Source organism: Suricata suricatta, chromosome 11 (assembly GCF_006229205.1).
Source record: "Suricata suricatta isolate VVHF042 chromosome 11, meerkat_22Aug2017_6uvM2_HiC, whole genome shotgun sequence".
NCBI lineage: Eukaryota > Metazoa > Chordata > Mammalia > Carnivora > Herpestidae > Suricata > Suricata suricatta.
Genome location: NC_043710.1, coordinates 43,063,995 through 43,136,083, shown reverse-complemented (window position 1 = coordinate 43,136,083; position 72,089 = coordinate 43,063,995). Strand labels below are relative to the sequence as shown.

The 72,089-nt window shown below is 40.5% G+C and overlaps 1 protein-coding gene across 1 annotated transcript; it reads right to left on the bottom strand.

Annotated features, from left to right (window-relative positions):
* Positions 1–33,434: 33,434 nt before the first annotated feature.
* On the bottom strand, positions 33,435–68,246 carry COPB1 (coatomer protein complex subunit beta 1). Its single transcript, XM_029914478.1, has 22 exons — positions 68,140–68,246; positions 67,300–67,450; positions 63,217–63,446; positions 62,454–62,623; positions 60,467–60,581; positions 58,910–59,002; positions 55,965–56,102; positions 53,607–53,726; positions 51,635–51,742; positions 51,400–51,546; positions 50,114–50,259; positions 48,575–48,671; positions 47,313–47,473; positions 46,319–46,439; positions 44,400–44,627; positions 44,065–44,244; positions 39,950–40,094; positions 38,787–38,906; positions 36,274–36,419; positions 35,602–35,691; positions 34,517–34,672; positions 33,435–33,824 (listed from the first exon to the last, which is right to left on the bottom strand). Exons 2-22 carry the CDS (start codon positions 67,388–67,390, stop codon positions 33,765–33,767), a joined length of 2,862 nt encoding a protein of 953 aa, XP_029770338.1. The 5' UTR covers positions 67,391–67,450; positions 68,140–68,246; the 3' UTR covers positions 33,435–33,764.
* Between the last annotated feature and the right edge of the window lie 3,843 nt (positions 68,247–72,089).

The window sequence follows — 72,089 nt, the reverse complement described above, 5'->3', positions numbered from 1 at the left end:
GGAAGAAATGAGGATTCAGGGAAGAGCTTTACTTTTTTGTTTTCTAAGTTTATTTTGAAAGAGGGGGTGAGAATGAGTAGGGGGAGAAGGGAAGAGAGCGAGGGAGAGAGAGAGAATCCCAGGCAGGCTCCATCCTGTCAGCGCAGAGCCTGGCACGGTGCTCAGTCTCACAAACTGTGAGATCAGGACTTGAGCCAAAATCCAGAGTCCAGTGCTTAACTGACTGAGCCACCCAGGCGCCTACACATATCTGGACTGAGTCATTGTATTGAACTATGATGTTGAACATAGTAGCCACTAGTCCCATGTGGCTGTTTAAATTTAAATTTCCAAAAATTAAAATTGATGGGTGCACCTGGGTGGCTCAGTCAATTAAGCATCAGACTTCAGCTCAGGTCATGATCTCACAGTTCGTGAGTTTGAGCCCCACATCTGGCTCTGTGCTGACAGCTTAGAGCCTGGAACCTGTTTTGGATTCTGTGTCTCCCTTTCTCTCTGCCCCTCCCTTGCTCACACTTTGTCTCTGTTTCTGTCTCTCTCTCAAAAATAAACAAAAAAATAAATGAAGGGGCACCTGAGTGGCTCAGTCGGTTAAGCGTCCGACTTCAGCTCAGGTCATGATCTCGCAGTTTGTGAGTTCCAGCCCCACTCAGGCTCTGTGCTGACAGCTCAGAGCCTGGAGCCTGCTCCAGATTCTTTGCCTCCCTCTCACTCTGCCTCTCCACTATTCATGCTCTTCTCTCTCTCAAAAATAAAGAAACATTTTAAATAAATAATTAATTAAAACAAATAAATTTTCAAAAATTAAAATTGAATAAGGGAAGAAAGTGGTGGGGGGCAGCTGGCTGGCTCAGTGTGTAGAGCATGTGACTCTTGATCTAAGTTAGGGTCATGCATTCAAGTCATGCATTGAGTGTGGACCCTACTTGATAGATAGATAGGTAGATAGATAAAATGAATAAGGTAAAATTTAAGTTTGTCAGTGACTAGTCCCATTTCAAGTGCTCAATCCCTGGGGTGCCTAGGTGGCTCAGTTGGTTAAGCCTCTGATTTCAGCTCAGGTCATGATCTCATGTTTGTGGGTTTGAGCCCTGGATTGGGCTCTGTGCTGACAGCTCAGAGCCTGGAGCCTGCTTCGGATTCTGTGACTCTCTGCCCCTCCCCCTCTCATGCTCTGTCTGTCTCAAAAATAAATAAATCATTAAAAAAAATTTTTTTAAAGTGCTCAATCACCACACACGGTTAGTGGCTACTATATTGAACAGCACAGACCCAGAATATTTCTATCATTGCAGAAAGTTCTATTGGACATTAGTAGGAAAGGGCTCCTCCATTATCTTCCACAGGAGTAGGTAAGCCTTTTTGGTAAAGGGCCAGATACTAAACGTGTTAGGCTTTGAAAGCCATGTGGTCTCTGTTGAGCTGCTCAACTCTGCCATTATAGCAGGAAAGCAAGCAAAGCCAATATGCAAACAAACGACCATGGCAGTGTTTCAACAAAGCTTTATTTACAAAGAACAGGCAGAGGGCCACAGGTGGCGCACCTGCTGCCCGTAGTACCCTCGCTCTCTCACATCACCCTATTTTTTTCCTTCACAGCACTGAATATTTTGTAATAACTTACTTTATTTTTTGTGGTCTTTCCACATTAGGCTATAAGCTCCATGAAGGCAGAGACTAAATCCATTTTGCTCATCAGAGTGAATCCAGTACTGACAGCACATGCTTCATAAATATTTGTTGACTGACTGAATGAATAATGGTGTTGCCATTTCCTGGACTAGGGAACACCAGAAAAAGGAACCGTTTTTTAGAGAAAATGAGTTCCCTTAGGGACACACTACTTGTATTATAATTTATTATTTTTATTTCTCTCTCTGGAGTCCCTTTCACCTTTGGCCTTCCTTACGCCTCATTAGCCTGGAAGTCAGTGATGTTTTCCAAGAGTGGACAGAGTTGCTGCTTTTTGGACCCGCTCCCTGGGAGGCTCTAATTGAAGGCCCAGCCACAGGGGACGTCCCTAAGGCATCTGTCCCAAGCCAAAGGAGCAGGAAGAAGACGCGGGCCGGCAGGCCCTGCTGCACGCTCATCAGTGTTAGCTCCAAGAACTTAGTTTTTCCCCCCCATTCCGTTTAGACTAAGCAGAATTGGAAAGACCAAATGTGTGACCTAAGGAAAATCTAAAGCAGAATTTCCAAAATTCCATTCACATGCCCACTTCATAGCATTTACTGTACTTCCATGCCATCTGAAAACATGTTTACTTAATATTTATTTCCAACCCTTTCAAAATCTTAAAAATGTTTAATTAGATTGGGTCACTCCTTGCTCAAAAACTCCTGGCTTCCCATTTCCCAGTTAACTCCAATTAGCCCCTGGAGACTTCTCTGGCCTCATTTCTACCACTCTCTCAGTCCGCTCCCGCCACACTGACCTCCTCATAGTCTGAGCTACCTGCTGCCTCAGAGCCTTGGCTCAACCCACCCAGAACACTTCACTCCTCACAATTATCTCTGGGAAAGACCTTTCTTGAGCACCTTATATAAAATGGCAGCCCCTTTTGCTCTTCCAACTACATTTTAGGATCAGCTAGAAAAACTTACACACATGCACCCACCCACACACACACACACACACACAAATCCTGTCAGCATATTGATTGTGATTATATACGTTCCTAGAATAATTTGGGAGAACTGACACCTTTATAACATTGTGCCATCTTCCTGTCTATGCTCTATCTCTTCATTTGTGTAGGCTTTAAAAACATGTTTTTAATGTTTATTTATTTTTGAGAGAGAGAGTGTGAGTGGGGGAGGGGTAGAGAGAGGGAGACGTAGAATTGTTTAGGATTTATTTTATGCTTTTCATTAAGGTTTTACAATTTTCTTGGTAAAGCCCAGGCACACACCTTTCGTTAGATTTGTTTCTAGATGCATACAATTGTGTTCCTTTCATAAACGATATCTTTTTGGAAACCATTACATTATGTCAGAAAATATTTATTGCTGGTTTTTTTACTATCCGTTGTACCAATTGTCATGACCCCATTTTTATTTCTAACATTATTCGTGTTTCCTCTCCCTTCCCCCCTCCCCCTTTCCGCAGTCTTATTGATTGAGAGGTGTTCAAGACTGACTGCACCTAAAAGACATGTTTGATATAATCAAAAGTGTTGAAAAGGAGTGAAAAGGGGAATAATTAAATATTATTTAAGGTTGGTGTTTCTGTGGAAACCTTAAAATCATTTTGGGTCCCACCAGAGCTATCCGGCTCCCGTACTGGGAGGAACTGATTTGTTAAATTCCACAGCCACAACGAAATACCTTTGAGTTATCAGTTGTCTTGCGTCACCTCTGGGCCTGTCTTCAGTTCAGGAGGTGATAGATGTCCGCGAAGCCAAGGAGAAATGGGTGTGGATGGAGCCCCTGAGAAGCGGGGGTCCCAGAGTCTGAGAAGCTGAGAGGCCTTCCTCTCACCCCATCTTGGTGCTCATGTTGCTTCTGTGAGCAGCTGTGCAGAGATCCCCCAGGGTGAGGCGCTGGGGCGAAGGGTGCAGGGAGTGAGGGCCTCCCTGACTTTCCCCACCCAGGCTCTGGATGTGAGGCAGGAAATTGGGGCTTCTTAGAACTGCCGAGTTTCCTGGAAGCCTATGAGAGCTGAGGCCATCTGGCTTTCAGCAGCATACTTTCTGGTGGTGTTTGTGACCCGGTGGAGGGAGCCCCCTCTGGGGACACAAACGAACAAACTGTAAGCTCTGCGTGCCGGGGAGGGAGGTGTTCATGTTGGACTGGAGAAGGAGGCTTTCGGGTCTAGCTCTTCCGGCCTCCACGGCTGTTCACCAAACCCTCACCCCAGCCCCCTGGGCGGGCTTTTAGCCTGTGCTTGTCAAATCACACCATGTCTTCTGAGAAATAGGATCATTTTGAAGGCTCCTTCTCTAAGAAGCCCTTGAACTGAGGAAGGCAGGAAGCCACAGACTCCTGGGTGGGCAGAGCTCACCTGGGTTACCCTCCCCCCACCTCAGGGGAATGCAGCTGTTCTGAGTCATCAAAGAAGCCTCACAAATAACACCTTCTTACATGTTAGGATCATCAAAGAGGTAGTTTCTAGCTGGCATGAGGGTACTGAAAAGAACAGAGGCTTTGGGGCTGTGAGGCCCAGATTCCAGTTCTGGCTTTTCCATCTCTTAGATGACCTCTTGCAGCTGTGAAAGCCAAATCACATCATAGTTCTACCAGGTGATCCTTTTTTTTCTTCACTTGTGTAGGTGAATTTAACGTAACATAAAATAGCTTGATTTTGCACAGGTTACTTTACTTAAGGTACTTGGGCAACAAGTAAACCCCAATGCGTAAAGACTCGAACAAAACGGAAGTCACCTTCCCCCTCACCAGAGGGTCAAGGTTGTTTGGCTAGTGGCCCCGTTCCCCTCAGTGAGTCAAAGACTCTTTCGTTTTGTAGTTCTGCCATCCCCCAGGGCTTCAACGGCAGAAGGAGAACAGGGTATGGAACTTTCTGAAAGTTCCAGCCCAGAAACAAGAATATCTCATTTCTCCTCACACGTCACTGGGGAAAGCTATGCGCATGGCTGCACCTGGACACAAGAACATCTAGAAAAGGGAATCCTTGCCTGGGTAGCTTCCTGACAACAACTTGGATCAGAGGGAGAGCTGAAACGCTGGTGTACCTGCCATGCATCCAAAAGAACAAATCTAGAGAATATACGCTAACTCTGCAAGTAGTTTCATAATTCAGAAAAGAGAAATTGGCATGGTTCATTGTACATTTCTGAGCAAATACATAGTTGCCTGTGGTTACTTTTACTATTATTCTTTTGTCCAGTCCTACAATGCCTTATCATATGTCCCTCATTAGAGGCAGACAGGTTTTAAGGTGAGGAAGGTATGGGGGACAACAGAGTTTTTCTCTGAAAATGATTTTTTAATTTTTAAAAAAGTAATCTCGGGGAGTCTGGGTGGTTCAGTTAGTTAAGCACCCAACTTCAGCTCAGGACATGATCTCTCTTGTTTCTGAGTTCAAGTCCTTCGTTGGGCTTTATGCTGACAGCTCAGAGCCTGAAGCCTGCTTCAGATTCTGTCTCTCTCTCTCTGCTCCTCCTCCCCTCATGCTTTCTCTCTCTCTCTCTCTGTCCCTCTCTCTCTCAAAAATAAGCATTAAAAGGGGCGCCTGGGTGGCTCAGTCGGTTAAGCCTCTGGCTTTGGCTCAGGTCAGATCTCATGTTCGTGGGTTCGAGCCCCATGTCATGCTCTGTGCTGACATCTAGCTCAGAGCCTGGAGCCTGCTTCCGGTTCTGTGTCTCCTTCTCTCTCTGCCCCTCCCCCTCTCATGCTCTGTCTCTCTCTGTATCAAAAATAAATAAAACATTAAAAAAAATTTTTAATAAACATTAAAAACAAGTAATCTCTACACCCAACGAGGGGCTCAAACTCACAATGCCAAGATCAAGAGTCACATGCTCCACTAACTGGAGCCAGGTGCCCTTCCCTTAAATTTTTAAAAATATTTGTACCAAAGGAGATTTCAAAGAGGGTAAATTTTTATTTATCTGTTTATTTAAAGTATATTTTTATTTTGAGAGAGAGAGAAAGAGAGAGAGAGAGAGAGAGAGAGAGAGAGAGAGAGAGAGAGAGACAGCATGAGTAGGGAAGGAGCAGAGAGAGAGAGAGAGAGAGGGAGAGACAGAGAATCCCAAGCAGGATCCCCACTGTCAGTGCAGAGCAAAGAGGGTAAAAATTTAGGAAGCCATGGAGTTGGTAGATTCAGAAGAACCTATAGGTTCTCAAACATGTCTAAAAACATAAATGTAGTTCTCAAAAACATGAGATGCTATGTCTTAAACAGCAAGATGGAAGAGCCACCCAGGTTTTAAAATTTTATTTGGGAACAATATACTAATGTTGTGCATGTAGAGAATAAGTGGTAATCTTGAGCATGAAGAGGGAAAAGAAAAAGACTGATAATCAATTCTACATAGAAAGAAAGCAAAATGACAAATGCCAGCCTGCTCTGCAGATGGATGTTAGAGGGACAGGGAGACAGATGTGGGGGGAGTTGATGGAGAGAGCAGGGGGAGAAGATGAGGGGATCTGAGAAAGCTGTGGCCATTCCCAGGCCCCATAACCAGTGGCCACTTCTGAGGAAGACAAGAGGAACCTGGTCTGGTCAGAATCATTTATTCATTCAACAAACTGTTATTGTGTGCCTACTACGAGCCAGGACTCTTCTAGGTACTAGGAGTACAGCACTGAATAAACCAAACCCTCATAGAATTGGCTTTTTATTATTATTATTTTAATTTTTTTTAATGTTTTTACTATTTTTCAGAGAGAGGCACACACAGCATGAGTGGTGGAGGGGCAGAGAGAGAGGGAGACACAGAATCTGAAACAGGCTCCAGCTCCAAGCTATTAGCACAATCCCAACGCAGGGCTCGAACTGGAGAACCATGAGATCATGACCTGAGCCAAAATCAAATGCTTAACTGACTGAGCCACCCAGGCGCCCCTAGAATTGGTTTTTTGAGGGAGGAGACACAATAAACACATCAAGCCAAAAGTATATGACATATCAGGTGGTAGATGGTAAGGTAGGTAAAACTAACACAGGGTGAGAGAGGCAGGAAGTGCAGAGGAGAGGAATGGAGGAGGGGAGTGTGTGTATTATTTTAGGTAACTGGTCTCATGGTCAAGGTTGACATCCCTAGTAAGGAGCCATTTGAGGCAAAGCCTTGAAGAGATCCATGTGAACCAGCATACAGAAAATTCAGTAGCTATCATGGAGGACGCTATTGGGTGCCCAGCCAACATCCACATATGCCTCCCGGTCTCTAACAGGACCCTTTCCCTCTTGCTGTGATACAGCCACGTGACCAGGAAAAAGGTGAACTCCGCCTCTAACTCCACAAATGGATCCCAATTAGTCTAAGCATTGCTGGGAAGCCAAGCTCACTTACCAGTGACCGTTTCAGGAAGCCAGGCTTAAGCCAGAAACACAGTGAATCCCCCGGTCCCTGTCATTGGTCCAGGAGAAGGCTCATAACCTAAGCTGGCCTAAACAGATTTAAAGAAGGGATTTATGTTTCTGTCTGGATGAGGGTGTTTTGTTTTGTTTTGTTTTCTCCATCATGATGGATGTGAACAAGGAAGCATGTTGTCACAGCTGCTCAGGACACGGGGCCCAGCTATCTCTAGACAATGAAGAAAGCCATTCTGCAGACAAAGCCAATACACAGAAGAGGGCAGAGCCAGGAGAATTGTAGAGAAATGGAGTCAGATCCCTGATTATTCCATGCCTGGAGCCTACTCTACTTCAAGACTCCCATTATAGGAGATGAAGAATCTCCTCACTGTTTGTGCCAGTGTGAGTTAGGCTTCTGTTCCTTGGTGCTTAAAAGTTCCTAACCAGGACAATAAAAATAATAGCAGCTAACATCTCTTGAGCACTACCTTGTGCCAGGCCCTCTCCTTAAATGTCATTTCATTTAGTATTCTCAACAATCCTATGAGGCAAATAAAACTATTATCCTTACTTGTAAAATGTGAGTGACTTTGCCCAAGGTCAAATGGGTAGTAAGTAGCAGAACCAAAATCTTTCAGAGCTCATGGACTGTGCTCTTAATCACTGCAATTTTTCTATCAATATATAAGGTAGAGAAATAGATAGAGGGAATAGTGTGGGAAGAAGCCAGAGGAAGAGGAGATGAGGATCTTCTGATAAATTTTGCAATTATATATAATCTTTTTCTCTCTGCCTGAAATACTCTATCCCCAGAACACCCTTTTCCCACTCCCATTTCTCTATTTAGGAGCTTCTGTTTGTTCTTTAAGACCCTATCTCTGACGTCATTTCCTCTGAGAAGCCTTCCCAGATCCTATCTCCCCAAACCTCCCACCTTCCTGGATCCTACAAAAATTTCTTCAGATTTTTATTATAGCCTGAGTTATATATTATCATGTGTTTGCTTTCATAGCTCTTCTTACCCAGCTCTGAACTTCTTAAGGAGGACTATGTCTAATTAATTTTTGTGATCTCGGTGCTTAGCTCATTGTAGACACTCAAGAAGACTGAATAAACTGAACATCCATCCATCAATCATCAACATCCTTTCTTGAGGACGCTGTATCTTAGTAGAGAGTATGCTGGGCCTTAAAGAGATGCCAAGCTAAAAGATCGAGTCTTGTCCTCTTGAAGTCCATAAACAAGTCAGAGATGTATTAGTGTGAGGTTTTTTTTTTAAGTTTATTTATTTATTTTGAGAGAGACAGAGACAGCACAAGTGGAGGGCGGAGGGAGAGAAAGAGAGAGAAAGAGAGAGAGAGAGAGAGAGAGAGAGAGAGAGAACCCCAAGCAGTCCCTGTGCTGCCAGCACAGAGCCTGATATGGGGCTTGAACCCACAAACCATAAGATCATGACCTGAGCAGAAACCAAAAGTCGGATGCTTAACAGACTGAGTCATCCAGGCACCCCTGTGTTAGTGTGTTTTAAATATATATTATAGAAACCCAACTCAGACTAGCTTAAGAGAAAAATGTCCATGGGGCAGAATTTATTTGTCCTAAGCTGATTACTTCTTGCTTTAAGAATAACTAAATCTACCCAACTCTTTCCCCCCCTTTCCCCTTCCCATAGTCCCCTATTAGGAGGGGGGGTGGAAGGGAAAGGGGGTGATTGTTGTGGAGAGGGGCACTTGTGGGAAAGAGCACTGGGTGTTATATGAAAACCAACTTGGTAATAAACTATTTAAATTAAAAAAAAAACTAAAATGAAACAAAACAAACAAAGAATAAATCTAGATCCAAGGGCTTGCAAACAATATCATCATGAAGATTAGCTCTTTCTACATAATCTGCTCTTGGGTGGCTTCATCCTCAGAAATTCTTTTTTGATGTGAAAGCCCCTCACAATTCCAAATTTTCATCTGATCATAGGGAAAATAGAACTTCTTATTCCAGTGATTCCAGGAAAAACGCCAGAGGTAAGTTTCAGTGGTTTCATTGAATCACCTGTCCCCATCTGAATCAATTCAGTGACTCAGATTGAAAAGACCTAAAGCACATGCTTACTTCTGGATTTGGGAAGTGCGGTCAACCTCATCCAAGTGATGCGGACTACAACGGAGGGAAGGTGGTTCACCAGAGGAAAATCAAGTTGCTTTTACCAAAAAAGGGATAAGATTTTGAGCAGTCAAAAATCAACACAAGTCCACCATAGAAGAAATGTCCTATACATTAATAGTTGTATGGCGAGGCTATGAATGATTCATGACTTAAAGGTTACAGTCAAAGATTAGGCAGAGAAATGGGTCACTTTAAGGACCACTGTCCAGAAATACCTTCTAGAAAGAAGCCTGTGAACTGGGCGTTGATACAAAGTAGGACTATGATAGGTCAAGATGAGAAGGCTTTCCAGATACGAGGAAAGGTACAAGGAGGTGATTTTTCTAGTTTGGTGGAAACTCTGGGGTACTAAGGCTGGAAATTTGGTTGGGGGCTGTCTGTGGGAGACAGTCTACTAGTGCACTAACTATGCAGATTTCTTCTATTTATAATCTCAAAGAAGAGTATACTAATTTGGGCAGGTACCAAGAGTAGGATTATTCTCTCCATGTTACCAGTGGGGTAACAGACCCAGTACAAGAAGTGCCTGCTGAGAGGTCATCCCACCCAGAAACAGATGGCACAAAGAGTCCTCTATCTAGTCCAGCACAGTGACCCCACCCCACCCACTCACCACCCATCCACTGCAAGACCAATTCTAGGGTTGGAAATCACCAGGACAGGAGCTGTGGCTCAGCCTCAGAGCCAGCCTGAGGAGACATTTGGAGGAGACTCTGGGAACAACCGTCTAGGCTGAGAGAAGATACCTGACTTGTGTGATGGTGAAAAGCAAGGTCTCTGGAGTCAGATCGGCCTGGTTTTGAATCTCAGCTTCATGAGTCATGATGGCACCTTGAACAAATTACCTAACTTCTCTTAAGAAGAACTTTATACTTATGATATGCATGATTATGTATCATGGAGATGGAATGTTCAGCTTAAGGAATATGGTAAATAATATTATAGTGATATTGTATGGTGACAGACAGTGACTACACTTATCATGGTGAACATTGAGTAATATATAGAATTGTCAGTTCACTGAGTTGTACTCTGAGGTTAATATAACATTGTATATCAACTATGCTTCAATAATAAGTCTTAAATTCTTTTTCATGTTTATTTATTTTTGAGAGAGAGAGAAACAGTGTGAGTGGGGGAGGGGCAGAGAGAGACAGAGACACAGACTCTGAAGCAGGTGCCAGGCCCTGAGCTGTCAGCACAGAGCCTGACTCAGGGCTCGAACTCACAAGTTTTGGGACCATGACCTGAGCCGAAGTCAGATGCCTAACCGACTGAGCCATCCAGGTGCCCCTATACTTCAATAATAAGTATTAAGAAAGAATTTAGGGGCGCCTTGGTGGCTCAGTCGGTTAAGCATCTGGTTTCCGGCTTTGGCTCAGGTCATGATCTTACGGTTCGTCGGTTTGAGCCTTGCGTCGGGCTCTGTGCTGATAACTAGCTCAGAGCCTGGAGCTTGTCTTCGGATTCTGTGTCTCCCTCTCTCCCTGACCCTCCTTTGCTTGTGCTGTCTCTCAAAAATAAATAAAAATAAGTAAAATAAATAAATAAATAAATAAAAGCTAGATATTTTAAAAAAATAATTTAGCACAATGTCTGTTCCATGGAGTGCTCAATAAATGTGAAATTGAGGAAGGTACTTCAGGTCCCAGAGGCAGACTTTCAGTCACAACACGGCTAAGGTACGACTACTGTGTTTCACTGATTCTGTAATGGACCTTCCCTATACCTCACCCCTTTATCTTCAGTGTCTCTGCGTCAATGTATCTTAGCATTGTAATATGATTTAATTGCCAGTGTTTCCTAGCAATCCATGAGATAACAGCATGACTTACAATCAATGTCTAAAGGGGGCAGGTTACCTAATCTTTTGGTACTATAGTTTCTTCAGCTATAAAAATGGGAATAATAATAGTATTCACTTGGTAAGGTTGTCGTGAAGGCCAAATTGGATTTGCTTTGCAAATTTGTAGCACAGTGAGGGCTTAATAAATTCTGTGTACTGCTATTATTTGTTATTACTCTTATCCAAATCAGATAATGGGGGTGGCGGGAGGTGCATGGGCTGAGTAGCCAGAGCTGTGCAGGGGTGAAGGCTGGCATCAGAAGGCCAACGTTGATTCTCAGATCCAAGCCAGGGGTATGAGGAGCTGCAGAAAGACACACAAGAGGCCTCTGGAGTACAAGGTGGATCGAGGCATTTGGTTGGCAGATGAGGACTGGAGACCGTGCCAGAGTAGCTACTCTGGCTGCCCAGTGGGGAAGGGCTGCTCTACATGTTCTCTTCAAACCCTCATGGTCTTTGACTATGACCACCGCCCCCCCCTTTAAGTCCTCTATGTGCCAGGGCACTGTGCTAATTGTGTCTTCTCTTAACAAATTCTATTATCAACTCTGTGCCTTCAATAATTTTATTAGGTCAATTTTATAGAAGAAACCAAGGCTCAAGGAGGTAAACGAACATATTTAAGGTCACATGGCTATTAAGTGCCAGAGCTGGAGTTTGAATCCAGTTATTTTGACTTTGCGTCCACCCCCCAAGTCCCCGTGCCATCCTGCCTCTTGAAAGCTCTCCATTGTCGCTCAGTGTATCAGAAGGCAATCTTCTGTCCTCACCGCTGTCCACACCTCCTTCCTCCTCCTACAGGTCTCCACCTCCCAGGCCCACAAATGCCAAGCTCACAAGTCATCTGTTTTGCCAAAATTCTGTTCCGATTTGATAAACCCTGGCCGGGCCAGCTCACTCAGCATGATTCAGCCAGAGAGAATAGCGAGGCTGCATGCCCGGCGTGCCGACCGGCTGAGCTCAGGCAGGATGGGCGGCGCAGGGACCTCAGCCTGACAGATGGCTGCACTCGTCTGTCTCCCTGGGCCTGGTGCCAGGGACAGCGCTTGCTCTCTGCAGGAGGGCGGGCGGGAGCCGGCTCGGGTGATTCTCACATGCATGGCTGTCTCTGCGTGTGTGGTTACGAATGGAGCCCGCATGGACAAGGCTGTGTGTGACCCAGAACACACATTTGTATGTGACTGGTGTGTGCATGTATCTGTATCTCTGTGCGTGTGGATGAATGCGTTTGTGTGTGCCTGGCTGTGTGTTTGCCTGTGTGTGCGGGGCTATTTCTGTGCATGCAGAGGGGTGTGTGTGTGTGTGTGTGTGTGTGTGTGTGTGTGTGTGTGTTTGAATTTTAAGTGTGCATGCATCCTGGTATGCAAAATCTTGAGCATAAAAGAGAAAGACTGCAAGGCAGGGAGAATAGGGTCCTAAACTTTGAGAATCCAGTTCTTTTAAGTGTTTTTTATTTATTTTTAATTTTTTTTTATTTTTGAGAGACACAGAGAGACAGCATGAGCAGGAGAGGGTCAGAGAGAGGGAGAGGGAGATATAAAATCTGAAGCAGGCTCCAGGCTCTGAGCTAGCTGTCAGCCTAGAGCCTGATGTGGGGTTCGAACCCATGAACCGTGAGATCAAGCCCTGAGCTGAAGCCGGATGCTCAACTGTCTGAGCCATCCAGGCGCTCCGAGAAGCCAGTTCTGACTGTTACCACCTGCAGTCCAGAGCTGCTGCCCACCCCTCCCTCCATGTCTGTCCTCATCACAGGACCAAGGGACAGCAGGGGCAACAGCAAGCACCCCATTGCCAGGGCGAAGTATAGGCTCTGAGTTTCAGGTTTCTAAAAACAACTTCTTGGGGTGCCTGGGTGGCTTAGTTGGTTGAGCCTCCGACTTCAGCTCAGGTCAGATCTCACATTTGTGGGTTCGAGCCCCATGTCGGGCTCTGTGCTGACAGCTAGCTCAGAGCCTGGAGCCTGTTTCTGGTTCTGTGTCTCTTTCTCTGCACCTCCCCCTCTCATGCTCTGTCTCTCTCTGTATCAAAAATAAATAAAACATTAAAAAAAATTTTTTTTTAAAAACAACTTCTTGACTACCCCTTCTCCCTAAGTAGAAGTACTTAACTTTTGTGAATCCAGGCCCTCTCTGACGAGATCGGGCGCGTTCAGGGTGGTATGGGCGTAGACTGGGCCCTCTCTGAAAATCCGGTGACTAGAATGAATCTTCTTTCCAGGAAAATACCCTCAAAACACATCATTTCCCATAACAATGTCTCAGCCCTCAGGGGGCCTTCCGAAGTTTATTAGGCTCTGTTAGGAAATCAAGAATTATACCAACACTTACTGAGTATTAACTGAGTTCAGTACTGAGTTTTTGTTAGATAAGTACCTAGAGGAATAAGGTGGCTGCTGTCTGTGAAGAGTGTACAGTCTAGTAAGAGAAACAGAGGGACACGCGTAACCACAGGCCACTGTGGCTAGTGCGGTAATGGTTGGGGGAAGGACCCGCTAGGGCACGGGAGGAAGGACGGAAGGCGGTTCTGGAGGGGCTGCAGAGAGAGAGTCCATGAAGAAGTGGACACTGAAGCTGTAACCCGAAACATGAGAAGGTGTTTGTCAAGCAGAGAAAATGAGGAAGGACATTCTGGGCAGAAAGAAGAGCCCATAAAAAGGCAGAGGGAGGCTGCCCTGACGGTGAACACACCTGGGAGAAGCAGAACGTAGAGCTGAAGAGGGGGGTCTGGGGGCAGGTTGTGAAGAGCCGTGTTCCTTCTAAGCTAAAGGTTTTGGATTTTATCCTGCAAGTAATGGAGAACAATGAGAAGTTTTTAAACAAGAAAGTGACATGATCTCAGTGTTTTTAAAGACCACAGTGCACCCAGCACTTACCCAGAGACCAGACAAAGAGGCTGTTGCAATAGTTTGGGTGAGAGATAATGAAGGTGTGAACAGGAATGTGGGGAAACCAGGAAAAAAGAGATATTTAGGAGATGAACTAGATGAGAATTAGGGGCCTCCATTAAATGTACAGGGATTAAGAAGAAAAAAGAAGGAATAGTTGAGCATGGCTTCTGTATTTCCAGCTTGGGAAGAAATATGGATATCACTGCCATTTGCTGTGATGGAACCAAGACTCAGATTAGGTGGTGGGGGAAGATAATGCGTTCTGTTTGGGACCTCCAACTAGAGATGTTCATTCGGCCATTGGCTATTTGGGTCCGGAGTCTTGGGAGAGAGATTTGGAAATATAAATTTGTGAGTTGTAAGCAGGTGAATTATAAGTCAAGGAATAGATGAGATCATGCAGGGAGAATGTAGATATGAGAGAGAGGGAAGAAAGGAATTAACATTTAAGTGTGCACCAAGGAAGAGGAATTAAGGAAGGAGATTGAGGGAGGGTTTATAGGGTTTATAGGGTTTTGTAGGGTTGAAATATATATATAATGGAATACCAGTCAGCCATTAAAAAGAATGAAGTTTTGGCCATTGCCAAAAAAGGATAGAGCTAGAGAGTATAATGCCAAAAGAAGTAAGTCAGAGAAATGCAAATACCATATGATCTCATTCATTTGTGGTATTTAAGAAACAAATGAGCAAAGGGGAAGAAAGAGAGAAGAAAGAAACCAAGAAATAGATTCTTAACTGAGAATACACTGATGGTTACAGACGGGAGGTGGGTGGGGGATGGGTGAGATCGGTGATGGGGATGAAGGGGTGCACTTGTGATGCGCACCGGGTGATGGATGGAAGTGTTGAATCACTAAACTGTACACCTGAAACTAACAGAACACTGTATATTAAGTATACTGGAATTAAAATTAAAAGTTTATTTTAAAAAGAAATGACACCAGGAAAAGGGATTTCCTGAAAGCTAAGAGCTAACAGTTTTTTAAATGAGGGAGTGGTCATTAGTGTCCACTAAAGCTAGAAAAAGGTGAAGCAAGTTGAAGACAAATGTAAAAACCATGCAAGACCAAAAGATAGAAGACTGGAAGGAAAGATGAAATACACAAAACACTAACTAGAGTTATTGCCCTAGGGGGAATTATGGGAGATTTTTATACTCTTTTTTTAAATTTTGAACATTTATTTATTATTGAGAAACAGAGAGAGACAGAGCGTGAGCAGAGAAGGGGCAGAGAGAAGGAGAGACACAGAACCGGAAGCAGGCTCCAGGCTCTGAGCTAGCTGTCAGCACAGAGCCTGACGCGGGGCTCGAACCCAGGAACGTGAGATCTGACCTGAGCCGAAGTCGGATGCTTAACCGACTGAGCCACCCAGGCGCTCCTGTTTGTTAATCTTTGTGTGCTCTTGTTTAAGAAGGGACACTAAACACTGATTGTCCACGTTGAACACATAGGCAAAGTTTGTTGATTTGGAATTTCACTGTGGGACGATCTTGGGCCATTTGTCAGAGAACGTGCACCGCCCCCCCCCCCCAAGTTAGTATGCTCTATTTGTTTCCTGTTTGGCTGATTAGTTCCTCCAGAAAGTGTTTTAATCATGCCCGGAGGATAAATGCCTGGCTGCTTACATTCTGGGATCCAGGAAGGGGAGGGGAGCTGGGAGGTCTTGGTGTTCAGCCTTTCTTTAGTAGACATGTATTTATTCGCCCACAGATGGACCATGCATCCCTTAATAAAGGAACTCTCTCTTTTTTTAAATTCTACAGACTAATCCTTCAGTCTTATGCTGGAGTAGAGAAGGGATAGTCACTCAGGGGAATAAAATATGGAGGAGATGTAAGAATCTGTTTCTTAAACAGCATTCACTATATTTTCTTAAATTTAGTTTCCATCTCCCTTGCCCTCAGTTCTTGAGCTTTTTTGATGATTCCATAGTGTAAATCACATTGGCTCTCTGCTTGTCCTTCTTCATGTGTAAGATACCGTTTCTTAGATCTGCCAAGTCAGTTACCACTTGTCCATCCACTTTCCAGATTCCAAAATTTTATTTTTCCTGGCTCCGTTCCTTTCTCTGGTATCCTTGTGAATCCCTGTTTCTCTAAATCCCTTTATTGTAGTTTTAATGGGTTTTCAGGAAGGAGCAAAATTATATATGTGCATTCAATCTACCATCTTTAACTGAAAGCTCTTGAACACTTTATGCTAACTCATGGATGCAATTCTGCAGGATTGGACTATTGTCCCTATTTTACATGTTAGAGAGGAAATAACTTATCTGAGATCACACAGCCAATACAAACTCAGATCTGTCTAAACATTATTTATACACAAATATGCACATCAGAAGTTGCAAACCGGAAGCCTGCAGACAGATACAGCCTATAGAGATTTTTGTTTGGTCCCTAGAGGGTTTCTAAACTCAGGAATTTGACATAAAAATCAAGTGTTTGGCTTTGGTTGAGAAATCCAAAGATGTAGCAACAGAGGACTTGCATTCTTAAAGGACAAAATCAGCTGCAGCGGAGTTGCATCTGATTGCTTTCAATCAATACAGTAGGACCCACTCCCTAGTTTGCCACAGTTCCCAGCATGCTCTATGGTCTTCTCTACCAGCTTGTAACACTCATGGGTCACCTGCCTGACCCCTGTTTTCATTTGTACAAGAGAAAAATTTTTAAGAAGAAAGTGAGTCGTCTTATACACACTGTTCTGGACATTGACTTTTTTTTTTTTTTACCTTAATTGTAGTTATTTCTTGTGTCTTTTTCTGCCCCACATATAGCCATTGTCCTTTTACTGGACAAGTGAATCTGATACACAAGCAAAGGCCTCCTGCAATCAGGTCCTTGCTGTTTGATACAGTTCCCCTCACCCAGAGCTGATTGTTGCAAGGGTAGACACCTGACCAAAGTGGAGACAATGAATACTCTCTCTTGGGAACTTGAAACTTGGAATGGAGACTTCTGAGGCTAGCAGTCCGTGGAGCCCGGGCATATTGACAGCACTAAAGAGCAGCCCATAAGCACCTACTACCAAACTCCCTGGGTCTGCCCTCATCCCTTCCCTACCACATTTTGGTTATTCAAGAATTTGAGTTTATGAACTACCTGAGTATCCTTCCAACAAATTCCTCCACACACTCTTTAAAAAAAATTTTTGCTTAAGCCAAAGTTGCCAATTAATTTCTTATAAATTAATCTCTCTTTTCCCTATTGACACCACTACCCCTTTCCAAGCCTTATAAAAACAATACCATTAACCATTTTAAATGGAAACAAGCTTGAGATATAATTCATATACCACAGGATTCACCCACGTAAAGTATAAAATTTGAATGGTGTTTAGTATAGTCAGAGTTGTGCAACCATCATCACAATCAATTTTAGAACATTTTCATCACAACAAAAGAAATCTTGTTCCCATTAGCCGTCAGTTCCTATTTCCTCTCAATCCCCTACCCCCTCAGCTCTAGGCAACCACAAATCTACTTTCTGTTTCTACAGATCTATCTATTCCAGCCCTTGCATATAAATGGAAACATGTAATATGACTGGCTTCTTTCAGTTAGCATAATGCTGTCAAGGTTCATCCAAATCATACCATGTATCAGGACTTTATTTCTTTTCATTGCAGAGTAATATTCCATTTCTTGGATATGCCATATTTTGTTTATCCATGTTGACAGATATTGAGGTTGTTTCCACTTGTTAGCTATTATGATAATGTGAACATTCACGTACAAGTTTTTGTGGGAATGTGTTTTCATTTCTCTTGGGTTTCTGTTTAGGAGGAGAATCCCGGGGTCATGTGATGGATTGATATTTAACCTTTTGAAGAAGTACCAGACTATTTTCTAAAGTGGCAACACTATGTTACATTCCCACCAACAGTGTTTGAGGGTTCCAGTTTCTCCATATCCTTAACACTTCTTATCTGTCTTTTTGATTATAGATACCCTAGTAGGTGTGAAGTGGCATCTCACTGTGGTTTTGTTTTACATTTCCTTGATGTCTTATGAACATCTTTTCATGTGTTGATTGGCCACTTGTATGTCCTTTTGGGGGAGATGTCTATTTAGACCCTTTGTCCATTTTTTAAATGGGCAACTTGCTGTATTATTATTGAGATACAAGCAGTCTTTATATATTCTGGATAGAAGTACCTTATCAGAGATATGATTTGCAGGGGCACCTGGGTGGATCAGTTGGTTGAGTGACTCTTGATTTCATCTCAGGCCATGATCTCATTCATGGTTCATGAGTTTGAGCCCCACATTGGGCTTTGTGCTCATAACACAGAGCCTGCTTCAGATCCTCTGTCTCCCTCTCTCTACCCCTCCTCCACTCGTGTGCTAGCTCTCGCTCTTGCTCTCTCTCTCCCTCAAAAATAAATAAATGTTAAAAAGAATTTTTAGGAAGACATATGATTTGCAAATTTTCTAACATTCTCTGGGCTATCTCTTCACTTTTGTGATGGTGACCTTTGAAGCACATCAGTTTTCAGTTTTGATGGAATCCACTTTATTTTTTTTTTCATTTGTGACCATGAATGTTTTGAGGTATACTCCTCCAGATCTTTTCTATGCAACTGAATAAATATGAGACAATGTATACCTCACTGCTTTATATACTTAACAAACTGTGAACAATTTCAATGACTGTACATCATCATTATTGTCTTCATGAACTTTCCATAATCTGTTTAAGTCATCACCTAGAGATGGACATTTAGGTCATTTCCAATATTTTGCTACTATAAGCAATCCTTACACAAGCATCTTTGCTCACATGTCTAAATTCCTTGACAGGAGAAACCAGGACCGAAGCATGTGGCAGGTGCAGGGAACAGCATGATGAAGGTCAGAGAGGAGGGGGAGCTCATCAAGGCTGTATTGAGTAATGTGTAAGCCATGTAATGGAGAGGAGGAGAAACCAAATCGTGGCTAAATCGTTGAGGATCTCAGATGTCAGTATAATAAGCTTTGATTTTGGAAGTCATAGAAGTCTTTTAAATGGGGGTTTGACTTGATAAAACTCATTTGATTCCACTTTGATGGAGTGAGAAAAAAGTATCATATGGGTCATAAGATACAGCAAAATCAAATTAGGTGATTTAGTTATAAAAGAATTTTAGTGACATTTGCCTGAATAAAATGTCAATAGAGAGGAGTCTGAGGACTAAAAAGCATGTCAGACATAATGTAATTCTTTTTTAAAAAGTGCACAGAGGTGAAGAAGTAGAGACAGTACATGTGTTCATTAGGCTAGGCTAAGCTGTAGTAATGACCGCCCCCCCAAACTTCAGTGACTTAACACAGCAAAAATTTGTTTCTTTCTTACACTCTGTGTGTTAGGGGAACTTCTGGACACAGTCATCAAGGAGCTCAGAGTGATGGGTCTCCATCATCGTGAAGTTATAACTTCTGGTGGACAGAATGCCATCACAATGACCTCATCCATTGAAGAGAGCTTGTGGGAAGGTCACATGTCAGCTACTCTACACTTATTCCAAAATGAGATGCTAGTCACCTATGCCTGCCTAACTCCAAGGAGCTGGGAAATGTGGGGAGTTCATGGACTATCTGGTAAGCACCACTGTCCCTGACATTGGGAGGGTAGGCTACATACAAATTGTTATAAAGGGGAAAGAGAGAGCTGAGGTACCAGCTAGGGTGAAAGCAGGTGAGTGGACTTTGATTTTGGAAGTCATAGAAGTCTAATTGGAGGAGAAATGAATTTGTTTACAAAACAGGGAAAGAATAAGCAGTGGAGCATGGTATTGGTCCTAGAGAAGGTGGATGAGGGAGTGATGGGTCTCAGAGAAGAGACCTGACCCTCTTTCTCTGAGATCAGCAGGAAGGAACTGAAGGAAGTGCAGTCAGGTAAATATGTGGGTGTAGAGGCAGGAAACAGAGGACGTTCACACTTGATATTTTTAGTTTTCTAAGAAGTAGGAAGCAAGTCAATTGACAAACATGGTGGTAGTCGTGGTGATGGTGAGAGGGATCAAAAGTAGATTATGGGCCTTTTGAAGTTTGGAGAAGGTTCTCAAGTCTATCTCCACTAAGCCGTTAGTCACTGAGTGGACAATGACAATAACTTCCTACCTGGTTCAACCTCTCCAGTGAACTACAAAGGGTTGTAGTAGGCAGGGCCAATCAGATGATGCCCTCCTCTTCGTAAAACCCTAGAGTGGTTCAAAATCCTTGCCATGCCCCAAGTATCTGGCTCATGTTGATTTCTCCAGCCTTGTTCTTAGTGCCCTCCCTGCAATGTCACGGGCCCCTTTTTCATTTGCTTCCTTCTTCCTGCCCCAGGACCTCCACAGATACTCTTCCCTCCACCTGGAAAGCCCTTCCATTCCCACTCCTGTCACTTAGCCCAATCCAAACCACTCCTTTGGTTCTGAAACTAAGAGTCAGTCTCTCAGGGAGGCCTTCTCTGGCCCATCAGACGTGGGCGGGTCTCCCTGTTGGGTGCTGTTACAGTACTTGGAATTTTTCCCTTTGCAGTGCTCTTCTTGGCTATGAGTACATGTTTGTACACCATGGACAAAGCCTCCTTCCTCTGCCAGACTACAATTCTGTGAAGGCAGGCACCGTGTTTGTAGACTGTTTTTGTCTACTTTAATGTGTTTCACATGTAGCACATTGCTTGGCATGTAACAGTTGATAAATAAATATGTGTCAAATGAATGCGGAGATTAATCAGTTCTGTTAGTTAATGAATTTGTACCTATTGGGAAGAGATGACCAAGATTGCAGTACTGATGAGAGCCCAGAGAGGATGACCACAGAACTACTTTAGAGCCAGGCAGCATGGTTGTGTTTAGCCACCCAAGAGTAGCGTGGGCGACTGAGAAGGCAGAGATTGGGCTGATACAAAGTTTAAGCTTTTCAGAATGGTGTGGTAGAAGGAGGATAATGTTGGTGTTCACACCGCACTGTAAGGTCTAGGCTAATAGGGAGAGAAGAGAAATACTAAGGTGGGTGATGGATTTGGAAGAATACAGTAAAGCCAAAGGCCTTGTGCTAACGGGGGTGTCCAGGAGCAGGCATGGCAGAGCAAGAGAGGCTCACTCTCTTAGAACCGGGGATGACACTAGAGGTGTGGTGCATCAGACCTCAAGACCTCTCCAGTGGAGTGGCTCCAGGTCCTGAGAAGGTCCAGGGTGCAACCATGGATGTGAGGCACTGGTTATTATTGTGAACATTAAGGAATACAGAGACCAGGATCGTAAATGGCTTCACATGGTGAGGTGACCTGGTAATGGCAGGACTTGAAGAGAAAACTTTAGGGACTGAGGCTGCTAGATGACAACTACTGCAGAGATAGTTTGGAAGGTGGCATGTGCCTCAAGGACAGGCCCTCCTGTCATGCCCTCTACTCTTGGGTCACTAATTCAAGAGTCAAGGCCCTGGGACAGAGGGTCTGATGGGTTGAACTAGATGGCATAAGCCTCAAAGGGGAAGTAAATTTGCATGGGACAGAAGTGTAGTGGTAAGTTGGCGGTCAATGGGGAATGGCGGGACCACCAGTGGAGGCACTATTGGAACATGTGAGGATAGGCAGCTTCTAACCAAGAGGTTAAAAGAGAATTTGGGGAGGTGTGGCTTTGCGGGACAGCCAAGTTTCCATTAAGCAGGAGGTGAAGGAGTAATCTGCCATGAACTTCAATGGGGAGGGTTTTTTCTTTTTGCTTGTTTCATAATGGATCAAGGGTGTTCCAGCAGTCAAAGTAACAACATGTAATAAAGAGAACACTTGCTCTGGGTCAGAGGTCAGAGTTCTATTTCTGGCCCATTGGTGAGCAACCTTAACCAATTATTTCACCTCTCTGAGCTCAGTTTTCCCCACCTGTGAAGTGATAAAGTCGTAACTGACTCAGCGTTAGGATCAAAGAGATAATAGATGCAAAACTGCATTGTAACCTCGAAATGGCTGTCCACATGAGAATTGTTATTATCATTATTGCACAGTGAATTATTAGTAGCATTTGGACTCTTGACTCCCAGTTTTGGAACAGCCCTGGGATGAAGGCAGGCAAAGGGTATCTCCATTTTATGCATTCATTTATTCAAAAAACCTTGCTGAGTGCTAAGCCTATGTCAGTCACTGAGCTGGGGAAGGGCGATAGTGAGATGAATCAGACAGAGTCCCTAACTTTGGAGTTCATAGTCTAACAGAGGAGACAGACCTGGTAACATGCTAACCTGTGCTATGTGGTATAATGGTGGAATACAGGATGCTATGCAAGCACACATAAAGAACAGTTAGGGAGAGACTGAGCAGGCTTTGCAAGCAAAGGGAGTGGCAGGAGAGCTGGGTCTTGAAGATTAAGCCCAACAAGAGGAGAGATGTTCCATTCCCAGTGAGTCAGTGGTAGAGACCCAACTAGAGAGAACCGAGGGCCACCAACATGCCATTATGTGCCACCTCCCCAGTGTTCATTGGACAAAGGAGAAAGAAGCTTCTTTGGTCTCACACAGAAACGTATTTTCTTTGCTTCTATTAAGGGTCTGGCTGCTATGGGAACAAAACTTGCTTAGTCTCTTTGCGATTTGCTGTCAACAACTTGGTGTCAGGGTGCAAATGCACAGCTCAGATACCCTAGATATGAGACATTGGGCTTCAGCTTCTGCCTCCTACCCTCTTCCCAACCATCTGATGATGGCCATTATTGGCTGGCTGACCTGTCTTCTGTGGGCACCAAAGAAAGCCCAGTGGGTCAACCTAGAAATAGCTTTCCCGGGAAACCAACAGGGCTTTAAAAGAATCACTACTTATCACACACCCTACAATTGTGTCACATCTGGACGAGGCTGCTGGAGGACTTCCCCTCTCCTGCCTCCCCCTGCCCATCTCCCTTCCCTCTCACTGTTTCGTTCAACTACCATAAGGAAAAACCTGATTCTATTGGTTCCCTTCTTCCTCATGCCCTAGGTTCCCAAACTCTCACTTTTTCAAAGGGCATTGGTGGGGACCCACCTCATTACTGGAAACTTGGCCGTGCAAAGCTGGGCCTTATTCCTATTGCATAGCCAACAATAATGAAAACCATGGTATATTCCATTTTATAGATGAACCTCAGAGAAGGGAAGAGATGAGGGGCTCCATCTTGGAGGGGCAGCAGAACTTAAGACCGGACTGCAGCCTAAGACAAGAGAATAAAAGTTGTCAACGTAGGCTGTTCGGCATCCACATCCCTGTGCAGACAGCTCAGAGCCTGGAGCCTGCTTCGGATTCTGTGTCTCCCTCTCACTCTGCCCTTTCTCTGCTTGCACTCTGTCTCTGTCTCTTTCTCAAAAATAAACATTTAAAAAAATACAAAAAGAAGGTCCAAGGCTGTGGCTATCTACAGAATCCAACCCTCCAGGGAAACTGGGGTTAAAGATCAGAGAATAATTTTTTTAGTGTTTATTTTATTTTTGAGAGTGTGAGCAGGGGAGCAGAGAGAGAGGGAGAGACAGAATCCAAAGCAAGCTCTGTGCTGACAGCAGAGAGTTTGATGCAGGGCTTGAACTCATGAACCGTGAGATCATGACCCGAGCCCAAGTCGATGCTTAACTGACTGAACCACCAAGGTGCCCTCTCAGAGAATAATTTTTATCTGCTCCTTGTCTTCCTCTCCTACTGCATCTTCTACCACTTTATCCCTCTGTAGCAAAAAAAAAAAAAAAACCAAAAAAAAGCATTCTGTTCCTCAAATGTACCAAACTCATTTCCACTTCAGGGCCTTATTCCTGTCTTACTTCCCTGTCAATCCTTTCTATCATTACCTTCCACCAGCCAGTAACTGTCCCATTAGTCTGTTTAGTTCCTGCAGAGCACTCATCCACTCTGAAAATATTTGATTGCTGTTGCAAAAACGTAAGCTCGAGAGTGCAAAGATTTTGTCTGTCTTGTTCACCACATACGTGCTAGGACAGGAACGATGCTTGCACAAAGGAGGAGCTCAATAAAAAAAAAACTACTGAGTTAATGCAAAATCGGACCTTCTCGTAAGGGAAAATGTCAAACAGGGAGACTGAAGCAGAAATCCAGTTGTGCTATTCAGATCCGGGAGCATGGAGGGTCAGCAATTGTGACTTCACCTTTTGGGTTGGATTCAGAGGCACCAATATAAGTATGTAAATACTACTACAACTGTTTTTCTTTTTCTTCTGCAGAAGGCAGTTATCACATTAAGAGGGGGGAAAAATGTGATTAGACTGCCAGGGGAACGTGACACAGTCGTTATGTAGGAGTTTATTGGAAGTGTTAAATGAGTAACTTCCTGAACAATGTGGAAAGTGACGAGGCTTGTGGTATTCCGGAAAAATTTGACACAAATTGCGCACTAAAGCAATTCCACGGAATTACGTTTGATAGTTTAAATAAATGGTCACTAGTTTAAAAGGTTTTGGCTTGAGCTTATTATGACAGCTGAACAGTTCTTATGCACCCAAATCCCTGATATGCAGCTATTCACTCGGCTTTTTGGGGACACAAGAAAGCAGATAACGAGGGTTCTGTGCCCAGCCCTCTGTGAACAAGTAGGAAAAATGAGTGGGGGCTAGGGGAAGAGGAGTTGAGACTTTTATTCAACACCTTTACCTGCCACACACCAACAAGGCATGACTTTCTCACTTAACAACACTGCAAGGCAGGCATTATTTCTATTTTCCAGATTGAGGGAAGGGGAAGGCTAAAATAGATCGACTAGTCTAAGATCACTATTAATCAATTACAGAGAAAAATCTGATTCCAAAACCTTGAATGCTTTACACTCTTGCCTTCCCAGAATTCCTGGAAATCCCATTGATGGAATGCATTGCTCATCTTAAAAAAAGGGTGGGGGGCAATGATATGGCCAAAAAGGAGTCAGGAAGTAACAGGAGAAAAGCCACAAACTATGAAATTGAATCATATGAAATTTCTGATAGTTGATTTTTTTTTTTTGGCCATAAGAGGCAACTTCATATCACTCAACCTTATGGTATTTGTTCTGTGGATAAAAATCATTATAACAATACTATTAATAACTACTCTGCACATTTGTACATGCCTTTACAGATTATGTAAAGGGCCATTTCAGTAACCTTTTAAGACAGGAAGGGTAAGGATTTTATATATTGAGGAAAAGATTTGGCAACCCCTCCCACTTATCAGAGCAGTGTTTGCCCTTAGAGAAGCCTGTCCTCCCCTCTCCCTGCACCCCTTCCCCCCGCCACCCGCCTTGTCCCACCCTCCACACCACCTTCTGTCAAAATAACGCTGACTTCTACAACACATTCCTAACTGGTCTTCCATGCCCCAAATCTATTCTCCCAACACTAGCCAGAGATTTCTTTAAATGCAAATATTTCATTCATCTACTTAAAATCCTTAATAGTTCTTCATTCCCTCCAAGATAAAGTTCAAATGCCTTGGCCTGTCCTTCATGATCTGACCCTTGTCTACCATCTCCAGCCTCACCCTCTGCCATTGCCCCCGACATACCCTGTGCTGAGCAAACCCATCTCCCTTGTGCATGCCCCTCTGTGACTGTCCCCAAACTATTCTGTGGCTGGAATGGCTTTGGCATCCCTTCTCTCCAACCCTCATCTGACATTCAGCAGGCAAATTTTTGCTTGTCAAGGCTGAGTCCCAACGTCACCTCTTTTGTGAAATCATACCTGCCTTTCTTCTGTTACCAGTTTTCTGTGCTCTCTCAGCAGCTGGCACACTTTTCTCATGCCTTAAGTCTAAAGAGTTATTAAATGGTGCTTTGATTAGGTGTTTATGTGTGGTCATTAAAATACTCACCAAAGTGTATCTTATTAGCCTTAATAACTTCAGGACATAACATGGTACTAGAGATAGAGTGGGTCTTATTAGTCAGAACCCAAGGACCCTAGAAAGTGTCCATCTTATGCCTTAGGTTAGGAAATAAGGGAAAAATCTTACAGGTTGAGTGTCAAAAACCTGACACTGTTCCAGGACTTTTCCAGAGGTTGTTACATTGAAGGTATAAGCCAGGGACTACCTGAATTTGGATTTGTACTTCCATGACCAAAGCTTATTTTCGTGAAGGTAAATGGTGCCTGTGAGTATATGATCCATATGAATTACATAAGAACATTTGGATTTTATAAGTTATATTTCACACAGACACATAGGCAAGGGTGGAGCATCTAGAAATCAAGTTACCCTTTGCTGACCCCATGATCGTAACACATTTAATTCAGTTTGATGAATGAGGAACAGTTTACTAGCAGAAAACATGGGTATGCAGTATAAAACCACAAGGGGTACATGTGGCCACAAAGACCAGCTATTTAGACCAAGAATACTCAGCTAGCCAAATATTCCCATACTTCTTTATCACTTCTTAAATTTGGTAGCAGGTATTAATGTGGTAAGAACATTTATGGAGAAAAAACATAAAATTGACAAAATTCTTTCTACTAGCTTTTCTTGGACCTAAGAAAAAGACCACCATTATTTGATTTCAGCCATGGGAACATACTGGTCTAGCCAGTGGAACCCGAGTGTACTAGCAGAGATAGTTTGAAAACCATGTTCTTAGCAGTTATGAGTCATACCTTTACTCAAAGCACAGGGCCATTAAAAACAAAAGTGTGACTTTAACTTCATAGAAAGAGAAAATTTTGATTATGATTAATTACATTTACTTTTTAATGTTGTTGGGCTTTTAAGAAATGGTTTACATAGCTTAGTAGAGTTCAGTAATTTTCCCAGACTCCTGGAGCCAGATAGGCGTTTTCCTGGTCCGTGGCTGTGAAGTCCTGTCCGGTGATTCAGTCCCCACCCTCTTCTAAGAGAATGCAGCGCTCACTAAAAGGGGATGCCAGCGCTCTGGGTGGGCCCAGAAGAAGCTGAGCTTTCAGCCACTTAAACCCCAGAGATCCAGATCACAGATCTAAAAATCACAAGAGCTGGACTCAGGGACTCTGGCCAATGAAATATCTTAACCACACCTAGTATCCTCAGGGGGTAGACAGCACTTATTCTCAAGATGTATTAGCAATATGACAGATGTGAGATTTTGATTTTCTATTCGCTTGAGAGATAGGCAGTCAATCTGTGACATGTCCGGATTCATCTTAATGCAGGAAACATTCTTAGAATGGTATTTTTTTCCCACCTAACATTATTTCATAGGCACATGTCAATGGTGTGATTTAATCCACACCCTGTTATCTTTATAGCTCCATGCCTCCTCCATTTGGTCACTCAGGAAGAACTTATCGGGCATCTACTGCCTAGTGGGTACTCTGACATACACAGTATATAATTTATACTATTTCCTTATTAATATTCAGTGTGGGGCATCCCAGTTGTTTTCAATTTTATTAAAAGTACTGTTATTAAAACCTTTGGACTTCTTTTTTTCAGGTAGGTCTCTCAAAGTGGTATTACCAGGCAAGAGTCTGAGTAGGTGAAGGAATTGTGTAGCTACTGTTGCATGTGGTCAATATTAAAGTGCAGGTTTTAATTGTAGGATTATATGTAAAATGTATGGTTTGGCCACTGCAGACTAGGCTAAAGATGACAAGAGTCTAAACTCGGGCAATGGTAGTAGGAGTGGGAAGAAAAGATGACAAAAATGCTGAGGAAGGGAGAACACGGGACTTGGTGTCTGAGACATGGAGGGGAAGAGTTAAGGTGACGCTGGGCTTCCAGCACCAGTAACCAGACAGAGAACAAGCAAGGGACAGTTGAGGGGTAAGGCAGCTCACGTCACAATGTGAATTTTAAGTGGCCTGTGGGTAATATCCAGCCGATGATACAACTTGTGAAAGAGGTGGCCATAAAAACACAAGGCTGTTTATTTTTTCATGTGAATTTTTTCAGCTAGGAACGCTGGAGGTCAGCTAACTGAATTATTTCATTTTAGAGATCCGGAGATAGGACCACACAGAGGTATCTGCTTCCAGAAAGTTACTTGGAGAACAGAGATTAGAGTTAAGGAGACTCATTCAGCCCACCACACTGCATTCCGCTGGTCAGTCTTGTTGGTTGTGTAATTATTCCGAAAGACATTCAGAGCTGTTTTCTCAGAATCCCAGTGATACACAGAACCCCAGATCAAAGGGACAAATCCCACTTGCATTCTTTTTCACTGTATAACTTACTTCTTAATCAGAGATCCTAGCCATCACTAGGTGGAGAAAACAAAGAGAAAAAGGTCAGACTGCTACAAGTGACTTGGTGAGGGAGTGACTCTAAATATCACGGTGTTACTATTACCTAGCTGCACAGATCTCTGCGCTCAATTTTTAAAGAAATGCTCGTTTGGTTGTCATTCTGAAAGCAAAGAAAACCAGTGTGTTCATCAATGACCATTTCTCTTATGAGGTATGTGGGTGTGATAGTCACACTAGCTGTGATAACAGTTGATAAGCAGAAGTACCAAGAGCTAATTAAAAATTGACACGATATGAGGGCGCCTGGGTGGCTCAGTCCGTTAAGGGTCTGACTCCAGATTTTAACTCAGGTCATGATCTCGTGGTTCATGCGTTTGAGCCGTGCATCAGGCTCCACGCTGACAACACAGAGCCTGGTTGGGATTCCTTCTCCCTGCCTCTCCCATACATGCTCCCTCTCTCTCAAAATAAATACATAAACTTTAAAGCACTTTAAAAAAAATTGATGTATGTTAATAAATTGCAATTTATTTTTATTTTTATTTATTTTTGAGAGAGAGAGAGACAGAAAGTGTGAGCGAGGGAGGGTCAGAGAGAGAGGGAGACACAGAATCTGAAGCAGGCTCCAGGCTCTGAGCTGTCAGCACAGAGACTGATGCGGGGCTCGAACCCACGAACTGTGAGACCATGACCTGAAGTCGGCTGCTCAACTGACTGAGCCACCCCAGCGCCCCAATAAACTAGAATTTAAATAAACATTTGAAAAGAAAAAAATTGACATAAAAAACGTTATAAAGTTGAGGGCCAATGACACCTCAATCAAGGAATTCTTGAGAAATGAAGAATCTTTTGAAGTAACTGGTGCTAAATGACAAAAGCATTCAAGTATAGAATTAGGACTTAAATTCACAGGGAGGTTATGAAGAGAGTGAGAGCAGGTTTCCATCTTCTCTGCAGTTTAAGGAAGGAAGGAAATGGGGAAAGAAATAGAATGAACATTTACTGAGGAGTATGTGCTATAGGCCAAATAGTCACAATTAAATACAGGATATAACTTCATCCGCACATCAACTGTTAAGTAGACATTCTAAGCACCTTACAGGTGAGGAAACTGAGGCACAGAGTAGACAGCGGTGGCAGTGTGTGACTTGCTGCACACCAGTTGTGTGTGACTGTCTGACACCTTGGCTTTATGTCTGGGCTCAACTCTTACTATCAAGCCTTAACTAATTACCCTAAGATTATAATGATCGTCATCTGTAAATGATGATACAGTAGCATTTCCTCAGAGTCACTGGGGGGATTATATAGGCCACGGAAAAAGCACTCAATGTCATGCCCGGCACATATAAGGACTTGATAAACCAGCCATCTGTCACTGTCTAAGAACACAGCAAGTAGGTGGAATACAGGAGTCCACATTTTTCTGATTCTATACTGAACTTCCGCGCCGCCCCTGGTTATGCCTTCAGGCTCCTGAGGTCCCGGGGGTGGAGCGCGCAGCGTGGGGGCGAGGGCGGACGGCACAGGTGGAGGGCTGGGAGGCTGGGCGAGGCGGTTCAGGCAGGCCGCAGACAGGCCTGACCCTGCTTTGAGGACAGTATTTAGAATTGTTAAACCAAGAACAAAGTATTACTTAAAACTAAATCTTGACTTAAGGGAAAGGCTATAAATTATTAGCTAAGAACACTTACCAATGTGGAAGAAGAAAAACCACCAGTAAAACTACTTACTTTACCCAATAGGTAGCAGTTATTTCACCTCCGATACTATTTAGTTTCTAAAAATTTATGGTTCTATTGTCTTGTTAGACACCTTGTTAGACACCTTTTTGTCACCTATATTACTTACAAACCATGCAGAAATGTCTCTCACACCTAGCAGAATAGCACTAGTATCCATCTCCTCGCTAACAGAAAAATTGCCTTGTTTTTCCTTCTTATAAAAACAAGTTAAGGGGTGGCTGGGTGGCTCGGTTGGTTAAGCGTCTGACTCTTGGTTTCTGCTCAGGTCATGATCTCATGGTCCGTGAGTTTGAGCCCTGCATCAGGCTCTACACTTGGGTTCTCTCTCCCTCTCTCTCTGTCCCTCCCACACTTGCACACATGCTCTCTCTCAAAATAAATAAATAAACTTAAAAAAAAAACCCAACACCTTTCAACTCCAATCACTTCTAATCCCAAAATGAAAGGAACTTCCTAAAGAGCTCTAAGAGAGCACTGAGAGCTCCCTCTAGTGTCACTACAGTGAAATATAAGGGCCATTTAATTCTCTTGTGAGATTTACAGGTTTATTCATTCAACGCCTTTTATGTTATTAGGCCCTCACCTGGTGTCAGATACTAAGTTTATTCTCTTAGCACACATCATGGTCCTAATCATATTATCTTCATATAGGCCACCACAACCTTTACATGTATGTTGTATCTTAAGCACAGTGTGTTCAGTTCACCTTTATTAATTGCATAAAGCTAATAAAATGCTAATAAAATAAATAGCTTAATGTAGTATAGATATCTGACAAGTGCATTAACTTCTTTCTCTTTGATCACCTTAATTATGAATTTAAGAAAACAGCAACGTGAGCCAATCTGATCCCAATAATCAGCTTTAGTATGTTAGGCAGGCAATTTTCTGAGATTATCAAGAGAGATTAGACGTAGAGGCATAATACCGAGATTTTAAATGCAATATGGTTGACCGTGAATATAAAACCCAAACCTTTAACATGCTAAGTAATTTTTCCTGTCCTATAATATCAGCTATACGTATTCTATAAAAATGGATTCCCTGACCAAGTAAGATTAAGATATACTGGGTTAGGGGTGCCTGGGTGGCTCAGTTAGGCATCCAACTTCAGCTCAGGTCATATCGTGTTCGTGGATTTGAGCCCCACATTGGGCTCTGTGCTGGGTGCTCAGAGCCTGGAGACTGCTTTGGATTATATTTCTCTCTCTTTGCCCCTCCTCTGCTCATGCTCTCTCTCTCAAAAAAGAAAATGTAAAAAAAAAAAAAGAAAGGATATACTAGCTTAACCCAAATTAACATGCTTCTTTATTGAAGGACTCCCTCCGAATTTCTAGTACGCTAATGTCTGTGGTGAATTTCCCATTTGGGACGGTATGAAGCTTCTGACTTAATTTTTCTCCCAGAATATCTAATAATATCAAAGAAGCCAATGTTCAATGGAACTGAGTTTGGGAAATGGCTAATGTCTGTGGTGAATTTCCCATTTGGGACGGTATGAAGCTTCTGACTTAATTTTTCTCCCAGAATATCTAATAATATCAAAGAAGCCAATGTTCAATGGAACTGAGTTTGGGAAATGATCTAATCCCAAATCCCATCAGTTCCTCTGCTCTCATCATAAATTTCCAGCACTTGACTCAATGCATCAAACTGACCCCTCTCCTGCATTCCTAGGTTCTTCCCCACTGGCAGCCACTCACTTTGCTTTCAGATCTCAGTGCTCTGGAATCTCAACTGCCTTGTAATCCTCTGGTTCTTTCTTTTCTTAATTTATTTTTGAGAGACAGAGACAGCACGAGCAGGGGAGGGTCAGAGAGAGACGGGGACACAGAATCTGAATCAGGCTTCAGGCTCCGAGCTAGCTGTCAACACAGAGCTCGACGTGGGGCTCGACCCCACAAACCGCGAGACCATGGCCTGAGCCGAAGCCGGACGCTTAACTGACTGAGCCACCCAGGCGCCCCCTCTGGTTCTGATTAAAAAAGCAAGTGGCTTCACAGTTTATGTCATCACACAAGGTATCAATCTCCTTTACATTCCAAACAAATCATTCCATTGTCACTCAAGTGCTGAAAGAGACGCTGCTCTCATTCTTTCACACCCTATCTATGGACGAACCCTGGAGGTAGCCTGTAGCCTAGCTGGAAGACAAAGAATGATAGTTCAGTGTTCAGACTTGGCTAAAAGATCAGACTACCTCAGTCATCCCCAAGGAAGGGAAGGGCCAACAGTGCAGCACGGTCCCACTGTACAGAACTCAGCAGAGAGAGCCATTTGGAATCGCACTGAGAGGCGAAGGTGCCCAAGCCCTGGTGTAAAGTAAGGAAAGGGGAGGAGTGAGGAAGGCTCGGAGGAGACATGGGAACAGCAGTTTTTTGAATCCCCTGGAGTTGACTCCTCCCAGTGCAGCCTCAGGAACTGGCTGCAGCCAACAGAATTCCTAAGAAACATAAAATAAGACTCCAGGCTAAATGTGAACGATTAAAAGACCTATTTTGGATTATTATTTTTCATTATGATTCAGGATAATTAAGAATAGTATGTTTATTGGGGCACCCAGGTGGCTCAGTCTGGTAAGCATCCAACTCTTGATTTTGGCTCAGCTCATGAATGAGGGTCATGGGATCAAGCCCCACATCAGGCTCCGCATTGAGTGTGGAGCCTGCTTAAGATTCACTCTCTGCCCCTCCCCCTGCTTGTGTGCTCTCTCTCTAAAAAGAATAGTATGTTTATTTAAGTCGGGGTTCATAATACTCTTTATTAAACTAAAGATGAATCTATTTTTTCAAATTATTTGATACTTTCCCCCTAGAGCTAAATTCCAGAGAAAAGCCTTTAGAACACAGGATATTTCTGGAGACGTTGGTTGTCGAAATAGTAAATAAGTAAAACTTTATCAAGTAAATCAAGGCCTGTCTCATTTCATGTCACTGAATTTTTCTTTTTAAAGTTTATTTATTTATTTTGACAGAGACAGAGACAGCACGAATGGGGGAGGGGCAGAGAGAGAGGGAGAGAATCCCAAGCAGGCCAGGACAGAGCCCAATGCAGGGGCTGAGCCCAAGAACTGTGAGATCATGATGTGAGCTGAAATCAGGAGTTGGATGCTCAACTGACTGAACAAATTCTCTTTTTTGAGAGAGACAGAGTGCATGCACACACGGCGGAGGGGCAGAGGGAGAGAATCTCAATCAGGCTGCATGCCCAGCGCAGAGCCTAACACAGGCTTGATTTCACAATTGCCTCTGAGATCATGACCTGAGTCAAAATCAAGAGTGGGATGCCCAACTGACTGAGCCACCCAGGTGCCCCTGTAAATTCTCTTAACAAAGTTTGTATATGCACAACTTGAAAGGTGATTTAAGTTTACAATAGAAACCCATTTAAAAAATATAAATAAAATAAATAGAAAAAAGGGGCACCTGGGTGGCTCAGTCAGTTAAACGTTCGACTCTGGCTCAGGTCATGATCTCCTGGTTTGGGAGTTTAAGCGCCGCGTCAGGCTCTGTGCTGTCAGTGCAGGACCTGTTTTGGGTCCTCTGCCTCCCTCCCTCCCTCCCTCCCTGTGCATGTGCTCTCCCCACGTGCACGCACTCTCCCTCTCTCAAAAATAAATAAAAACATATAAAAAGTATAAAACAAACTTTAACCATCTAAAAGAAATCCATTGCTACATAACTAAAATTAAGTAACTATAGATTTATTTATAAAATAACAAAAGATTTAGGAATAGATCGGTTTATTGTACTGTGAAAATGGTCTTGGTACCTGTGAGAAATATTACAGACTTTGAGGACAGTATTCAGAACTGTTAAGACAAGAGACAAACTATAATTTTAAACTCAATCTTGATTTAAGGGAAGGCTATAAATTATTGGCTGGAATGCAGTCAGCATGAACTCAGATTCTATATAACAGAAAGCAGGAAAGAGTACAAAAGATGTGGGAGTCCAGTAAGCCCATACCTAATGTTAACTGTAAAACTGCAAGGACTTTTTAAAAAAAATTCTTATATACTAGTTTTCTTCTGAGACAAGTTGATTTTATCTCCAAGACTTAAGGCCATTCCCTGCAAAGAAGAATGAAAATGTTTATAATTATTAAAACTACATAAAACCAGGAGGTTATTCTATCTTAACCAAGTCCCCATTCAACGATACCATATCAATAATGAGGGGCGCCTGGGTCGCTCTGTCGGTTAAGCATCCAATTTCAGCCCAGGTCATGATCTTGCAGTTCATGAGTTCGAGCCCCATGTCAGGCTCTGTGCTGACAGCTCAGAGCCTGGGGTCTGCTTTGGATTCTGTGTCTCCCTCTGTCTCTCTCTATTTGTCCCTCCCCAGCTTGTACTCTCTCTCAAAAACAAAGAAAACATTAAAAAAATAATAATAATGAAACCAAGGATATACAAAACAAACTCACCAAAACTTTACTTTGTTAAGAACTTTTAGTACTAGATTTCTAAACAGTCAATAGATTTGTTGCTTAAATTTCATAAACTCTAGAAAACCCATTTCACAAACACCCTTCAGAAACCAATCTTGTTTTACGCAAATAATCCAGAATGACAGGCCCCAAAAGTAGGCCATTTTAATGAAGCAAAAGTTTTATTTCTCTTCAGAGAATACTATTATTACATACATATATCTAACATAAAACACTAGTATGATAGAGAATACTACATATAGAAATAATGAAGAATTGAATTCTTCTGTTTTATTCAGTTCAGAGATGATCTCAAAAATAAACGTCCATTGTTACCTGACTCTTTGCACGAATTCTTATGTGGCCTGTAACAGGGGCCTCTGGTCCCTGTTGAATTGGCTTCTCAATGCTGACATTTGCAAGTGCATCTTCTCCAAATATGGAACGAGCATAGAGGTTGGCTGCCATGAAGCCACAGTAACCAGAAAGAGCCTGGAAGAAATTTGTGATAAATTCAGTGCTTCACTAGAAACCTACACATAAGCAGGACCCACCAGCATAGGTAAATTATCATTTTTCAAGAGAGAACTTACCATGTGGTGGTAGTTACATGACTACATAAATGTGTCAAAACCCATAAAACTGTATATGTAAAAAGTGTGAAGGTTACTGTGTCTATTACACCTCAGGAAAAATGACTTCAAAGACAGAGCACTTACTCCAGCTTTTATTTATATATTCCCTGTTTACCTACAGTGTTTTCTGATTGCACCAGACCTTAAGCTCCAAGAAGGAAGAGACCATTTTTGTTTTGTTCATTACTGTATATCCAGCACCTCACAAAGTACTGGGCATATAATATTTGTTTATGTATCTGCTAGACTACTTGTTAAATAAACTAATATATGAATTAAAAGCTATTTGGCAGAAGTTTACTGATAAAATTAGTATTATAACATTAGCATAAATACTACAAAGAAAAAAATTTCCATAGAGCCTCAGTTTAATTTTTCTTCCTAGTCTTTTTTTCATATATATACAATTTAGTAGAAAATTCTGTATTCGAACAGATATATTCTGGCCCACAATGAGAACCAAGATCAAAGAGGGCACGGACATTTTAAAATCCAGTATCACAACCTATTATGGAAGGAGGCTTTAGCTGAAAGGGAGAAGACTGATAAGGAAACTAACATGACTCTCAACTGGGACCCTGCACTGGTGAACAAGCAGGTTGGTGCGTCCCGCAGAAAGTGGTAAGTGGACTGACACATTCCATGGGATAACTTGTTTTAACTAGTCCAGAATGACACTGCTTTTCCCATGCTCATCAGAAGCAAAAACACACTAAAGGAAATACAACAAAGCCAGGAATCTGCCATACTACTATCAGATTCAAGAAGTTCTCAGTTAAATCTTACCTTCTCTGGAGTGAGGCATTTCATGTTGGTTGACTTTAATATGTGCTGTAAATAGTCATTTAAATCAACTATATTTGTGTTGACTGTCACCTGCACAGAGGGAAGGAAAAAGTCAAGGAGGTCAGAATCCTTACAATGAGAAAGTTGTGGATTTCTTATCTTCAGGTTGAGAAAACACTCAGAGGCCATATGGACCCTCCTTCCCAGTATTTATAGTGGGGAGGGTGGATGACAAAAAAAGTAAATGACAGCTCTACAAAATCCAAAAAACTGTTAAGTTGGCATCAGAACTTTCTTACATATATAACTTCATACAAGATCAACATGCTGCATATAAAATATTTCTAATAAAAATCAAGGCCAATGACTTTGTAAATCTTTGGACACTGGATTCAATGGTAAATTATTATTTATACATGCAAGGGGTAGAATACTGTCTTTAATGTCTTCATCAATCACATTAATCATAGAACTGCTACTCTCATCAATTTACAACAGCAACTTACCGACCTACTTGCATAATTTCTGGTGAAGACTAATTTGCAAGAATAGATATCAAGAGACAGCTTCCCACATCTGACACTTTTTAATGGGACTAATCTTATCAGAGAATCCCTCAACACTAGCCAAAAAGGAAGAGAAGGAGTTCAAGGAAATCTCCCAAGGACTAACTTTGTTTTCCCATTCGAATTCAGCCCACATCTGACGGAACTCAGCGTCAGTGCAAGTTGCCGGCTGGATATAGTCCATGATGTCGATGTGAATATCACTGAGGACTACACAATTTCTGTCACTTGCTGCTCCAGAGACATCATAAACTGCAATACACACACACAAAAAGGTCCTGAATCAACAGGGGCAATATTTGCTTTACAAATATTAACTGTCTAATACTCCCATCAATCCTACGTTGTAATGTGATGTTATGGATGAGGAAACAAAAACAAAGAGAAGTCAAGTACGTTGCTCAAGGTCACAGAGCTGATTAAGTGGAAGGGCCAGGATTCAAACTCAGTTGGTAAATACATAGCAGTGGCACTGTGTTAGTCACCCAAGGGGGGATATGTAAGTAGTAGGGTTCCCCAAGGCACCTACCCTAAGTAGGTGCTTAAACTAGTATTTCTGAATGAATATTGAGGAGCCATAGGGCTTAATGATACAAGATTATTTGCTTCTACAACAGCCCTTTCCACAGCAGAAAATCATTATCTGGAGCTTCTTCTCTTGACATTCCCCCACCCTATCACACTTTCAGAGAAAAATGAGGTTACCAAGAATAAGTTCCTTCAATTTTGAGCCCCATTATCTAAAAACAAGTTTCTCTCTCTCTGAATCCATTCTCACCTCCTTACCCTTCATATCAGGGAAGTGCTGTTTCTTCTCTTCAAGGTTAGTCTTTCCTGCCATCTGTGATCCCTGCTTCGGTTCAGGACTTCATTCCACCAATCATTACCTCCCTCGCTCATGTCTTTACCTCCGTATTCTCTATGGACGGTCTTCCCTTAGTCTGTAAACTAAGGAAATCTCCCTCCTCCTCTGACTTCTCTTCAGTCTACTACCCTCTCTCATTCTTAACAAAACCATGGTTCTACACTCAGAAGAGTCCACAGTCACGGTCTTTACATCTCCATCTCCTGATCTTTACTCACCACCACTGGCAAGACATACCAAAAGCGTTCTTTCATCTCACTGATCGCCAAATCCAAAGGACCTCACTTTTTGAAGATTTTTCCTTAACTTCTTCTTGACCACATTTCAGATACCTTTGTAGGATTCTCCTTGGCTGACCAAGCTTTCAATATTCCTGTTCTCTAAGAGTTGGTTTTCAAATCCCTCTTCATGCCCTCTCTGGGGAGGGGGGGGGATTCTTCCATTTCTGTGGCTTTCAAACAAATATTTATCTCTGGTTGAGACCTCCTGTTCAAATTCCTACCAAACTGCCCTTTGACATCTTTAGATACTTTATTACTCAATTTGCTCAAGGTTTAATTTTTCTCTCAAATTTGTCCTTCCCTCCTGTATTCCTTGTTTTGGTGACTGCCATAAATAAACAGCAACACAAGAAAGGCAATCAAAAACCCTGAGGGCTGTTCTGGCCCCTTCCTCCTCAATCAGCCCATGTCCTGGGCATTCTATCTCTTTAGTATCGACAACAGTCAGCCCTTCTCTCCCCGCCAACCGCTACTGCGCTGGTTCAGGCTCTGTCATCTCTCACCTGCGCTGCTAAAACAGTCTGCTAGTTAACCTTCCTGCCTCCTCCAGTCAGCATTCTATCGTGCTGTTTAATAACGTAATTCACTTATAGACCCTCAATGGCTTCCCTTTACATCAGAACAAGCTGAAATCCTTAGCGTGACAATTAAAATATAGCTCCTACTAACCTTCCTAACCTCTGTACCCCCCACCCCGCTTTAAACTCCAAGTGTAGCAAACTACTTGCCTGTGTTCCAGCTGAATCCTTGCCTATCTGTGGAACCCTTACTAATATTTCAAAAAGCCACTTGAGCATTTAGTTGTTCCACAAAGCCTTTCCTGATCTCCCCTCCCCCCCCCACCACTTTGAGAAAACTGACCAGACGTCTGCAGAGACTCCCACTTTACCCAGCACCAGCTTCCTCCCTAGCCCTTACCGTTCTGCCTCACACGTTATCTATTCTACTTCTCTGTTCTCCTTACCACAAACCACCTGAGGAGAGTGCTGTCCTCACCCTGGTGGCCCCATCCCTACCACAGGGATGCTAACGACTTAAATACCTCTGTGTCAGTTAGTCCCTAGATGGCCGGGAACCAATGTTTATACAACGTTTTAGACTCAGTTCAGAAGTTATCCTTTGATAACATATCCTCTTCCTCTGTAAAGCCTTCTGTGCAGTTGGCATTTTTCCTGTACGATCTCAAAGCATAAACTATATAAACTAGCCCCTATCACATTGTGCTGTACTTATGTATTTACTTATCTCTCTCCTCCTTTTGCTCGCCAGTTTGAGGACAGTGACCCTCTATGGTTCATTTCCTACGTCATGAGCTTAGTACAGTGCTTAGTACAACAGCAGGTGCCCCATAAACGGTGAATGAATGAATAGAATGGATTCAGGTGCTGTCCTCAAGAAATGGAACCAGCTACTCCTTACAGAAGTTCTTTAATAAAACACTCAAACATTACACACTATAAAGTACTTCCTTACCTATGTTACCAAAAATTATTCCATTTTCTGTTGATGCTACTTTGACATTAGCTTTAATATTTGCAAAATCATGAGGAGCAAGAGTCAAAGGAGATGGCTTTTCCACAAGTTTCAGGTCCCCTGAGAAAACATTTAGATATGGTTAAAAATATATTAAGTCACATACATATTTCTCAAATCATAAATCACATAAGTCCCAAAAATAAAATCTTAAAATGTATGCAACCTAATTGCTTCTAGAAAATAAGGAACAAGAGAATGGTTAGGATTCAAATATTTTGAGGGAAAAAAAAATCATTTAACATCTTATTCACATCAATATGCACATTTTTTAATACAGTCTTCTCAGAATAATTACATATTTAATTTGTGTGTGTGTATGTACTTTGGGCATACCATTTTATTTCAATGAATGAACACAAACTTCTCAAAAAGCTTAAGTTCTAAACTGTAATATACTCCATTATAAATAGATAAAATAATCCACAGAAAGACTTGTACATTCTTAGAAACAGTTTTTTTTTTAATACAGGGATCCTGCTACACTGAGGACAAGGCAGAGGTATCTTCTCCCTTGATACTGTAAAGTCCTTTAACTCTTGCTTAAGCCACATGAGATTTCCGAGAGGCACCGTACTCACTCTTCCTGTACACAATTCGTATTTTCCAACTTTAAAGCCAGATGTAGAACTGGTCAGAGAGTAGGATTCATGTGTCTTTATTAAGAAGAAAAAGACATCTGAAGTTGCTAACTGTAACAATAATATATTACTTTGGCCATACTGGTAGGTAACTGTTACGAACTCAGAAAATCCCAATTAAGTTTTTAATTGCCTTACAACAGGCAATTAAATTTTGTGGTACATCTGTAACTTAAGTAGTTCGTTTTTATATCTAAAAAAACTGAGATTACTGAACAAACCCATCTGGATGTACTGAGAGCATAAACCCAAGAAAGGGAGGGTCACAGAGGTTCTAAATATTGGAGCTGAAGGAGACTAAATATTGAATGTAAACCTAATAAGCCTTGATACAAAATGTCACAAAGACTCAAGAGAATTCTTATACTAAAACTTGTACGTCCCTTAATAATAATCATCATCCCTAAAATCATAAAGACTTGCTATGTAACAGTGTCCTTCCTTTATGGTAAACGTCCTTACCCAGAGTAGCTAACTCTAATGTGCAGTTCTGCAAAGTGTCACTGGTTTGGTTCACAACAAGTACATCCAGGACTATGTCATACTGGTTGACATGAACATAAGCTTCTGCATATACAGGATCTGAGAAACCTGTCAACTGGGTGACCTGTCAAACAAAAATAAAGAGATAATGAAGTGACTGAGACCATTTAACCAAATATATCCTAGCTAAAGGACTAACTCTGTTAGGTAATTAAGAGATGTGCTTAGATCATTTTGAAATAGATATAATAAAATTGTTTTTTAATGTAGGAGTGGGTAATTGAAATGGAGACATTAGAAATAACAGGTCTTAGACTTTACAGCTCGGTAGGAGAAAGATGAGCAAATACATTAACATTATCTCAATTTAGGAACTGAATAGATTTGGACACATTTTCAGTGAAATTCCTCTACATTTAAACTTACAAGTTGCTCTCTAAAACTTGGGAACTAAGTAAAATCCAGACCACGTGGTAGTCCCTGCTATCTAAACTTAGGAACAAAATAGATTATACAGCAAGAAATGCTTATACTTCCACAAGGATAAGTGTTATATGGTTTCCCCAACCATATTTGAGACTCAATGGAGTGTGCGTTAGAGAAATACAACATAGAGAAGGACACTGCGGTCCATATTAAAGAGTTTGTGGCCCATATATATTTTTTAAATTTATTTTTGAGAGACAGAGACAGTGCGAGCAGGGGAGGGTCAGAAAGAGAGGGAGACACAGAATCTGAAGACAGGCTCTAGGCTCTGAGCTAGCCGTCAGCAGAGCCTGATGCAGGGCCCGAACTCATAAACTACAAGATCATGACCTGAGCCAAAGTCAGATGCTTAACTCACTGAGCCACGCAGGCGCCCCACGGCCTTTAAGAAGGAGTGTGCATTAGAGAAACACAACATAGAGGACATTGCAGCCCATATTAAGAAGGAGTTTGACAAGGAGTACAACCCCACCTGGCACTGCATCGTGGGGAGGAACTTCAGTAGTAATAATGTGACACATGAAACCAAACACTTCATCTACTTCTACCTGGTCCAAGTGGCCATTCTGTTCAAATGTGGTTAATCGCATGAACTGTGTCACATACCCAGGGATCAACCAAAAACAAATGCAGCCAAAATTCTAAATACTAGAGATGGAAATCTTCAGCCTTGCCTAGAGGAACACCTCAGTCTTTGAACCCTTATTGTGTTGTTCTGTTCAGGGCACTCTCAGTATGAATTTGTTATGGTTATAAAACAATTAGCAAAAGAGCTTACATTTGTATTTATTTTCTATTCCATACCTCTACCCCATGTTTTTCCTCCTCAAAATCCATTCCTTTCAAAAAATAAATCTGTTGGAGAAGTGAAAAAAACAAAACACCCCAAGCATTTAAAACATAAATGTTGTCACCAAAAACATGCAGCAAAAGAAAAAATCAGATAGAACTGGATTATGTCAAAATGAAAAACTTTTGTGCAGCAGAGGACATTATTAACAGAGTAAAAAGGCAACCTACAGAATGGGAGAAAATATTTGCCAATCACACATCTGTTACAGGACTTATGATCCAGTAATTTCACCTGAGTATAATCCAAAAGAAATTAAAGCAGAGACTCAAAAAGATATTGTACACCCATGTTCAAAACAGCATTATTCACGATAGCCAAAAGGTAGAAGCAATCCAAGTGTCTATCAATCGGTAAACAGATACATAATTATTCACAATGGAATATTACTCAGCCTTAAAAAAGAAATCCCGACACATGCTACAACATGAATGAATCTTGAAGAGGTTAAGTGAAATAAGCCCATCACAAAAGGGCAAATTCTGTATGATTTTGCTGATATAAGGTTCCTGGAGCAATCAAATTCATCGAGCTAGGAAGCAGACTGGTGGCTGTCAGGGACTGAGGGGAGGCAGGTGTGGGAAATTATCGTTCAACGGGCACAGAGTCTCAGCTTTGCAAGATGAAAAAAGTCCTGGGGATGGATGGATACTGGTGACAGTTGCACAATAATGTGAATATACTCAATGCCACTAAACTGTATCTTAAGAATGTGAAAAGGAGGGGCGCCTGGGTGGCTCAGTCGGTTGAGCGTCTGACTTTGGCTCAGGTCATGATCTTACGGTCCGTGGATTTGAGCCCCACACGTTGGACTCTGTGTTGACAGCTTAGGGCCCGGAGCCTGCTTCAGATTCTGTGTCTCTTTCTCTCTCTGCCCCTCCCCTGTTCACACTCTGTCTCTCTCTGTCTCTCAAAAATAAATAAAATGTAAAAATTAAAAAAAAAAAAAAGCAATGTGAAAAGGATTGGGGTGTCTAGGTGGCTCAATCAGTTAAGTGTCTAACTCTTGATTTCAGCTCAGGTCATGATCTCAAGGTGGGTTTCAGCTCCATGTTGGGCTCTGTGCTGACAGCAAGGAGTCTGCTTGGGATTCTCTCTACCTTGCTCTCTGCCTCTCTCCTATTTGTGCACATATGCTCTGTCTCTCAAAAAAAAAAAAAAAGAATACTTAAGAGATAAATTTGCTGTTAAATAGATTGTATCACAATTTAAAAATAGATTAAAAACAATTTATAACTGTAATACTGTTGATGTTAATTCCCAATTTTAAGAGAGAGAAAGTATTTCAACTTCTGCTACTATTCTGCTACTAACCTTATTGTGGACCAATCAATCTGGACCATCTATTACTCACCTAATAGATAAGGGACTGAACTAGATCACTGATTTGTAAATTTAATTTTAAGAGTACAGTAGTTTTCCTAGTAAAACCTATATGGCACTCAAAATACTAAGAATATAAAAGTGGAGTCGCCCTGTTTAAAGTAACAGGGAACAAGGGGCGCCTGGGTGGCTCAGTTGGTTGAGTGTCTGACTTCGGCTCAGGTCATGATCTCATGGTTCATGAGTTTGAGCCCCGTGTTGGGCTGTCTGCACTATCAGCACGGAGCCAGCTTCACATCCTCTGCTCCCTTCTCTCTCTCTGCCCCTCCCTTGCTTGTGTTCACACTCTCTCTCTTAAAAATAAACAGGCATTAAAAAAAAAAATCTGTAAAATAGCAGGGGATAGCAGAAACTGAGGGCAGGGTGTCAGAGTAGACCTTTAAAAGTTTTAGTTACCCTTGGGGCACCTGGATGGCTCAGTCGGTTAAATGCCCAACTTTGGCCCAGGTCATGATCTCACAGTTACTGAGTTCAAGCCCCGCATCCAGCTCTGTGCTGACAGCTCACAGCCTGGAGCCTGGTTCGCATTCTACCTCCCTCTCTCTGTCTCTCCCCCACTCACACGGTGTGTCTTTCTCTCTCTCAAAAATAAATAAATATTTTTAAAAAAAGTTTTAGTTATTCTTTAAGGATCTCCCAACTTATGTGTTAGTCTATGATTACACAAACAATAGGAACAAGTTATAAAACCATCTATTGGACTTATAGTGCTACAGTATAGTAAAATACTTTATCAATATCTGAGTTTTAAGTGTTTTATTTTTATTATCTTTTTTAAATTATTTTTTAATGTTTATTTTTGAGAAAGAGAGTGAGCACGTGCACAAGCAGGAGAGGGGAGAGAGAGAGGAAACAGAAGATCTGAAGTGGGTTCTGTGCTGATAGCAGAGAACCTGATGTGGGGCTAGAACTCACAAACTGTGAGATCATGACCTGAGCTGAAGTTGGATGCTTAATTGACAGAGACACTCAGGCATCCCAGTATCTGAGTTTTAATTCATATCTCATGAACCTACCAATCATATGACTTGACAAAAATTGATGCTGTGTAACAAGTTATTTTTCTTTTAAAATCCAGTGAGACCAGGGGTACCTGGGTAGCTCAGTCGTTTAAGCGTCTGACTCTTGATTCTGGCTCAGGGTATGATCTCATGGTGGCGAGATCAGGCCCTGTAACGGGCTCTGCGCTGACAGTGCAGAGTCTGCTTAAGATTTTCTCTACCTCTTCCCTCTGCATCTCCTCCCACACCCCACACCACCCCCCAAAACAAACAAATTCCTGTTTAAAAAACAACAGGACCAGCCACTTCCTGATTACTAACTTTCTTAAGTGGCCAACGTAAATACCTCACCAGCGTACTTGACATTCTATTACCTTGTTAAGTTTGGATGCCAGGGGGTCCGCCGCCTCCTTCCTCTGTGTGTTGCCCATCGCTGCCAGCAAGCTCAGCTGAAACTGGTCTTCCTTGCAGTTCATTTCATTCTTAGCGGTCAGTTGCATAAAGGAAATGGGGTCATCGGGCTGTACTGTCACATTTCTCTTTTCAGATTCCTTCTGTGTTGAGAAAACAAGACACACGTCTCTCTCTAATACAGAAAGGAAGACAGCTTTCTGTAGGTCTACAGGGACAGCCCTCACATATGAGAACGGAAACATCAACAAAATAAAAAACAACAAAGTGTTTTATGACTTAATCATATACACCTTACCTTCTGGGACAATTTCTCTTCTTCGAGTTTAGCAGATAACATGTGAGAGAGGGACTGTCTGCATTCCTTATTGAAAATGTCATTCATTAAAGGTGAACATTCAGACAAGACCTTGAGGCACAGGGAAATTCGATCTACATCATCATCAGTAATTGGCTTCTTCGGAAGAGAGGATTTTCCCAAATGAAGGATCGTGGCCATGAGCAACATAGCCTCAGCAACAAAAGACTAGAAAAGTAGAGAAATGGATTATTATTGTCACGGTTCTCTAATTCAGTAATGTCACTTTACTATAAATCACAATCCAGGAATAAACCTAATTTTTGCTTCACTCGAATAAGATTCAAATGTTTTAGATTTTATCTCCATATATTTGATACACCCTTTTCCTTCCTACCTTTTTAACTGCCACCCTCTAATACCTTCATTAACCTTCAACTGAAAGACAGCAACGGCCTTTTAACTGTTTTCCCTTACCCTAACCCTTTCACATGCCAGCGCTACCTTTTTTAAAAATTCCAACTACAAAAAAGAAGAATGATACATTTTACCAGATGCTGAGATTATGCCACATTTACTTTCTTATTTTACCTGTACGTGTACACTTCCTTTTTTGGCTAACCATATGAAAGTAAGTTGCTGCGCCCCATAAGTGCATCAGCATACACCTCTTAAGAATCAGGGCAGTTGCCTATACAACCCCAATATCGTTATCTTATCTGAGAAATAGAGCAACCCCCAAATATATATGCTACACACTTATATTCAACTAAAGTTTCCTCATGTCACAAAATGTTTTTATTGTTGTTTTGATCCAGGTTCAGCTTCATGAATCTTACTTGGCTGTTATTCTCTTTAGTCCCTTCTAATCTAGACCAGTTGGTTCCCCCTGGCTTTCTGTATTGTTTTCCACCACAATGACTTTTCCACAAAGGGTGGTGGGATGAAGCCCCGTGTCAGGCTCTGCACTGAGCATGGAGCCTACTTAAATTCTCTCGCTCTCTGTCTCTCTCCTCCACTTGCATGCTCTCTCTAAAATAAAAGAAAAAAAAATGCAGGACAACAGCATGAAAGGATGGCAGTAGGGCTGAGGGAATGGAAGTGTATTACTGTAAATGTATGTTCAGTCTGAATGGTTAGAAGCTATGATAAAGACATAGACTATAGAAATGAGGGCACCTCCATGGCTCCGCTGGTTAAGTGTCCGACTCTTGGTTTCAGCTCAGATGATGATCTCACAGTTTGTGAGACAGCCCCGCATTGGGCTCTGTGCTGACAGAAGGACGCCTATTTGGGATTCTCTCTCTCCCCCCCTCCCTCTCTTTCTCACAAAATTAATAAACTTAAAAAAAATACTATAGAAATGAAACCCACTTAAGAGACACTTCTGGTATAAAATAGACAGTGACTGACTAGACGAAGATACTGGAGAGAGAGCTCTTTGCTCTGCTGGGCCTTGACTAATCCTAGCAAACAAACAACTGGCTTCATAAACCCTTCCATGTCCTCCACAAAGTACCACTATCATATTACTTTGTCAATTTTACAATAATGTTACATTACTACATCCATTTCCCCCATTACCATAGCTCTTTATTTTTAGTATATATTTTTTAGTATTTATTTTGAGAGTGTGCATGCAGGCACACACGAGTGGGACAGAGGCAGGGAGAGGGAGAGAATCCCAAGCAGGCTCCCCTCTGTCAGCATGCGGCCCGATCTGGGGCCCGATCTGACCACATGAGATCATGACCTGAGCTGAAATCAGGAGCTGAATGCTTAGCCGACGGAGCCACCCCGGCGCTCCAGAAGCCCTTTAATGACAAGAACTTCAGCATTTCCTTTTAGGTCCCTCACTGTTCAATGTACACAGTAGGCACTCAGTATTTGCTAGGTAAATACAAGACAAATAAACTTACATTTTGCTTTTTCTTCTCCTGAACCAAAGCTACATAGCGCAAGGCAATCTTGGTCAGAGTTGTGGCAAGTGAGGCGGCAACAAAGAAATCTCCATCCAGAAGGAATCCTCTCAGGGGAGGTCTGCAAAGCAATCACAGAGAGTGGAACCCACCCACCATTTATTAAACAGCATACAGCTTTTGCAGCAGTGATTCCAAAAACCCTATATAACAATCTCACTGCCACCCTCAGTGACGATTCTCAATCAGCTTCCTCCTTAGCTCTTAGAATGGAAAAAGGAAAATATGCATGGTTTTACAGTTTATCCTCCAAAGATGCTAGAGCCGCTGAATATGGAAAATGATTACCAATGTATGTACTGGAGCCAATGAGCTACATTCAAATTCCAGCTTATCTGTTTATTGTGTCCTTATGGATAAGTTGCAAACCTTTAGAAGCCTCAAGTTCCTCTTCTGTGAAATAGGGATAATAATATACTGCATTTCAACAAGTTGTTGTTAAGAGACAAACTACTTAACACAGTGCTTGGCATATAGTAAGCAATTGTGAAAATTTTAGGCGTTGTTTTTATCTTCATTATAAAGTTGGGAATACAAAATAAGGCAGAAAACATCAAAATTTGATTCTATCAATGAGAAGTGGAAAATCTTCAAAATAGGTTTCCTAAGTGCTAATACAGACATTGAAACTCACAAAGTTACCTCTACTTTGCATTTTCTATGTGAATAAAATAATTTAAACAACTAAGCCATCCAGGCGCCCCTGAGTAAAACAATTTTAAACAGAACAGTTATTTAAATGAAAAGAGTTTTAAGCAGCAAAGGATTCTAATACAATTCCTAGGAAAAAGAAATTAAATATCTTCCTTGCAAGTTCCTTAAATGGCAAAGATTTCCATTTTGGTCAAAAATAGCAAACTAGTAAGAGAAAAACCATTTTCTAGCACAGGAGTGATAACAGGCCAGACCGTAGGGCACAGGTGCTGCGAATTACCTTTCGTCCTCCTTCTTGCTGGGTCGGGAACTACTAAGGGCGCTCTGGGTTGCATAGGTGCCCATCTCGGTCACCAACTTCTGAACTGGCCCCACAGTCATTTCCTCTTCAGGTTTTAATTCACCAGCTTCTTTCTTTATTTCTGACTCTACAATTGGGATCTAAAAACCAATTGGAATATCAATTTAGTAATAATATCACCACAAGCAAATTCATATTTAAATATTCAATCATTTCTATGGAGAAGGCAATTTCCCCGAGGGGATTTTTTTGCAACTCTGCATTCAATTTTCTTTCCTTCCCTGGACAACACAGGGAGAAGAACAGGGCTTTGGAGCTGGATGCCACTTACTTGTTGAATGCCTCTGGGCAAGTTAATTAAACTACTTTGAGTCTTGGTTTCGTTACCTCCTAAATGGAAATCTTAATTCTATTCACATAAATCACTTTATAGGAAAACGCTTAGGACAGTGACTAAGACAAAGTAGATGCTCACTACGCCTACTCCTCTTCTCTATCCCTTCTGAAATCCTAACCCAAATAGCACTCATGCCAAAAATGAAATAAACCTGACTTATTTGTACATAATAACTTCATCAACTACATTTGAAAAAAAAAAAAAACCCAACAAAAAACAAATGGCTACTACATATTTTTCCCTCAATACCAATCCAATTATCTAACTTAAGAGCTCTTCAATTATTAACTGTCAATTCCCTTATGTCATAAACGAAAAACCCAAAGTCCACTCAGGTTAAGAAATTTAGATCCAAGGCCCCAAAGTTAATTAACAGCAGAAGCAAGACTGGAGCCAAGGTGTCCTGACAAGCACTGTTCCTCCTATTCCACCGTAGGGTTGGATGAGGAAACCCTGCCAGTTTTTTAGTACAGAAATACTCTAATGTCAGCCCCGTTCTTATAGGATTTACATTCTCCTTTCAAAACATATAGGCTAGCACAGAGTTTTACAAGCCGTTTTTTATAAAAAATGTAGATCCTTTTGTTCAAATAAAACTTTATCCTAAACAGTAAATAACACAGACAAAAGAACAGGTGTTGTAGCTCATTACAAGGAAAGGCGATACCCCGAATTTCCCACAGCCTCTAAGCCTTCATTATAGGGATAATTAAGACATAGTTTTCAGTATTCCTTAACCTTGATGCTACTAACTAAAAACACAAAAGCAAACCACCACACAAAAGTCAGATTTACTGAAGTAAACACCACCACATCAAGTAGTATTATCTAAAGTAAAACATACCTCCCCCAGGGACCGGCGGACTTCAGTCATCACACTCTGAATGTCTTCCTTGGTACTACAGTATTCTCCCAGGATCCATAACGCTCCTCGGTAAATCCTAAGGGAAGAACACAAGTTCTGAAACACTGACACTGCCAACAAATCCTGAAGCAGAGACTGTTCTCTGTGAATTTAAGCTCAAGGAAAACAAGATTCTGCAGTTCCAAGGGATTATGAATCAAATTTTAAGAAAAAATGTAATAGGGGCGCCTGGGTGGCTCAGTTGGTTAAGCGTCCAGCTTCGGCTCAGGTCATGATCTCATGGTTCGTGGGTTCAAGCCCCAGGTTGGGGTCTGTGCTGACAGCTCAGAGCCTAGAGCCTGCTTTGGATTCTGTGTCTCCCTCTCTCTCTGCCCCTACCCTGCTCGCTTACTCTCGCTCACTCTCTCTCTAAATAAAGACATTAAAAAAAAAAAAAAGAAAGAATGTAATAAAGACACTAAGTTTCTTTGACTCCAGAAATCACAAGGATTATAAAGAAAATAAGAGTTCTCACCCATTATTGTTACAAATATTCTAAAATTGGCAAACTCTTCAGTAAAAATAAAACACCAAAATGTTTCCCAGAAAGGTGTTCTCCTCCATTTAGGACAGACTTAAGGTAAATTTCATTTTAATCACTTACTACTATAAAAAATGTATTAATTTTGATATGAAAAGTAATTCACTTTTTATTGCAGCCACTGAAAATAGGCAAGATGCTGAACAGAACCATCTACAAGGAAGGAATGCAAAGGACTGGTAATTAAAAAAAACTCAAAAAACATGAGGAAAGCAACTATTCCCTAGTTAAAAATGGTAAACTGAAAAGTATGACTCTCCAGTTACCTTTTCCCTAAGATTTTCATTAAATTTATTCAGAAAAAAATTTTAGAAACTAAAGCTGTAAGAGATGATGGCCACTGAAGGCAAAACTTAGGTATACTTTTTTTTTCTCACAAAGGAAACAAATCTTTCTCACCTCCATAAATATCAATACATTGTCAAATCATAAAAACAGTTTGGCATGGTCCTTTCTTTTCTATCCAGGCAGATATAACTCAACTGTATTACAGTCAGATGCTTTCAATGGAGCAAAGTTTGGCTGCAATAGTCCTTTCTCATTAGCCAAGGCTATTTTAAGGGAAATACATGATGTCAGATGTGGGCTGCATTTTCAATCCTTCACTTTAATAAATGCTACTAGAGGAGATAAATACTGATATCCAAGAAGTGATGCCCTTAAAAATATGTTCCTTAGTCACTTTAGGATTCACCACCTTTTAGAGGAAATAAGGATACAGAAACCTAGGCAAATCATACCCACAAAAACAAATTTTGCCCATAGACTGCAGATTTACAGAGGGTGGGGCTGAGGTGACGTTTACTGTGATATCTATGTTGGTTTTAGTGTTTTGATTCATTTCTTCTCCCTCATATTTTTTTATCAATTGACTCTTTAAAGAAAGAAACTGGTAAAATGCTTGCTTGACCTTACATTTAAACAGACTTTAAACCTACTTGACAGACTTAATAGCATGGAAGACTTCAAGCATCTTCTCAACGATAAGCATCCTCAGGTTATCGAAGCGCTGAATGGCCTCACGAACAAACTCCAAGACATCAGCAGCTGCTGCTTCATTATTGTCACTGAGAAACTCCATTAACTGAAAGGAAAAAAGAAATACAGGGTAAGTTACATAACTTTCAAAAAGAAAATTATCTAAGTTTTAAGAAGTAAACAAATTCACAAGAGATACAATTAATAATTTTCAAACATGTAACAAAATGTAAATTGAAAGACAAGTAGTGTTAGGAAAAGAAAGTCACAATGTCTTTTCTGGTTTTTGTACAGTCAAGTTTACTACAAAAAAAAAAAACCCTCACTGTAAAACAAAAGGTGGAAATACACAACTCAAAATAAATTAATTGGCTACACCTCTGTTTTAACTAAAAGCAAAATCATTTCAGAGGAAGTCTGGAGTTCAAAGACAAAATTTCAAATTATAATAACATACCTCATTTATCTGATAGGGATAGAAACCAAAGATTCTAGGTATATATATTTTTACTATAACTAAATCCTTCAACTTTTTTTTTTTTTGAGAGTGAGTGAACAGGAGAGAGGCAGAGGAGGGGGGGAGAGAGAGAGAGGAGAGAGAGATTCCCAAGCAGGCTTCACACTGTCAGTGCAGAGCCTAATGCAGGGCTCAAACCCATGAACCATGAGATCATGACCTGAGCTGGAATGAAGAGCTGGACACTTAACCGACTGAGCTACCTTCAAATCCTTCAAATAAAAAAAAAAAATTTTTTTTAACATTGTATTTATTTTTGAGAGACAGAGGAGGCAGAGTGTGAGCAGGGGAGGGGCTGAGAGAGAGGGAGACACAGAATCCAAAGCAGGCTCCAGGCTCTGAGCTAGCTGTTTTTGCTTTAAAAAAAAAGTTTATTTATTTATTTATTTTTGAGAAAAAGCCAAGCAAGCTCTACACTGTCAGTGCAGAACTCAATGCAGGGCTTGAACTCATGAACCGTAAGATCACGGCCTGAACCGAAATCAGGAGTTGACCACTTAACCGACTGAGACTGAGCCACCCAGACTCCCTATTGTTTACTTTTTTGACATAGATATAAGAGGAAGAAGTCAGAGTCCTTAACCTTCTGAACTTAACAGTGAACATAAAGAACCTGTCTGATCACAAGATTTAGTGAACCTACTAGACAGTTCCAGAGTTTAACTGTTACATAGCTTTCTTTTTATTCTTTTAGAGAATTTCAAAATTAAAGTCACTGGAATTACATACCACAGGAATAACATTTGCAGCCATATCTGGAAATCGGACAGAACAGGAATGCAATGTTCTCACGAGGAGTTGTCTGTATTTGTCAGTATCTTCATGCTCAGACACATTATTTGTTTTAATCACTTCCTTCTTCAGAACAATAACCAGCTAGAGAACAAAATAAAAGTACGTGGGAATTACACCATGTTTAGCCTGACAGCTTACAACAGTGCTTTCTTTCAGAGTTTTGTTTTACCTCTTCAACATTCCTAGAGGAGACAAGATCCAGTGCTAACTGCAGAGTTTTCTTGCGTACTTCTAAGTCTGGTGTGCTCAATACTCTCAGGATGTCCATAACCAGATCCTGAGAAAGAACAAAAAATCCAGAATTAACACAAATATTAAGAGAAGAAAATCTAAACCACAGAATGGGTACCTATCACCACCTTAATTCCTTAGTCAATAATAAAATCACTAGTGGTGGAAGAATCACATATTTGGGGTGTCCTGATGTAATGCAGTATGAAGTATATAATATCACTTAAGATACAAAATACATTTATTCTGACTCTATCAAGCTTTAGATCAAACATATAGTTTATAGGAAATACAGGAGTCAGAGAAACAAACTGAATGACACAACTGGAAAGTCATCAGATAAACCCACAAGAAGAGCATCTTAGAGGACAATTGGCCTGGTCCCTTCAACAGCCCACATCATGAAACAAAAAAACTACTGCTCCAACTGACACATAAAGGACATAGCCAGGTAAGCCATATGGTCAGGAATTGGACAAGCCAAACAAAAGTGCAATGCAGGAACATCTGGGAAATTCTGACTTTGGAGATAGTATTGGATAATAAATATTAAGAAACAATAATAATTCCATTAAGTGTGATGTTATTTTGCTCTGCAAAAAACTGTACTGTTTTAAAGGCACATACTTTAAAAAAGACTATGGCAGAAAAATATCTTAAAATACAGCAAAACTAGGGGTGCCTGGGAGGCGCAGTTAGTTAAGCATCAGACTCTTGATTTCTGCTCAGATCTTGATGTCCTGGTTCATGACACTGAGCCCGGCATTGGACTCCATGCTGACAGTGTGGAGTGTGCTTGGGATTCTCTTCCTCCTTCTCTCTCTGCCCCTCCTTCCTGTGCATTTACGGGCACGTGCTCTCTCTCAAAATAAATAAATAAACTTAAAAAAAATGTTTAAAGTATAGCAAAACTAATTTAGACATGATTTTACTCCTTTAAAACTTTATTTAAAAAAATTTCACTGGGAGAAAAGTTCTAAAAATCAATTCCTGTATGACTTTCACCAGTTGTTAACATTCTCCTGCATATGCTTTATTACACTCTCTCTACTCCTAAACATTTCAGTGTACACTTCTAAAGAGAGACAAGCTCTTACATAACCACAATACAGTGGTCAAATTCAGAGCACTTAACACTGGGAACAATGATATTAACTAATACACAGTCTATAATGCACATTTTCCCAAGTGTCCCAAAAATGTCCTGTATTAGCAAATTTTTGTTGTTGGTTTGACCCAGAACAGCACTGGAGTTAGCTGTCATGGGCTTTATTTTTATAACAATCATTATTCTAACAGATTAAACAGGTATGCTGATAATTCTGTAGAATTCAATTATCATTTTTTTAAAGGTTATTTATTTTGAGAGAGAAAGAGAGAGAGCACATGCACGCACGCACGCACGCACGCACGCACAAGGGAAGGGCAGAGACAGAATCCCAAGCAGGCTTCACAGTGTCCGCGCAGAGCCCAATGTGGGGCTCAAACCCACCAGCTGTGAGATTAGGACCTGAGCCAAAATCAAGAGTCAGATGCTCAACCAACTGAGTTACCCACGTGCCCAATCCAATTATCTTTTTTTCTCTCTCAATTGGCATGATTATTTTTCAAAAATTATAAATTATATTCAAATAAAAATAAATGTATTTCTATTACTAAAAACACCCAATGCAGTACAAATACAATACATATAAGATAATATACTAATTCATTAAAAAAAAATTTTTTATAACACACACAATACCCCAAAAGGCTATGGTGATTCAAAAATTATATCTTAGTTGACCAACTGACCAAACTTTAAACTGACCAGTTGCCAAGAATTTTAAGTTAACCAAGATAGCAAGGCTTAAGTACTATCTCAATTTGCAGGTTTTATTTAGGATTTCTTTCTCTTAGATAACGTTTACCTGTAGTACTCGTTCATGAGCAGGATGCTCTTTTAATTCTATCAATCGATCCAGAACTATGAGCTTCACGTTGTTGTCACTCTCCTTGATAATTAGATCAATGTAGCACTGAGCAGCAGCCTATATATAAAAAAAGAAACACATTTTAAAAATACATCCATTTTAAACATAGAATCTGTAAATAAGAAAAAAAAAAGCCCCCAAGAAGCCAAAATATATTCACTACTCCTGCACTAAAACTTCATGCATTTTCCCAAAAGGGATGTGTCCCTCTATTCAAATTCTAACAATCTCATTATTTTCAAGTTTAAAAAAGTTAAGATGCATCACAAATTAAAAGGATGAAAAGGGGCTGCTATAGACAGAAATATTAAGTCAAAAATTAAGAGTTGAAACTAAGGAACAAGGCAGAAAAAAGGCAGAGTCTCCCCTAAAATACAGCTCTCGAGTATCTTTTAGTTTAGGTGTAAAGTCTAACACACCTGCACTACAGTACACAAAAATTAAGACTAGGAAGATGACCGTGACTCATTAAAAGCAGGACAAAGGAGCAAACCGGAAAGACCTCCCAATGACCAAAGCTGGAATAATGATTGATAAAATAAATAACAATAATGACAAAATACAGAATGAAATAGCCATGCTGATATGAAGAGAGAAAGAAGGGGGAAGGAAGAACAAGCACAGCTCCTCCTTGCAGAGCTCTATTTATTAAATGCAGAATGAGGAAAACGGAAAGCCAGGATTAGTATATCACATTAATAACTGCTGCACAGAGGGTCGCCTGGGTGGCTCAGTCAGTTAAAGGTCCAACTATTTACTGTGGCTCAGGTCCAGATCTCATGATTTGTGGGTTAAAGCCCCACATTAGGCTCTGTGCTGGCAGTGCAGAGCCTGCTTGGGATTCTCTCCCTCTCTCTCTGCCCCTCCCCCATGTGCTTTCTCTCTCAAAATAAACATTTAAAAAACTGCTGTACAGAAAGGCTAAAATTAGTTGGTTTAAGTTTGAGCAGAAATAGGATATTTCAAAGTATTTTTCCATGTTATTTACTGACCAGTTTTTTTAACGTTGTATTATTTATTTTTGAGAAAAAGAGAGAGAGAGACACAGAATGTGAGTGTGAGTGAGGGAGGGGCAGAGAGCGAGGGAGACATAGAATCTGAAGCAGGCTTCAGGCCCTGACCAGTCAGCAGAGCCCAGCGCGGGACTCCAACTCATGAGCCGTGAGATCATGACCTGAGCTGAAGCAGGACACACAACTGACTAAGCCACCTAGGTGCCCCTCATGTTACTGATTACAAAAGGGGAAATCACAATTCAACAGTGGAGAAATCTGGCAGACACCATCTTCACCGATCAAGGTTAAAACCACTATTAATATTTTAAAATCACGTACTCCTTGATCTAATATACTGAGGAAGGCACATCACTTCCAAAGTACTCTTCTCCAAAACGCCTAACCTCAATCTAACTGAGAAAACATCAAAGTCAAATTGAGAGACATTTTACAAAGTGAGCCACTACTCTTCAAGTGTCAAGGTCATGAAAAACAAGAAAAGGCTTGAGAAAGTGTCTCTGATTAGAGGAGACTAACACAGGACAGCTAAATGTAACATGGGATCCAGGATTGAATCCTGGCACCAAAAAAAGGACATCTGTGGGGAAACCAATGGAATTCAAATAAAGTCTATAGTTTAGTTAACAATACTGGTTCTAATGGGAATTTCTTAATTTTGACAATTATACAATTGCTATGTAAGACATGAACATTATGGGAAGCTGGTGAAGGGTGAACTTTGTCCTACTTTTACAACTCTTGTTTCGTTCTGTAAGTCTAAAATTATTTCAAATAAAGAGTTAGAAAAACTTTTCTAAGCATTGGTGGGTAAAGCCATCAAGTTTCCTACTTATGCAAGCTGGTTTTATAGAACAATTCATTCTCTGAACATATTAGAGGTCCATCATGCAGTCTTGATACAGTAAATTAAAGGGAAAGCTAATATTCCATTATTGAAAATACGCACTGTAATCTTTTTAGGATTCATCATGTAGGATCCAAAATTCATTTTCCCAGATCTAGGTTTTAATGTAATTAAAGTATGGAGAGTGATCATTCTCCAGACGTATTATTCTCCAGAATCCAGAAATATTAGTATTCACTTTCTCCCCACAAATATATATGAAAGCAGGAAGGAAGAAAAAACATTGGAGTATGTAAGGAATCCACTAAGTTCACAAAATGTATAAATTGTCATCTCTGTGCCATGTAATCACACAGAAAATGGCAAGGCCACTAAATCATTAGTACTGAGACAGCATATGTATCACTAACTGGCACCAAAGGAAACGAGCAGTACCTTGATTGCGGTGGGCGCACTAGAAAGTGTCACCAAGGTTCCAGCGGCTTCATATTTTACAGCAGGGCTAGATGACTGTAGTAAGTTATAGATGCAGCGAATGAAACGAGCCCTTTCTGATGGATTAGCGTGACAGACCTGGAGAAGAGAACATTTAGGTTTCAGCGGACTTCAGGGATGCTTGCTTTCAAACAGATTCTTTATAGGTGTCAGCTTATGGGATGCTAGTTCTTATAACGTGAAAGCTAAGAACAGTTTTCTAAGGGCATCTGAGGATGTCAGCCAACATGAGATGAGACACCGTGAGTGGTAATTTCAGAAGGAAATAGGCTTTAATTCAGATAATTGTTATTGCTACTCATTCAATTATTCATTCATTCATAAACACTCACAAAAGGTTTTCAAATGGTTTATAATAAAAGATATGCACACTATAAACAAATGAAATAGAAAAAGAAAATGTAAAGTAACAAAACCAAGGACAACTTATTAACCAACTGCACTAATATGGGTACTGTGATGTTAAATTTGATCCTAAATTTTTATTCTGGATGTAATATCAGGAAGGAAAACATGGCAGGTATCAATCTCAATAGCTAATAAAAGGAAAGTATCTACTCTTAAAGCAAGAATGACAACCCCCTTGTTAAGTACTACTACTTATTATTTGGATCTATAGTCCATACTGTGGAGACAACTAATTTTCTATGCTGTCCTAAGTATATTTTAATACCTTTACCCATGAAGCAAATATTCCTTAATTTTTTTTTTATGTTGGTTTTTATTTATGTCAGATTTTCCTAAAATATGTACAGTCAAATCTCTCTTATTCAGGCAGGACTCAGACATTATTCCCTTTGACTATAACCTGGACCCTGTTAGACAAAGAAGTTTCTAAACAGCAGATAATGCCTATTTTTGAGAACCTCAGTGGCATCTCTAAACCATAAAATGAATTACTTGGAACTATAGTAAAACCTTGGACTGCAGTAACTTCTTCTGCAAATGTTCTGCAAGATGAGCAAACATTTCTAAGAAACTTTAGGTTGATAAAAGCGATATCTTGCAATATGAGTAAGTATGTGACGCCAAAGGTCACATGGGATTGTGGGTGACTGTCTTCCGTGCTCGGATGCATCCCAGGCTGCAGTGTTTGGCAGAAATCAGTGATTTTCCAGAATGTTGGAAGGTGCCCACAACTGGCACTAGTATACTTTTCATCACTTCAAAGCCACTATGGACAGTCCTTTGCTTTTCCACACAAGAGTAAGCCTAGGAATGCTTTGCTTCATTCTAGGTCAGGCTGCCTGCAGATACAGACCTTTTCCTCTGCTGCATTATTACCAGTCACGTTAAATACAGCACATGACAAGTGTTTACTAATACTATACTGTAATCAGCATCCATGCGAGCATATACAATGGCCCCATGCAGAAAAAGGTTGAAGAGAAAGAAAGGCAGTCTGAAGAAGATGCTTATGGTAGAAGCTAAGAAGGAAATCGTTGAGAAGCATGAATGAGGTATATAAGTAGCCAAACCTGCAAGATTTTATAAAAAGGCTTTATCTGCATCTCCTCTAAGAGGAGGAGAAAAAGGCAGAGGAATTCCTCACTTCAAAAGAGATTAGGGAGATGTGTAAAATGTGGGAAATAGTGCAAAACTTTGTAGAAAAGCACCACCCAAATAAGGCTGTAGCAGTGTGAGCAATGAATCTGTTTAATGATAATGCAACATCACATTTCCGTAAAATCCTCAAAAAGAGGCAAAAGCAAGTGTCATTGGATAGGTTCCTCATTAAAGTTGCATGAAAAGAAAAAGACTCCACTGAGCCAACAGGCAGCAGTGATTCTGTTAGTGAAAGTCATCCTACACAGTAACTCTCCTCTCTTATCTCCCTGACACCAGCCCTGAAGATGTTCAAAGGTACGTGCAGGTTAATTTTTCTTTATATTTTGTATTTTCTTTATTACTCTGTATTATATTACAGTACTGTAATCATTATTACATAAATATTTTTGGGTTGTGGAATGAACCATCTGAGTTTCCATTACTTTTTATGGGGAAATTCACTTTGATATACAACTGCTTTGGATTATAAGTATGTTTCTGGAATGAATTATGTTCCCAAACCAAGGTTTTACTGTATATATTTACAATTCTGGTTTCATCTTAAATGCCTATTCCAAACAACTGGCACCCTGTACTGAAAGGGGCCCTTTTCTTTCAGAATCAAAGACAGCTGTAACCCAGCAGGGTCTGCTGTGGGTATTCTGTCAACGTCATCCTATTTAGTAAAGTCATTCCTGATGTATACTTTTCTTTTCCTCCAGTGGTATCAATAGCAAAATTGGATGTTATTACATCTTTTATCAGAACATTAAGATGCAATCAATTTTCTCAAAGGCTACATCAAATTTAAATGTTGCCATTAAAGCACTTCATTTTAAAACCCAAATCTCTTATTACTTAGTTTTAGACTCCCTATTTGTCAGTGGCCTACAATGTCATATTGACATATTTAAAGTCTCTCTATTTTCTTTTACAAACAAGGAGCACAAAGTATTTTAAGCTTTTTTGGTTGGCTCTTAGATTTCCAAAGTAGTCTGGTGTATACTCAAGAAAAGATCTTGAATTTTATTCCAAAGCCTGAGTCACAATTTATTCGGTTACGGAACAGTGCACAATGATTTCTCTGCAGCTGTATTGGGTCAAGCCATGAGTTTGTAACAGAATTCTTTATGGAAGTTTAGAAAAACAGGAAGTGTTTGGAAAACAAAATAAACTAACAGAAAAAGAAAAAAAAAAAGACATTCATGGGCTATGCTATAAAATATTTCTACTATTAAAACATTCCAGAAAGAAATTAAACAGCATTCCAGAAAGAAATGATTTAACCTTGTCTTAAACTCCTGAAGTTTATTTTACTCATTATAGATCAGTCTTACCTTATAAATTAGTTCAACAATAACCAACTGAAGAATGTCTCCGAATGTCTGAACTTGATCGATGCAAGTACTTAGGTAATCCAAAGCTCGATCCTAACAACATAAAAATATATTTATCAAATTTCACTTGATTCAATAAAAGGAATTAATTGGTACAATCTTAAACATATACAACTGAATATAAAACAAATGAGGCAATCAGGGCAAAGAAAAATTAAATGAAGGGGAAAAAAGGTTAACACATAAATATAAGAAAAATACATTTTTCTAGAAATGGGCCACAAATCTGCCACCTGAATTTTCTAGCAGCAAAATGGAGGAGAAAAACACTATGTGTTACATGACTCAGAGTACCTGTACAATCAAAACAAATCACCTATTTAGGTGCATGGTTACTCCTATTTCTAAGACCTATAAGAAAAATCTCATTAATTCTCATGTACTGAATGTTGTGATATATAAAATTATGACCTCAACAAGATCTCTACAGCAAAAGTATCAGGAAATTTTACTGAACTTTTTCTGATTATGTCCTCCCATGTAGGTAAAGAACATAACACCAAATATACAGGTTGATAAAACCAACTCTACAAGACATAACATTCTGAGGGTGGTTGGGTGGCTCAGTCGGTTCACTTCCTAAGCGGCCGATTTCAGCTTAAGTCATGATCTCAGTTTGTGGGTTCGAGTCCCCCGTCAGGCTCTGTGCTGACAGCTCAGAGCCTAGAGTCAGCTTCTGATTCTGTGTCTCCCTCTCTCTCTGACCATCCCCTGCTCACACTCTGTGTCTCTCTCTCTCTCTCTCAAAAATAAACAAACATTAAAAAAAAAAAAAAAAGCAGCAGCCAAAACATTCTGGCCCAAATAAGCAGCTTTCTTATAATCTTGTTCATGAAGATAAAATGACAACATCTTGATTTCAGGGAAATGGATAGATTCCCTATCTTTCAGTCTTCATGCATATTATTTTCCGTTTTGGTAATACTGGATAGCAAGTACTCCAAGATCAGACGCTACCAAAGTGTGGAGAGTCACTGCTAAGCCACCCGCAGACCCATTCACTTTCAGCACCAGCAGAGCTGGATGCAGAGTTGACACCAATTTATGAAACTGGAAGAGCCTAATAAAGATATACATCTTTGCTGAAGGCCACACTCTTTCAGGCTCAGGAAAAACCTTATACAAAGCTACTACTTTTCTGCTCTTAAACCATTTTAAAGCTATACCAACAGAAGGAAAAACAGGTTCAGAACCCCAAAATAGAGTGCCATAAAATAAGGCCATAATAATTTCAATCTGGAAAAACTGGTAAGTGGATATTATTAAATTTCTCTCAAATGTTTACTTAAAAAAAAGTATATATATAAGCAATCATCTGGAGAAGGGTTAAGAAAAAACTATTTTATACAAATCAAGTTCAAAAATCTAAAAAAACCCAAAATATACAAACACGTACTATAAACAAAATTACTGACTAAAAATTTGATTAGGCCTATGTAGTACTTTTAATTCACAGTGACTTATAGACACAAAAGTATTTTTTAAAAAGTACTTCACCTGATCTGCATGAATTAGCATCATAAACGCATTCCTTTTGCAACTTGCATCCTTCTCATTTACCAGAAAATCATGGATCAGTTCAGGAGCATCAGGTATAAGATGTTCGAAATTCCTTGATATAAAACAGGTAATATTCATATTTAAGAAAAACTACTGTTATTTTAATAACTCAGACTTAATCTTTATCAAGCTTTGTAACACGATCAATTGTTTTGCCTTTTGAAACTACTTTTTTTTTTAAAGTTTATTTTTAGAGAGAGAGGCTTGAATGGGGAAGGAGCAGAGAGAGAGGGAGAGAATCCCAGGTAGGCTCCATGCTGTCAGCATGGAGCTTGATCTCATGAAGTGAGATCATGACCTGAGCCAAAATCAAGAGTCAGACACTTAACCGAGCTACCCTGGTGCCCTGCCTTTTGAAACTTTAAATGAATTAAATTGGTGCGTATGAATCACAAACCTATGTCTTCATCTACTAAGTTATCAAATTATGTTTTCTAATTCAATAAAGAAAAAGCTGACTTATTCCACATGCTATCTATCACCTGAATACCTCTAATAATTGTCTTTCATAAACTTTTGGAATATAATATCAATGCTCAAAATGACCATCTCAAGGTACTAAAAGATCCTTCATTAAGAATTATCAGAGAGGTGTCTGGGTAGCTCAGATGGTTAAGCGTCCTACTCTTGACTTCAGCTCAAAGCACAATCTCATGGTTCATGAGTTTGAGTCCTGTGTCGGATTCTGTGTTGACAGGGTGGAGCCTGTGTGGAATTTTCTCTCTCTGTCTCTCTGCCCCTGCCCCACTCGCTCACTCGCGCTGTCTCTCAAAATAAATAAATAAACTTAAAAAAATTATCAGAAAACTAGAGTCCCTTAACTTTTATTAATTATGCACTATATTTATTTACTAACTTCCTATTCTGGAAATTTTTAAGTACTTGCAGTATACAGAATAATGAATACTAGCTTAAAAACCTAACTTTAACAATTGTTAATTTATAGTCATTTTTGTTTGACTTATACCTCTGCTCACTTCTCCTCCCATAGTTTTTTGAAGCAAATCCCAGACCACTTACTTTTTCTGTAAACATATCAGCACATTATAATTAAGGATTCTTCTTTAAAAATGAATCATAATACCATTATCATCCCTTAAACTAAAATTCCTTAATATCATCATATACAGTGTTCAAATTTCCAACTGTCTTATAAATGTCCTAATTTCTGTGTGTGCAGTCTAAATTGTGATATTTGTGTAACCTGTAAGGTAATGTACAAAGAACTCTACATTATTACCCAGAATACCACTTCCTTAACAGATAACAAAATCTCATATAATAATAAAAGAACTATGAAATTATATAACAATCAACGCCTAAAGTACCAAGCTATTTACAATAATTGCATCCTACTTCTAAATGGATTGACACCAGTGATTGTAAAAACCAGGCATTCTAGCCTTATCTAACTGGTTCTTTGAATCATTTTTAAAGTCCAAAATCTTCAGCTTTGCAAGAACAGGAGTCAGTTGAGAACTGCAACCTTTCTCATTAAAAAGTTCCCTTCTCATGCCTCTAAGGGTAAAAAGACAAGACCCACACTTCACATAAAGAAAATTCAAAAACAGGGTCAAAAAACCCAAAACCTCCAGGGTCTACACCAGTTAATAAACTAATAAAGCACACTGAAGTGACTGCAGTTGAGAATGATCGGCATGTGAACTGGAGCGTGTACGACTTAGTTAAAGGGCGCTACTGTCACTCCATTTCAGCATATTGTTGTCACACACAAACCGGAATTCAGTGTTGTCAGACCTTTTCAATGTTGACACATAATGATATTAAGAGAAAAATACTGTTCAAGCCAAACAAAACATTTTCTGTAAAAGATATATGACTTGCAAGTGACTTCTTTGGAACCTCTAGTCTGAAAGACAGAACAGTCCTCACAAAACTAAGCCACAGCAATACCTTTACTTACCTATAGATGGTATAGATGGCCAAAACAGCGTTTCTCCTAACATAGCTGTGTCGGTGCTCCAAACAAGCACGGATGGCTGGCATTAAAGGTTCTAGCAATTCTGCTTCTTTCAATTTGCAAAGAAAACGAAGAGTAGATCCCCGAATAAATTCATTAGGATGCTGAAGATCCTGATGAAATTTAAATATGAAATGTTGAGTTCCAGCATTTTATAAAACAACACACAATTTTTAGGTGCAAAATTTTCCTATGGAAAAAAATTAGAACGTGGGTTTGAGGAAAAAGATCTAGATTGCCAGACAGTTTCCTTTAGCTTCCTGTCAAATCAATTTTTCTCTTTTAAAGTTTATTTACTTATTTTTGAGAGAGTGAGAGTTCATGCACGTGTGCAAGGGAGGCGCTGAGAGAGAGGCTCTGCGCTGACAGAAGTGAACTGTGAGATCATGACTTCAGCCGAAATCAAGAGTCAGATACTTAACCCACTGAGCCACCCAGGCGCCCCTGTCAAATCAAGTTTTACTTATCACAGCAATGTCTCATATCCTGTGTGTCACTGTTTTTTATTAAAAACACATTAAAAATGTATGGAAAATGTCCAAAGAAAGTAACAAAACTTTTTACAGTAACTTACAACTTTAGTTCCAAATGTCAATACCTTTTATCTTATGTGAGATCTAATTTTAAAAATTAAAACAAAGTCCATTCCACCAGTTTTATAACTAACATCCAAGCAATATCCAGAAACAACCATAGTTTGGTTTACCTTTCTGTATGCATCACATACAAGGATCATCTCATGTAAAAGTCTTCCATCTGGAGTTGTTTTAGGAACAATTTCCCAAAACACCAGAAGTAGCTTTTTGATGGTGTGGTCCTGAAGGGGCAGCACGAAACGGATGATGGTCATCAGCAGCCCAGGAAGCTTCTCGCCGTTCAGAATCATAACGATCACTTTCTTCAAAGCTTCAGTCTTTGACTTCACATCTCCTTTTTCTGATGAAAGGAAAAACCCACACATTTCAAAGGAAAATTCCTGATGATTTTATGATTAACAAAATAAAACATCTTCTCACTTTATCAGCAGTAAGGGTAATAAAGGCACCAATGAGAGTGACAAGAGTTCCCCACTTATTTTGGCCACAAATGAGCTGAATGAGTTTATACAAGTCATTAATCTCCAAATCTCATGATACTTGACATATAACATGAAGGCACTGGATTAGATCTCTGGTCCCCAACCCATGAAATTAACGCAGAGGCCATCAAGCTACAGGTATACCAAACAGTGCATTTCTTAAACAGATATGTAGCAATTTTTCAAAGTGTAAATAGATGTTAAGATAAGTGCTTCTGAATTCAATGCACCTTTAGGCAGTGTGCGTCTCCTCCAAGTCACAACCACTATCCTGAGGGGAAGAGGAGGAGGACCAGCAGCACTGTTTTCAACATTAGATCTTCAAACTTGAAAAGGCTGGGAACTGATACGCTAGATTAATTCCAAAATCCCATCATATTTCTATAGACTATAAAACTTCAGACTCTTTCTTAAGAAATCACCTAAAAAATTGGAAGGAAATTCAAATGCACTAGAAGAAAAACCACTATTCAGAATTAAGGATGACATGTTTAAGAAATAAACTTATTGTCATTACTTAGTCTAAAACAGTTTATACTATAAACTATTTTATGCAAAATAATCTATAATTTCATATCATTGTCACTGCATATTGAAGAATTTATGGTAAAAATCTGTTGTACTCAAAATCCGGAGACAGGAATGTAAGAGGCAAGCACACGGCAACAACTGTTTCGATTACAGAAATAGATGATCTAGGAGAGGGAACGACAAAGAGGGATAACAAGTTTTTAACCATCTCAAGGAGTTTTCATGAGGAACAGAATAAAACTAGAAATACAGTTCCAACAGATAGAGCTTAGTGGCTACCAAATAAAGAGTCCCGTGTGGTTGCCAAAGACAAGAGACTGAATGGCCAGCTGGTAGAGTTACAGAAAGGATTTAAGCTTTGGAAAGATTGAAGCAGGTAGATCAAAATTTCTTTCTGGCCCCCAAAGGCTATTTATCTATCACTAGCGTGGTACGTGTTGGAAAACAGAGAATATCCTCAGGTATTCGGACTAAACCACACTAAAGTTTCTTGGCAAATTTATTCCACAAGTGTCAACATTTTTGTTTAACACAACACAACAAAAAACATTTGTGTTTAAAACAGACTGACTTCTCATGCATCTCTCCCTGCTTCAGAGTATTACATCTCCTGCCACCTATGAAAAAATTGGTACGTGCCACATCAAATCAAGAAACAAACCACCAAAAAGTGAAGTATCAACTTTTGCAAACCTTCAGTTTTTAAGACTGTGAGGATGACAAAAACAAAGCATCAGGAGAGGTGACAGTCCTGATAGCAAAAACTAGGATGAGACGACAGATTGCGCAAAGTTTTAAGTAGCTGAAGTTGGGTTTGTGAGTCTAAACAGGTCTTATCTCTGTCCGGAAGTTTCCTGAATATTTAAAAAAAAAAAAAAGGTATTTTTTCCCCCTAATCTGTTTGATAACATAAAGGACACAAAGTCCAAAAGGCATAAAACCATAACATTATAATGCTGAGGTCTTCTTTTATTCCAGTTTTTTTTTGGACCACATTTCCCAAATTAGCAAATCCTAAAAGTTTAGCAGAAATTCTACCTGGTAACTAAATAGAAAAACCTGTAAAAAAGTTATAATCGTTTATATTTCAAGTCCCTTGAACCCCAATTTCTGTGTATTCCAACAATTCAAAGTGAGGTAAAGGATGCTTTTGTTCCTACATCTTCAAAATTTTTAGAACTTCTTTTCCTCTATGAACACTACTAAAATACAGAAAATTTCAAATATTAATTCAATTCACCAAAATAAACCTACTCCAGATAAAGTCATCAGAACTCATATCCAATGACTAATAAAGTATAGATAAAGTAACTCAATAGATAATCACACAAAAAAGTATTTGTTACTCTAACTAGAAACTATTTCTAAACCTTTTCTCATCTCTTTTTAGACAATGTAAAGAAGTACACATATACATAAGGGATAGCTGGGTGGCTCAGTCGGTTAAGCAATCAACCCTTGGTTTCTGCTCAGGTTATGAATTCATGGTTTGTGGGTTTGAAACCCACAATGGGCTCCAGGCTGAGAAGCCTGCTTGAGGTTCTCTGTCTCCTTCTCTCTCTCAAAATAAATAAGGAAACATTAAAAAATATATACATATATACACACACACATATACATATATATACACGCACACACATATATACATATAGGGGTGCCTGGGTGGCTCAGTTGGTTAGGGGTCCGACTTTGGCTCAGGCCATGATCTCACAGCTTTTGAGTTCAAGCCCCACGTCAGGCTCTGTGCTGACAGCTCAGAGCCTGAACCTGCTTCAAATTCTGTGTCCTTCTCTCGCTCTGCCCCTCCCTTGCTCATGCTGTCTCTGTCTCTCAAGAACAAATTAAACATTAAAAAAATACACACACACATACAAAATTAGAGATTTGAGACTATTTCTCTCTTGGAAGGGGAGGGTAATTAAGGCAGCCGCAATTAAGAAAAAGGTGTTGTCACAATTAAGGACAGATTTTGCTTTTTATTTTCTCAGCTATAACCTTAGTATTTTAGAGTCTAAAAGTGAAAACTTTTATTTTAAGAAAAAAGTAGTGGGGCCCCTGGGTGGCTCAGTGGGTTGTCAACTTCGGCTTAAGTCATGATCTCGCAGTCTATGGGTTCCAGCCCTGCATAGGCCTCACTCTGTACTGACAGCTCAGAGCCTGGGCCCTGCTTCAGATTCTGTCTCCCTCTCTCTCTCTTAAAAATAAATATTAAAAAAAATTAAAAAGAGTAATGAAAATTGATTCATGAATTTGCATTTCATTCTATTATCTCCCAAGAATATGAAAAAAAAGGAACTATATGTAGCGTTTGTATATGGGTTTAAATGCCATAAAGGAGGGTTTCTTTTTCCTTCTCTAAATATAGATCTCAATAGAAACAATGTTAAGTAGCTTAAAATCAGGAAGTATTCCATTATTGCTGATTAAGAGGTGGAATGAGCTAAGTAAAATATTGTCTCCTTTCAAACTGTAAATTATCTTCTAAAAGATACTTCCAAAATTTGAAGCATTCTTACTCCTCTCTTCGACTAGAGTTACCAGTGTGAGTTAAACTTATTTGTAGTAGTTCAATGAAACAAGAATTATTATTCTGGAATGTGCATTGCTTTAAAAAAATGTTTTTGACAGAATCACTCACAAAAAGAAGACAGAATATACATTTTTAAAGTCCAGTTGTTTTCTTTTTGTATAAATGCTTTAAAAAAGCTTAAACCTTTCTGGAAAATACATGTGTATTCCAGGGTTGACTTCATGTGTTCCAATAGGTGAAGAACCCAAAGAACAAAGTTCTTTTGGTTTTATAAGCTAAGTAATATGAATCGCACAAACGAACTAAGACATTCAAACACATGTTGTTACCTACAGACAACTGTCAGCTATACTTCAGCATAATATTTCAAACTACCCAACCCATTATGTTATTATGTTATTTTGAAGAATATCTAATGAAACTATTATATTTCTGTAGCTTTACTAAGACAAACTGAGATGTTATTTCCAAAAACCAATACTGCAAGCCTACATGTAACAAGTTTCCATTTTTAATAAGACCAGAGGTTTATTATCCTAGAAAACAATATTTACGCAAAAGTATTTCTAAGTACAAAGAAACTTGAAATGAGCTTTTTATTTTCATTTTTTTCTCCATTTAATTTTCAAAATATTATCAGAGTTTATTACCTAGATCATTTTTTAAGCTGATTTCAGATGGTGGTTCTGAATCCATAGGCACGTTAATTAACGTATAGCACACGTTCTCAGCAGCCGTCATGGTTTCGGGATATGATCAAACCTCGATACAAGATTTAAGGATGATAGATGCCAGAAAAATCTAGAAAAAGAAATACAAGGCTATCGTTACAAGTAAAAACCCAGAAACCCTACCAGTAACTATTTTTTATAAAATAATGCTTAACATAATAAAATAATATTTTAAAATAATGCTTAACATAAAAAATAAAAAAAACACGCTTGTCTGCCTCTGTCTAAGGTATATGCTCTCTCCCCCCACAACCCCGCCCAGGGCTAGAGAATGCTGTACCGCCACACTAAAGCCCACAACACAGTGACAGTCCCCCCAGCCCCACCCCACCGTTTAATAGAACAATGATTTTTTGAACGTAACACACAATCTGAACTGCTTGAGTTAAGAGACCCTACACACGAATACTCAGCTAAAAACCTTAAAACAGTTCATCGCGTTCACGGGTGGACGCGACTATGTGTCCGCGGGTCAATAGGTGCGCTGCATCCCCACCCCCTTCTCTTCCTCCTGCAAAGCAGTCAAAGGCCTGGAACGGTGAGTCCCGGAGCCCAGGAAGGGATCAGACCCCTGGCCAGTCTGCAAGGACAGGAAGGAGCGTCTGGTTCCGAGCTTCCCAGCCCCCCGTTCCACTTGGCCAGGCCCGGACGCGAGCGGCCTAGTCGCTCCCCTTCCGCATCTTCCAGCTGGAGAGCCAGTTCCTCCGACTCAGCCCAGCCCAACACGCCTCCGGGATTGGGGGCTTTGTGCCCTGCTACCTGGCTCCAAGGGGCGGCAGCTAGGGCAACGGTGGGACCGCGGACTCCGGCTCCAACGCGCAGCGGCTGCCGCTGCTCCCCACACTCCTCGGCTGACGTGGAAGGGGGTGGGGTGACGAGGCCAAGCCACCTAGCGCCTACGGCAACTCAGAAAGGACAAGCCTTCTCCGTCCTGCGCTTGCGCTCTGCAAGTTTCTTCTTTCTAGTTCACGGTTGTTTTAGGCCACATAGGGGACTGGAGAAACATAAAGCTTTCCCCGCAAGCCAAGCGCCGAATTAAATGCTGTGGTCATTTAAACGCTACTTAGAAACGGTTTCTTTTTCCAGAAACTGCAACATCCAAGGGAGGAGGTGCTCGGAAAGAGGAAACCCATTTTATAGGGCTGTGTGGTCCAGGGGGAAAGGGCACCAGACTGGAAGCTGGAAGCCATTTTCTAGCCCACCCACTAATAAACAGGGCAAATGACTAATTACTATTTGGGAAAGTCGCTTCAGTTCTTCTAATGAGTAACACTAGATTCTGTGAAGATCCATTTCAGTTCTTAACGTCTCCTCTCCTATAGTGTGAATCTCTGCCTCTGTTAGGCTGGGTTTACTGCAACATCAAGGTCGCGCTTTTATCTCCTAATGTCCCTTTTCATGATCCTTCCTGAGCACCCAAGAAATTAACATTTTAATGCACAAAGGGAGATCGACACTATTTTAAAGGATTTTACCTATCTCCAAAAACCTAATTGTTACAGCTACAATCAGCCATGGCACCTTGGTTTTGCCCATTTGAGGTCCCATGTGCCACCCCCCTCCCCCCAGCATCTTCCCAGCAGAGGTTTTCTGGCCAATTATCATTAAAAAAAATTTCTTTGGACCCTTGATCAAAATACTGTGAATACAAAGACATCTGACAGAACTTGCCCTTAACAGGTTCACTTCATTTAGGAAGACAATAAAATATTGCTTCATGTATCTAGAATCTAGCTATTTGAGATTTAGAACCATCAAGCAAAATATAAATTCCTTGAGCACCGAAAATATATCATGAAGGCCACCCACTGATAGCACTTTCTAAGAATGCTTTTCAAATCCTGTGCATTGATTTTTTTTAATTGATCTTGAGATAACTGTGGAGTGATCGAAGTAGAGATCCCATATACTCTCCCACTAGTTTCTTTCAGTAGTAACATTTTTGCATCATTATAGTACAATACCAAGAGATTGACATTGATATAATTCAGTCCTCACCTCATTCAGATTCACCAGTTTTACATGCACACACTTGTATATTTAGTTCTATGCAATTTTACCATGCTTAGATTCACGTGACCAACACCAGGCATAATACAGAACAATGTTAAAGATCCCTCCTGCTATCCTTTTATATAGTCACAGCCATTTCCTTCCTTAATCTCTGGCAAGTCTGTATTTTCCCATATCAACCTTGAGATCAACCCAAGATGTATATACAAGTTGTTTCTCTTCCATGTGTTTATGTTTAACATGAAACTTTACAAGTACAGTACCTGGTTTCCAAGCCCATAGATCAAAGAGTAGCAATCTGTTAGTATGAAATGGAGTCCCCAAAAGCATAAAAACTATACAGCTATATGAAAGCCCAGCAGTTTAGAGCCACCATGGTATAAGACCAACCATACCCACTTCGGTTGCCCTGGAGGCTCATTGTGTTCAAAAGAAAATTTGAGACTTACCATGACTGAGTCATTAAGGAAACTGTTAAATATGAGAGGGCAAGAAAATATGTGTTTTAGAAAACCTCATTTTAGGTCTGCACTTAAAATGTCATTGGCAGCATATATGTATTGATTTACATTCTTAAGTACAGAGCTTGTTCAACAGATATCATTACTTTATATAGCCTATTTCTTCCTGGTTTATCATAACATGCACCTTGTTTGCGGACTTCTATTTTTTACTCTATGTAGTTATGTCATTCTGGATGCATATGAAGTTTACATTTTTTGAGACCAAAGACCTTTTGAGAGGCATACACCAAGAATCATAAAAACTGGCATCTAGGAAATCAAGGCCTAAATAAAAGGGACTTGCTCTGAAATCACAAAATGGTCAAACATCAAGAAAGCTGTTCCGACAACTTGAATCCTGTCACCTACTTTACTGCCTCTTATTTTTTGCCCCTACGAGTTCTTCAAAGCTGTACATATAGATGCCTAATAAATTCCAGGTAAACTGAGTATTATTTGTATATCAGTGATAGGCTTTATAAGAGGACATAACTAGGAATTTTATTGTCATTTAACACAGACTAAACAGAATGAATATAACACAGTAGACAAAGTAACAGTGAGAAGGCATCACAATGACCTCTGTACACAGTAGAGTTGATTGAATCTTACTGGGGTGGAAATGATTTCAAGTTCTAAGGTCAATGTATAAGACTGACATCATATATTTAAAAGATTATTAAAACAGCCTCTGGAGATGCCTGGGTGGCTCAGTCGGCTAAGCTTTGACTTTGGCTCAGGTCATGATCTTGCAGTTTGTGAGTTCCAGCCTGGTGCCTGCTTCAGATTCTGTCTCCCTCTCTCTCTGCCCCTCCCCTGCTCTTTCTCTCCCAAAAAAATAAATATTAAAAAAAAATATTTAAAATTGCCTCTGAAGTACTGTCCAGATCATGTTTTTTCCCCACCTGAGCACCAGTCAAGTAACTGATTTACATTTAGGAACAGGTACCAAATGATACACATACATGTTATCTTTAAACAACAGAATCACTCAACAAGACAGAGGCTCACACAATGATAGGCACAGAAGAGACATCTGCCTGAGGCTTTAAGGAGCAGATTATGAAATTCCCCACTTACGCTCCCTTCTCCAGACTATATTAGCTATTAAGTCTGAAGGTGGGTAGGAGAACTCCCTCTTGTTCACTTCGTTTGTGAAAGCTGCATGTGCTTAATGCAGCTCTATTGTAAGTCAAATGGCCACATGGGTACTTATGGTCATATCCCAAGCTCAAATGCCAGACTCTTGAGGCTACTTTCAGGACAGAGACCCAACACCTCACACACATTTCTATATTTAGTTGAGTCTTTCTCTCAACGAGGTTGCCAGAAACCACCTAGCACCTCCCCTTCAAGAAGCAAGAGAGATTTAATTCTACTAAAGTTTTTGTTTTTTAATGTTTTATTTATTTTTGAGAGAGAGACAGTGTGAGCAGGGGAGGGTCAGAGAGAGAGCATGACACAGAATCTGAAGATAGGCTCCAGGCTCTGAGCTAGCTGTCAGCACAGAGCCTGACGCAGGGCTCGGGTCATGATCTTGTGGTCCGTGGATTAGAGCCCCGCGTTGTCCCCTGCTCATGCTCTGTCTCTGTCTCTCAAAACTGAATAAATGTTTAAAAAAATTAATTAAAAAAATTAACCTACTAAAGCTTTGGGTGATCTGGAAAAAAACCATAAAATAACAAATTATGAATTTTAGAGTGTACCAGTTTTCACACAAATTCTCCCCATTTAACCTTCACATTAATTTTCCAAAGGATTTCCTTAAAATAGGCCTAAGTAACTTGCCCAAAGACAATGGTAAGTAATTAGTAGAATGAGGTCTAAAATCCAAATTCCCTATCTACAAATGAACTGGTCCTTTCTAGAAAGATAGGAATCTCAGGGGAAAAAAAAAAAAAAACTCCTCTAGGCCTCTTAGCAGCAAAATGTTGGATTGTTTTGTAAATCAGACTTCCTCAAATTTCATTTTACATGACCTAAGATAAAAATTTTTCTGTGATATCTACATACACTGCTCATAAAAATAATGGAAAGGCAGCTTAAAGCATAGGATGGAGTAAGGAGGGGCAGGATAAGAGGAAATGATAGTTTGGGATTAAAATTTCTCTGTTATTTTTGCAGGAAGTTCCCTACACTGAGACCAGAGCTATCACTACTGCCATCTGCTGGTTAGAAAGAAAAACCATTCAT

Bases quoted from the DNA above. Each gene is read 5' to 3' on its own strand.
- COPB1 (XM_029914478.1), bottom strand. From the start codon at position 67,390: ATGACGGCTGCTGAGAACGTGTGCTATACGTTAATTAACGTGCCTATG. The intron at 60,582-62,453 runs GTAAGTAAAGGT...TTTTATATCAAG, and splicing joins GCCATCTATACCATCTATAG to GAATTTCGAACATCTTATAC. The intron at 50,260-51,399 runs GTATGTAATTCC...TTTTCCTTTCAG, and splicing joins CTGCAAATGTTATTCCTGTG to TTAATGGAGTTTCTCAGTGA.